This window comes from Miscanthus floridulus, chromosome 18 (assembly GCF_019320115.1).
Source record: "Miscanthus floridulus cultivar M001 chromosome 18, ASM1932011v1, whole genome shotgun sequence".
Classification (NCBI taxonomy): Eukaryota; Viridiplantae; Streptophyta; class Magnoliopsida; order Poales; family Poaceae; genus Miscanthus; species Miscanthus floridulus.
This window is the reverse complement of record NC_089597.1, coordinates 133136531-133197478: the sequence shown is the minus strand read 5'-3', so window position 1 is coordinate 133197478 and position 60948 is coordinate 133136531. Positions and strand designations below refer to the sequence as shown.

Here is a 60948-nt window from a genome sequence, read left to right as displayed (position 1 = left end):
CCACCTCCATAATATTATCAACATGATTTGGTTGATTCAACAGGTTATGACATTCTTTGATTGCATTGTTGTGTGTTGAGCAAGGATCGGATCCTATGTGAACCAAGAATGCACAAATTTTGCCATTATTAACTTTCTTGTAGCTGTCAAAACCTTGTGCTGTGAAGACATCAAAGTCACTTCTTTTCTTTATATTTTTGCTGGACACAAAGCAAAGAAGACAATATGCACAACCATTGCTCTCTGAGTACTCCAGCCAAGATGGAAAATCACTAAACCAATTGTATTGGAAATGATGCTTATGACCCTGCAGTCCAAAACCCTTGTATTTGTTCAGTTTAGTTTGCATTGTGCCCAACTTCAAATATGCCCGTCGTACTTCATCTTGTTGGTTACTTGGATACTCCCAAATTTGTGGGCGTAATGCTGGATCTCGCTGTAGGAATTCAATTCCCCGAAATACAATAGGTTCACCTTCATCTGCTTGGTCTTCATATTGCCTTGGTTCTAATTCAACTAAGTTGGCAGGAATCAGTGGTTCCTCAACAATAGGTTCGTCTCTTTTTCTCTTGAAAAATGAAGAAATGGGTCTCTCTTTACCCATTTATATCTACAGATAAAAAATAACTGACTATTATTTATATATAAAACTGCCAAACGGTATGAACAATGCAATTATGGGATTATGGCAAATAAGCTAGCAAAAAACCTCTTTTTTTCAAACAAATAATGAAAGATCTCAATCGTTACAAATTATCACTCAATTAGCCACTTTTAGACAACATGGTCTACGGATCTAAAGAGTTTAGGAAAAAAAGGAGAAACAAAAGCAAGCGTACCTGACTCTGACTGAGAGACGAGCGTGGCTGCGTGGATGTTGGGGGCACGTCGCCGCGCCAGCCGCCGAGGGTCGGCCGACCGACTGACCGCCGAGGCGCCGACGGGCGAGTCAACCGGGAAGGCCGCCGCCGCCGCTGAGGACTCCAGCTCGAGGCATCGACAGACGACAGCTCCGCTGCGGTGCTGCTCCGAGCTCCGGTCTTCGGCTTTCGGCTTGTCGCCTCCGCCGTCTCGGTCACTCGGTGCCCGTGGATTATTTTGTTCCCTTTGCTTTGCGTGTTGACTGATGTCAGGTCCCAAGTGCGGGTGTGCAGGCTTGCATGTGGCCAGCCTATCACCTGGTTGGCTAAATTAGCTAGCGCCTAGCGGATCAGCGTATATCCTCATTTTTTTTCTTACGGGGCAGGGGGGGGGGGGGGGGGGGGGGGGGGGCGGAGCCCTCTATGGCCAATACGTGGCTCCGCTGTTGCCGGGTGGTTCCATACCTCCATGTGCTGTGCCAGATTTGGCTGGCGGGTCGGGGGGGGGGGGGGGGGGGGGGGGCTCTATGGCCAATACGTGGCTCCGCTGTTGCCGGGTGGTTCCATACTTCCATGTGCTGCGCCAGATTTGGCTGGTCGGAGAGTCTCTCCATCCTCCGCTCCATGAGCGAGCCTGACAGTTGGGGACAATTGATGGTTGAAGTTGCTTTGCATCAATCGCACCTCTTTTATAAATTCAAAAAGGTTACTATATTAAGCTTCTAAAACCGCGTTTATTTTTCTGCTAATGGAATAAATAACAGAGAACCTATTTTACCTGAATTTAACTTAAAACCTCATAAGAATTTTAAATTAATATTCCTCAGAATTGGTTTTTTTGGGTAAATTATTTGAATTTTAGAACGTCGATTTAATTCTCAAATTATCACGAAAAATATATCAATTAATACTAATTTGAGTACCAATAAAATATAGATTAACAGAATATGGAGAGCAGGATTTGGCTAGTCTACCGGAGTATGCTGAATTATGGATAGAGAATCTTATAGAGTTGCTATCAAAATGGATATATGGCGGGTGACATTTTGAGGAGATGCTCTTATTATCCCTTCATGTCATTGACAAACCAACAGCTTGAAAAGTTGCATTAGACACATGCATGTTCATAAAAATCATTATTCACTGACGGAAGCAAATATGCATTACTTTTGATTTTTCCCCTGCTTTCTTTTAACAAACCAAAATGGCACATTTTTACTCCTTTGTTTTTTGGTTTCATACAATCAGACAACATTATAGCGAGCTATGGGGTTGCTTGAAATGGACATCTGTCATGTGTGCCCCTTTGTTAATGCCTACTTTAAAGAATGGGAGGTTTACCATGGGTGGTTCTATCTGTGTATTGTGAAATAATTCTTTTTTGGAATTTAGCACCAGCTTGAAGCTGAATTCATATTATGTACCCTATCAAACACTTACAGAGTGTCTATACATGGATGTTGCAGCTTAAAATGGCTTACATACCTGGGACCGGAATAATAAGGGCGGTCCATAGCACACAAACTGACAAAAGTAAGCGGCATCATACAAAAATACTGGACACAGACGTAAGCACCTCGACCACAAAATGGGTTCCTTGCATAGCACATGACACCTCCAAAGAACTAAAAAAAGAACCCTATCCAAAACAGCCTTCAGATTTGTCCACCTGCCCTGAAAACACAAGCCATTCCTCAGTTTTAGCTGTACATATTATGCATTGGTAATCCATAGAGCAATTTGACCAAATTCTTAAACCACTAGCTTGCTGAAGACTTCAGAGACATCATCTTTACGTCAGTAGTAATAATGCTGTGTGTGTGTGTGTGTGTGTGTGTGGGGGGGGGGGGGGGGGGGGGGGGGGGGGGTTGTTGGAGAGTAACACTCTATGTGCAACTCACTTGGGCCATTCCTCTTATGTAACAAAACGTTCAAATTACTTGGTTGCAACAGAGTTGTACCGATGGTTTGTGCGCGAAAATATTTCCCTAAAAAACAATGACATGGTTTCTTCTCTGTACTAAAAAGGTGAGGATAGGCGGCATTCCTTCTCTTAGCCAGGTTCTCAGATGTTAACAACATATTACTAGATAATAGTAATAACACATTGATTTATGGAGGAACAGATGAATATGAATGGAAAGTACACATCTAAAGGTAATGACAAATATGAAGATGAGAGTATTAATCCCATATCGATCAACATTCCAAATTAAGTTGTCCTGATCCTTTCAACTACAAAGATATGGCAATGCCCACAACTTCCATTCTGGGATAATGTCTACTATGTGCTACGTGGACCCAAAATAGAGCCTCTGTAAAATCGTGTATGGCAAGCTTACTCTTACAGAATAGGCCTTTGATATTGATACTCAACGCTGTAATCAAACATCAGATGCTTAATACTTCCTCCAGCACAGAGTAATTCTTTAGGGTTACCTGAAGTCAACCATTTGAAACCTAGATTTATTTTGTGCGTCGTTGAGTTTGGTTATTAGAAAATGATACAAGTAGATTTGACTTGAAAATTAGTTTCATAATAGTATACTTTAGCAATGTGTTACAAATATACTACAACAGAAGTTATAGGTCAAAGTTGTGTTTTGGAGACCATATTCATACCCAAATTGTTGCTTTTTTGTTTTGTAACTGGAGGGAATACTGTAATAAGCAGCGTTTGAGTGATGTGGAATGGGTACTGGTCAGAATCCATTGTTCAATAGAATTACTTGGAAAGGTTCCTGGCAGCACCTAAGCAACCATAATAAGCCAACACAAGTTAAAAGTTCTTTAAAAAGAAATAGAAAAGCTAAAAAGTGAGACTCTGCTCCCTTCCAATATATATGGGCCATCAGACATAGTAGTTGGATTGTTGGAATACAACAGGCCAATTAAAAATGGCTTAAGCTATCCTGGCCAAGACTGGTGACAACAAAAAAACTGAGACTTGTTTTTGCGCCTCATAACGACTATTTTCTACTGTAGCACGTCAGCAACAGGGAATAAACTATTTTGATATATAGATGCCTCATAAGTCATTTTGGTTTTTCTATGTACATAGGTTTTGCTATGTATATCTATGTGCATTGCAAAAAGCTATGTATCTAGAAAAAGCCAAAATGACTTATAATTTGGAATGAAGTGCCTACAATAAGCATAAAAAACCTAAATAAGATTTCTTAACTATATAACCAAAGCATCTATCAAAAATACAAATATAACTGTTAGAAAAAGGATACACACCTTATAAACATAGGATACTATAAACAAGGATAAATTATGGTTCCAAATAAAGCTAATTTACATAACCAAACTGTACACTGCACATTATGGCCTATCTGTTTTTGCAGAGAAACCACTTAGCACTAGCATCTAAACTGTTAGTTCCTAATTATTCCCATGACCATCAATTCAGCATCACCAGGTACATACCCTCTCCGTCCTAGTTTTACAGGCGCACTAAAATTTTTCGCTAAGACCAAGGAGTATTGATTCTCCTTAACCCATCAACTCTGGCCACATAAAAAACGATACGGTTTCTGCTTGCTACCGTAAATCCTGCACAGCCGCGACGCCTGCATGCATACGCCCGATTGGCCAGACTCCCTCATGCATGCCGGTGCGGCCGCACCCCGGCTCTCGCATGAAGAAACGAAGCGTCACGCTGGACTACCGCTTGCAGAAACCAAGCGTCGCGAGTAACTACGCGCCGGATGACCGGACGCATCCGAGGTATGCAACGCTGGTACGCATGCGAATAAAGGAAACTTTTCCAGAGCTTGGGCACCTGTAAATATAGGACGGAGGGAGTAATTAACAGTAAAGCATGCAGTAGCATAGTCTAACAAACCCAAAGTACACAGATGCACAAGTAGAAGGCCAAAATGCGCATCACATGATTAGGCATCTCATCTGTGGTAACATGGAAGGAAAGAATGGGACATCAGAAAAAAATGGCCATTCCATTGTACAAAGGAAAGTCACCCAACAACTATCACTCATAGATGAAAAAACAGAAGAAATTAAAAGGGTAGCCCATGACATGTATGCGACTTGCATCTAAGAGTGAAACATTCATACCTACCATCTTCACAAAATGAAATACTGATGCCAGTTCTCCCATGAATATGTTCTTTGAGTGAAATTCTCCCTTCAGTATTGCCATTGCCAACTCTTGAGGAACGATAAGCTTCCCAGTGATCCTTAAACCTACACGTTCATGCAGGGAGAAAAAAAATTGCTTATAAGAAACAGAAAAGTCAGAGGAAAGCGAAGAACGGAAAGAAAAACTTACGGCCCATTCATTTTGTGGTGACTCAATAGCTCCCGCACAATATTCGGTAGAGCTTGGGAAAAAGTTCTTGCTGCAAATTGCTCTAACTCGGTGTGGTCCTGGACCTTGATATACTCATGGCCATGCTGCAGTAAATTTCTATTGTATGAAAGCAGCGCCCCAACTGTAGACGCATAAGGATCTAAACCCTCAGTAGGTCGTGCTTGTGATAGAAAACCCCATACAAAACTGTGTCTGGTGTGCCTTCGGTAGTTTCATGTGGAATAAGTTCTTTCCAGCGATTGTGTTTTCGTAAAATTGATCGCACTAGACCATCTTTCGATCTGAAGCTTGTTGCAGCATGGTGTAGTGCACACTCCAGATTGTAGCGTGCAATTGATGATTTCAGTGCCGGGTGTGAGACGATGTATTCTCTATACCATTTCGCTTCCACTTCCACATTACTCGCCTCATGCAAATCTTTTTGCAGTACATCAAAGTATAATGCCATTCCTTCATTGTTAGTGAACATTGACTTGAAAATCTCTGCAATTTTGTGCAGGTCCGCTGCCCTACAGTGAGATTTACCCTGCGTTGATATCTTAGTAATCCTACACTTAAAGCATTTTTCCACCACCATGTCACCTGTACTAAATCCTCCATTCCATGAACGACCTTGTTTGTGGATATTAAGGACATATACCAGAAAGCCATGGGCTAACATCATGCCAATGTCACTTGCAACACATAATTCGAAATTCCCATCAAAGATTGACTTCATGCTGACCAATGACCCCTGTTCCCGTAGGAAATCTTCAAGAGTTTTGGTGCTACGCACATCAGGAAGAACACCAGTAGTTAACAATTTGTTCTCAAACAAATAGTCTGTGCAATTTAAATACAAGAGCACACACCTAGGGGGCATTGTGTAGAAAGTAGCATTCATTCCTCCAACTGCATTGTTCGCGATTCCTTTACTTATTAGGAACTGGGATACAGCCATTCTTCGAATCTGCATGTGAATAACACATTATCACAAAGGAAACATGATTATTGTCATAACAGACCGTACATGCAACACAACACAAGTTCACAGTCAACAGCAAGATTCAAGAAGTCAGTAATCAGTACTCGCTCAGTCACTGGAGCTGGTCGATCGGTCGGAAAGGTCGGTGTTTTGGGTCCGGCGGGTCCTCAACCGACTAGTGAAAATGTACTGTGTGCCCCTAATCCTGGATGGTGATGCAAAGAGACACAAGGTTTATACTGGTTCAGGTGATAGGTGTCCTACGTCCAGTCTGAGAGAGTGATCTTGTATTCCTTGCACCGAGGTGCTTGTAGTAGGGGCTTACAAGCTGAGCGAGGGAGGGAGCTAGTCCTAGGTCTCTACGTAGAGTGACGTGGGTTGCTTGAGATGTTGATCTCTTGCAGTGAGGAAGCGTGTGTGTTACAGAGCGTTGTGCGTTCCTTGCACGTGTGAGTCCCCCTGTCTAGAAGCGGCCCCGGTCACTCCCTTTTATAGCCGAAGGGAGGCACGGGGGCGGTACATGGATTTGCTACGTGGCGTTTTGTGAGCAAAGGCGGCATGTCTGAGCCCTGTAGCTCGTCACTGTAGCGGCATGGTCGATGGAGCGGCCTTGTCCTCGGTGCACTGGAGCGACGCGCCGGTCACGCCTGATCCTGTGCGACGTGGGAGCTCCTGTGATGGCATGCGCGCCTTCTTCTATTGGAGGCGTGCTGGTTGCTGTACGTTTGACCGGCGCGGGGAGCCGAGGCTAGGTAGAGGCGACGACGCGGGTGTGCTGACTCCGAGGATACATGAGCTTGGCCCTGTGCACGACGTGGGAGCTCCTGCGGCTTGACGCAGGGTATGGTGCGTACTGCGGACGACGTGCCGGTCCCAGAGTGCTGACAACGTAGAGAGCCGAGGCCCAGTTGGTGAAGAGGCTGAACCATTGTGGGGGGCTCGGCGGGCGCGAGTCCCGAGGCTATAGGAGCCCGGAAGCGGATAGCCGAGGCTTAGAGGGAGCAGTTGGTCTTGTACGTCGATTCCGAGGCTACAGGGACCCGGACTTGACTCTCCACGCCGCGCTGTCCTTGGAGCAGGGGTTAGGCAGCACAGTACAGCACGGGTGTCAGTCGTGGGCACAGTGCCGAGCACAGCGGCCGGTAACCCCTGCCCCGTACTGTCCCGGATGGCATGGCGTCGATGTGACTCCCATCTCGTCGGACACTCCGCTGTATCGAGCCGTCGTTCGACTGACGTCGCGGGAGTGGTTGGACGCGTTGGTTGGATGTGACGTCCTGTCAGAGAAGTCGGTCAAGGCGGAGGTGACGGGGTTGATGCCGAGCCGGCCTCGAGCGAGTCGGAGAATCGGTACCTCGTCCGAGGCCTCGTGGCGCGGGGCCTCGGGCGAGGCGGAGAATCGGTACCTCGTCTGAGGCCTTACGCGCGAGGCCTCGGGCGAGTCGGTACCTCGTTCGAGGCTTTACGCGCGGGGGCTCGGGCGAGGCGGAGAATCGGTACCTCGTCCGAGGCCTTGTGGTTTCGTTCTGGGCCGAGCCCGCTTTGGGTGAGGCCGGATATTGTTCGAGGTGGGCCGGGCGGTCCAGCCGAGCCTCGGATAAGGTGGGGGTTTGCCGGTGGTTGTCTCTTGGCTTCGATTTTTACAAGGTCTAAGTGATTTTTTCGGTTCTTGCTTAGGGGACCCCTTTTTATGGTACCCGATAGTAGCCCCCGAGCCTCAGGGAGAGTGTGAGCGCTCTCCCTGAGGTTTTGACGAGACTTGGCTCACGGCAGCTCCTGACGGGGTGGTGTTTCGTACTTGAGGCATCGGTGGGTGCGCGCGAGCGCACCCGCCGGGTGTAGCCCCCGAGGCCCTGGAGGAGTGGATTTATTCCTCCAGGGGCTTTTCTCATGTTGAGTAAGGGTTTTATCGCGTTTACCGAGCCCACGAGTGCGAGTTCGGGTCGCTGGGTCTCGGCTTGGTTGCAGGAAGAGCCCCGAGCCTCTGCTCGGAGCAAGAGGGCGATCAGGAGTTTCCCTGTCTTTTTTGTGCGGCCCTCGCGCATCCTTTTCGTTCGGAAGGAGGGGTGTTTATCGCGTTCGCCGAGCCCTCGAGTGCAAGTTCGGGGCGTCGGGTCTCGGCTTGGTTGCAGGAAGAGCCCCCGAGCCTCTGCTCGGAGCAAGAGGGCGATCAGGAGTTTCCCTGTCTTTTTTGTGCGACCCTCGCGCATCCTTTTCGTTCGAAAGGAGGGGTGTTTATCGCGTTCGCTGAGCCCCTGAGTGCGAGTTCGGGTCGCCGGGTCTCGGCTTGGTTGCAGGAAGAGCCCCCGAGCCTCTGCTCGGAGCAAGAGGGCGATCTGGAGTTTCCATGTCTTTTTTGTGCGACCCCCGCGCATCCTTTTCGTTCGGAAGGATTGGTGTTTATCGCGTTTGCTGAGCCCCCGAGTGCGAGTTCAGGTCGCTGGGTCTCGGCTTGGTTGCATGAAGAGCCCCCGAGCCTCTGCTCGGAGCAAGAGGGCGATCAGGAGTTTCCCTGTCTTTTTTGTGTGGCCCTCGCGCATCCTTTTCGTTCGGAATAAGGGATGGAGTATGCCAGGCTACCCTCGGTGGGCGAGCAGTGACACCTCCGGTGAGCTGTTACCGGGTAAGTCCGAGTGGAGGCCCGTGCCCCATTCGATAGGGGTCGGCTAGCGGTCCAGAGACGCACTCCAAGAGTACTAGAGAGCTTCTCTAGTGGGTCCCAGGGCCATTCGATTGGCCCCGGGGGCTCGGTGCCTCCCTACGGTGGGATCCCATTTAGAGACCTCCCTGCTGGTCCCGGACACGACTTAGGACATCCCAAGCAATTGCTTGCTTGGGCCTCGGCCATGTACGGGCTCGCCCATAGTCATCCCTGACTCTGTTTGTCCTAGGGCGGCTGTCGAGACCCTCGGGGGTCCAGCCTTCGAACCCCTGGACCGTAATGGGCTCGGTGCCCAGTTCCTTGGTCTGAAAGGAATCGGGTGGGAGATATTCCCCTCCCATCGGCTGACAACAGCGGGTGCGCCTTTTGAGGTGGTTCCTCGGGGAGACGGAACGGCGCCTGCCGTCGCCGCGGTCGAATGCGACACGACGTCTGCGGATGGGACGTTACTGTGTGCGCGCGGTTAATAAGAAAAAGGTGCACGCATGGGCGGTTTGGTCAGATCCAGATTAACTGCGCTAGATCTGAGGGAAACTTCCCCGGTTTCGTCGTCCATCTGTTTCGCCCCCTTCCCTCCCTCATAAATACGTGACGAGCTACGCCCCGCCCCTCCTTACCTTGCCTGCCTGCGTTCGCCCTTTCTACCCTCGAGCGGTTGCTGAGAACAGAGGAAGAGAGCGCCGGGGAGAAGAAGGGAGAAGGGGGAGGAAAGGAGAGAGAGAGAGAGGGATAGCGAGAGCACGCCTTACCGCCGTAGCCACATTCTCCACCGCACCCATAGCCGGCGACGCTGTTGTCGTCCAGGTGGATCCTTAGGGTCCGTCCGACGTGTCTACGGCGACGCTGCAGTCGTTCGTTGACGACGGTCTCCTCCGCCCGGTTACCGACCCCAACAGACCAGAGTGGATTGCTCCGGGGGGCGAGCCGGAGCCAAGGCCACACGATGGCTACATCGTGAGCTTCGTGGCCTTCCACTAGCGCGGTCTCGGCTTGCCGGCGGACCGGTTCATGCGGGCGCTCCCGCATTACTACGGCGTGGAGCTCCACAACTTCAACCCCAACTCCATCGCGTAGGCGGCCATCTTCGTCGCCGTCTGCGAGGGGTACCTGGGCATCGCCCCCCACTGGGAGCTATGGCTCCACTTCTTTCGGGCGGGGCTCAACACCAAGCCGGCAGGCACGATGGGCACGCGGAAGGCGTTGAGGGCCGGCGGCTGCACTCTCCAAGTGCGCCAAGACAGGCAACCCTTCTATATCCCGGCCCAGCTCGTGTCGTCCAACCGCCGCTGGTACAACAACTGGTTCTACCTCCGCAATGATGACGGCGGGCTTCCCCCCTATACCGGGCGGGTTGTGGAGAGCCAGCCGGAGAGGTGGAGGTACGACGTCCCGTTGGCTGATCAGCCCAAGCTGCAGCCGCTCCTGAAGGCGCTGGAGAGGCTGCGCAACCGCGGCCTTACGGCGGCCGTGGTCATGGCAGCCTTCCACCGCCAGAGGGTGCTGCCGCTGATGGCTTGGCGACAACGCCTGTTCGAGATGACACTGGGTGAGCCGATCGACGGCATCCGGTTGTTCGCCGTCGCCCTTTCCGATGAGGAGGTTCTGCGTCGGGTGAGAGAGATGGTGGAGGGGTGGTAGAGGAGCAGTGATCTGACCCCGTTCCCGATGCACCCATCGCGGGGGTACATCTCTCTGGTGAGTCACGCGTCGCTACGGCCCCCGAGGCCTCCTCGCTCCTTACGTTTTCAATTTGTTCGCTTACTTGCGTTTGCCGTTCGTGCAGGGGATGAGGGATGTGCGAGCCTCCCCGCCGCCTGTTCCTGAGGACGCAGAGCGGTGGGCGGAGAACAGGGCGCACGTCGAGGCATACAAGGAGCGGAAGGACACCGAGGAGGCAAGGCGCAAGAGGAAAAGCCTCGAGCGCGACGAGCTAGAGAAATGTCGCTGGCAACAGAGGCACGACGGTCTCCCAGAGGAGCCATCTCTGTCATCATCGTCGAGGGATTCTTCGAGCGATGATGACGAGAGCGAGGCGGGGTAGGGTCCCCTGGACCATCTCCCTGACGTCAGGGAGACGGCGCCCGGGGCATCGGCGAGCGGCCTGGCGTCTCCAGGAGGAGGAGGAGAGGACGCCTCGGGGCTGGCGATCGCCCGCCCCGGGGCCAAGGCCGACACGCCTGAGACATGGGCGTTGGGGAAGCGCGCTGTCAGCCCGACGGGATCGACAGCGGAGGTGGAGCGGGCGACGGTGGGGGCGACTTAACCGCCTCCGCAGAGGGTCGAGGGGGCGTCAAAGTCCGGCGAGGGCCGGCCGGTACCGGCGGACCCGGGGGCCGTGCCACCATCGCCGCCACTACCGTTGTCGAGGACGAAGGACGCAGTGCGGAAGCTATTGTGTCCCCGTTCGAGGTAAGTGTTTTGTCAGTGGAGTTTGTAGCATCTCCCACTCGTTCTTTGGTCGTATGCTGACCTCGTGAGCGCTTTGCCTTTAGCCGGAAGCGTTAGGCGGAAGCGCCCGCCTTGGCGCCACGTAAGGCACTCAAGGTGAGCACCAGCTCCACCGCCCGATGGGTGGTGGAGGCGCAGGCCGCCATACAGCGTGGCGCGGCGTCGGCCAGGGCCGACCCGAAGGAGCCGGTCGCCCAAGAAGAGGCTACCAAGTCGGCCATGAAGCAAGCGGGGCAGGAGGCGCCTACACCCCGCGAGGCCGGGGTCCTCGAGCTAGGTGAAGCCGAGGCGCCTTCGATCGCTGAGGCCACCGAGGGCGAGGCCGAGGCCCCTATGACCTCCGAGGCCGAGGTGACAGAGGCCGGGGCTTCCAGGGCTTCCAAAGCCGAGGTGGCGGACGCCGAGGCTCCGAGGACCACCGAGGCCGAGGTGACGGAGGTTGGAGTTCCTGGGACCACCGAGGCCGAGGCGGCAGAGGCCGGCTTGGGCGCGGCGAAGCCGGCAGCACAGGATACGGAGACGGAGGCGAGGCAAGCTTCGGTACCGCCCCCGGTCCAAGACCCGCCGCCGTCGCAGGAGAGCGCCCGGGATGTGGAGGTTCATTCAATCTCCTCCGACGATACTTCCTAGGGGAAGGAGGTGGCGGACGCCGAGGCGGCCAGCACCGTGGAGCAGCCAGCTCTGACTTCTGGCGAGGGGAGCTCGGCCCTCGTTCGGGTACAACCCGAGCCCCGCAGGTGGGATAGCCCGCGTGTCTTGTGGCGGAGCCGGGACGACGCTGAGGGGGAACCTCTGTTCACCCTCGAGGACGTGGACGAGGGGAGGCGCTGGGGCTCCTTTGAGCAATTCCGCCGGCTGGCGGAGCGGTCGCTGCGGACAGCGCTGTCCGTCGTGGCTGACGACCTGCCCGGCATTGCCCAGGTGCGCGCTTTCTTTCCTCGTGCTGTGTCGTTTTTTCCCGAGTTTTCTCGCAGTGCTTGACGTTTATTCTGCCTATCTAGGAGCTCGAGGCCCGGTCCCTCGGGAAGTCGATGTTCCTCCGATGGGAGAGGGACGTCTGGGACTAGCTCCAGCAGCAGAAGGACTTGCTCGCCAATGCCAATGAGCTTCTGTCGGCGTGGAGCGCGGAGGTGGAGGACCTCCGCCTTCGCTGTGCTGATATGAAGGTCGAGGCGACCACGGCTCGGGAGTAGGCCGTCCCTTTAGCGGCGCGGATCAAGGAGCTAGAGGAGGAGCTGACCCGGGTGGCCGACGAGCGGGACACCTTCAGGTCCCGGGCCGAACAAGTGGCGGCCTCTGCCAAGGACGTCACCGGGCAGCTGGGGGTGGAGCAGGGCGCGCACCTGCTGACGAAAGGTGCCTTGGCGGAGGCTATCAAGGTGGTCGAGGCCTGCTGGGTCGAGGCCTTAACCTGGAAGGAAAAGGCCAAGGGTGAGTCCTGTTGAGCCGCGCCCCTTGTTTTATTTGTTTTTCTTGCGTTTGACCCCTAACTCCCCGATGCGACGCAGAGCTGGAGAGGGAGGCTTCTAGGGCGGTCGAGGCCTCTTGGGTTGAGGTCCAAAACTGGAGGGAGAAAGCCGAGGGTGAGTCTCATGGGCTTGCGCCCCTGTTCGGCTTGTTTTCTTTTGTGCTTAACCCCATCCCGCCTGTCTTGGCGTGGGGTTGGAGAAGGAGGTCACCCGGGTAGCTGAGGCCTCTGTCGCAGTGCAGGCGATGCTCGAGGTCGAGATCCAGGACCACAACGTTCTGCAGAGCGTCGCCCGTACCGCCTGCGAGGCCCTGAAGGTCGGAGGGGTCGAGTCGGGCAGCTCCCGTGGGAGTCGCTTGATCGCATTGAGCGGCCGAGTCCACGAGCGGCTTCGGGGGGCGTTGCATACGGGCATCAAGCGCGCCCTGGCCGTCGTCTCCTCGCACTACGCCGGCATCGACCTCGAGGCTGTCAGCGACTGTTATGTCGTGGCTGAGGATGACGAGAAGGCCGAGGAGGAGGTCATGAAGCTGGTGGAGGCGGCTGAGGCCCCTGGCACGGCATTGGCCAGGTTGTTCGAAGAGGAGGTGGTTCCTCCCACGTCGACCGCCGACGCTGGCGACCTTGATTTTTGACCTCCGACGCCGGCAGTTCGACTCCTTCATCACTTGATCGACGACGAGCTACGAATCGCCCCATATGTCGAGACGCCGTACTCCAAGTTCGATGGTGATCTGCAAGCCGTTGACGAGGGCTTCGTACTCGGCTGCGTTGTTGGAGGCGGCGAAGTGGAGCTGAATCATGTAGCGCATGTGCACTCTGAGGGGTGAGATGAAGAGCAGACCCGCGCCTGCCCCGATCTTCATCAGGGACCCGTCAAAGTACATGATCCAGCATTCCGCCTGGACTTGAGCAGGTGGCAGTTGGGTGTCGGTCCACTCAGCCACAAAATCGACCAAGACCTGGGATTTAATTGCTTTCTGAGGCGCAAAAGACAAGGCTTCCCCCATGAGTTTGACGGCCCACTTGGCTATCCTACCCGAGGCCTCCTAGTTCTGGATTATCTCTCCCAGAGGGAAAGACGACACCACGGTCACCGGGTGGGACTCGAAGTAGTGACGTAGCTTGCGTCGAGCCAAGACTACGGCGTAGATCAGTTTCTGGATGTGGGGGTAGCGTGTCTTAGTCTCGGAGAGCACCTCGCTGACGAAGTAAACAGGTCGTTGGACGGGTAGAGCATGACCTTCTTCCTGCCTCTCGGCCACTACGGCCGCGCCTACCACTTGGGTCGTTGCGGCGACGTAGAGTAAGAGGGCCTCACCCTTGGTCGGCGGCACCAGGACGGGAGGATTGGTGAGCAGTGCCTTGAGCTTGGCGAGGGCTTCTTCGGCCTCGGGGGTCCAAGAAAAGCGTTTAGATTTTCTCAAGAGGCGGTACAGAGGCAAGCCTTTTTCGCCAAGGCGCGAGATGAAATGGCTCAGGGCCGCAAGGCATCCCATAACCCTCTAGACTCCCTTGAGGTCTCGGATTGGTCCCGTGTTGGTCATGGCTGAGACCTTCTCTGGGTTGGCCTCGATGCCGCGCTCCGAGACTATGAATCCCAATAGCATGCCTCAGGGGACCCTGAAGACACACTTCTCGGGGTTGAGCTTGATGCCCTTCTCTCTGAGGCATTTGAAGGCTACCTCCAAGTCATCGACGAGATCACTGGCCTTCCTGGACTTGACCACGATGTCATCCACATAGGCCTCGACGGTTCACCCAATATGCTCGCCGAAGACCTAGGTCATGCACCGCTGGTACGTGGCCCCTGCATTTCTGAGGCCGAACGGCATAGTCACATAGCAGTACATGCCGAATGGGGTGATGAAAGAAGTCGCGAGCTGGTCGGATTCTTTTATCTTGATTTGATGGTAAACGGAATATGCATCAAGGAAAGATAGGGTTTCACATCCCGCAGTGGAGTCGATGATTTGGTCAATTCGAGGTAATGGGAATGGAACTTTTGGACATGCTTTATTCAAACCGGTGTAGTCTACACACATCCTCCACTTCCTATTTTTCTTCTTAACTAATACGGGATTAGCTAACCACTTTGGGTGGAACACTTCCTTGATGAATCCGGCTGTCAAAAGCTTCTGCACCTCCTCGCCGATGGCCCTGCGCTTTTCCTCGTCGAATCGGCGCAGGCGCTGCTTCACCGGTCTGGAGCCAGCCCAGATGTCCAAGGCGTGCTCGGCAACCTCCCTCGGTATGCCCGGCATGTCTGAGGGACTCCACGCGAATACATCAGCATCGTGCGGAGAAAGTCGATGAGCACGACTTCCTATTTGCTGTCGAGGGTGGCGCTGATCCTCAGCGCCCGGTCGTTGGAGCAGGTGGGGTCGACCGAGACGAGTTTGACGGCCTCTGTGGGCTCGAAAGTCCCAGCACGACGCTTGGAGTCAGGCGCCTCGCTACCAAGTCGGTCGAGGTTGATGATGAGGGTCTCGGCCTCCACAAGAGCCTCGGCGTACTCGATGCATTCGACATCGCAGTCGTATGCATGCTCGTACGTGGACTCGACAATGATGACGCCATTAGGGCCCGACATCTTGAGCTTGAGGTAGGTGTAGTTGGGGATCGCCATGAACTTGGCGTAGCACGGGCGCCCCAGGATGGCGTGATAGGTCCCCTTGAACCCAATCACCTCGAAGGTGAGGACCTCCTTGCGGTAGTTGGGGGGAGTGCCGAAGCAGACGGGCAAGTCGATGTGCCCGAGGGGTCGCGTGCGTTTCCCTGGCACGATGCCGTGGAAGGGCGCGGCATTGCCTCGGAGCCATGACTGGTTGAGCTCTAGGAGCTCTAGGGTGTTGGTGTAGAGGATGTTGAGGCCGCTGCCTCCGTCCATCAACACCTTGGTGAGCCGGGTGTTGCCGATGATCGGGTCGATGACGAGTGGGTACTGCCCGGGGTTTGGGACATCATCGGGGTGGTCATCCCGATCAAAGGTGACCGCCTCCCAAGAACAGTCGAGGTACCGGGGAGTGGCCACCTTAACCAAGAAGACCTCCCAGCGCTCCTTTCGCTGACGCGCCGTGAGGCACGCTGAAGGCCCGCCAAAGATCATGAAGGCGTTGTGCACCACGGGGAACCCGTCGTCCTTGTCGTTGTCCCTATCACCGGCGTCCTTTTTTTTGCATCGTCATTGGGGAGCCCAAGCTTGGCGTAGTAACGCCAGAGCATGGTGCACTCTTCGAGGGTGTGCTTCACCGGGCCCTAGTGGTAAGGGCAGGGCTTCTTAAGCATGTCGTCGAAGAGCCCGGGGCCTTTGGCGGGGCCTCGGGGATTCTTGCGATCTGCGGCCGCGACTAGATCGGCCTCGAGGACCACGTGCTTCCCCTGGCGACCCTTTTTCTTTTTCTTGGGGAGGTGGGGGGACGAGGCCCCGGGGGCCTCGTCCCTCCGCTTCCCCTTGGCGTCGTTGTCGAGGAAGATGGCCCCGACAGCCTCTTCGCCCGAGGCGAAGTTGGTGGCGATGTCGAGGAGCGCGGCCGCCGTGGTCGGTACGTTCCGGCCTAACTCTCGGACCAGGTCTCGGCAGGAGGTGCCGGAGAGGAACGTCTGGACAATTTCTAAATCGCCGACGTGGGGCAACTCGGTGCATTGCTTGGAGAAGCATCGGATGAAGTCTCAGAGAGACTCGTCCGGCTTCTGGCGACAACTCTTGAGGTCCCAGGAGTTCCCGGGGAGCACGTATGTGCCCTAGAAATTCCCAGCGAAGACCTTTACCAAGTCACACCAGTTGTTGATCTGTGAGGGAGGGAGGTGTTCGAGCCAGGCTCGTGCCGAGTCTGACAGGAACAAGGGGAGGTTGCGGATGATGAGCAGGTCATCGTCCACGCCGCCTAGCTGACAAGCCAGGCGGTAATCGGCCAGCCATAGCTCGGGGTTGGTCTCACCGCTGTACTTTGAGAGGTTGGCCGGTTGCCGAAACCGGGCCGGGAAGTGGGCACCACGGATGGCCTTGCTGAAGACTCGAGGGCCAGGTGGCCCAGGAGAAGGACTACGGTCCTCCCCACTGTTGTAGCGACCGCCTCGGTGTGGGTGGTAGCCTCGGGTGGGCCCATCGTTGTCGTGGCACCGTCGCCTGCTGACCACATCGTGGTCGCCTTGCGCCTCGTGTCGGTCGCTGAGGCGATCGTGCACCGAGGGGGCCTTGTTGGCTGTCGGTGCCCGAGCAGGCTTGTGACGAACCGAGGCCTCTCTATCCTGCCGAGGCAGTGCCGTGGGTAGTTCTGAGGCGCCTCCGCACCGTCGAAAGGCGGAGCTTTCGGCCTGCTGTACCGCGGCGGTCTCGAGGAGGTCTTGGAGCTCGCCGTGGACCCGTCGCCCATCTGAGGTAGAGGGCTCGGGCATCGTTCGGAGTAGCATCGCCGCTTCCGCGATGTTCTAGCTAGCGCGATTGAAGATAGGGGTTTGCTCGCCCCCTTCGTCGTTGTTGATGCGGTGGTTGACGTCGCGAGCCCTCCGCCGGGCTGCTCCGCCATCACCATGACCCCGCTGCTCTTGCTCGAGAGTATCTCAGAGCTGCTGCAGAAGGAGTCGGTCTTGTTTGACCTTGGCCTAAAGCTCACGGAGCTGCTCCAGGTCTAGGCGTCGAAGTTCCTCGGGGGCACAGTTCTCGTTCCACGCTACCCGGGGCTCGACGCGTGGAGGTGCGGCGTCGCCTGCCCCCTCGTGGGGCGGGGAGCGATTGCCTGCCCCTTCATCCTCATCGCTCGCGCTTGGCATCCCGAGCTCGACGTTGAAGCACTCACGAGTGGGATCGTAAGTGCCTCCATCATCAAAGTCGGAGTAGCCGAAGCACGCTCGCGGCCATGAAGCGGCGTATGGCTTCAGGGTCGCGAAGCCCGGAGAAGTCCGCTCCGGCCCATGCCTCGTCCTCCTCCGAGGAGTCAACGTGGGTGTGGGTCGGGGTTGTGGCGATGAGGTCGAGGGCAAAACATTGGTAGGCGGCGACGGCATTGCCCAACCCGAAGGGGTACGGGGATGATGTTGTCGCCGGGCTCCGCTCCGCCGAAGTCGACTCCTCAGGAGGTGGCGGGGCAGAGCTTGATGGTGAGGCGTTGCTGCGCGCCACCGACGCCTTTCCCTTGCCCAGGCTTAAGCTAGACAGGTCCCCAGCCAGGGACTCTGTACCAACAGCCGGGTATGGGATACTGGCGGAGCGCGGTGCGTCGCCCTGAACTCCCGCGATGTCGGGGTGGTCCCGCCCGCGTCGTGCCTGGCGAGCGCGACGAGAGCGGCGGCCTGGGTGCCGCCTGCGCCTAGGCTGCTGGTGCGTGATGTCGTCGTCGATCGATGGGGCTCTAGGTGGGAGGAGTACCATATCGTACTCATATTCTAGAGACATGAACTCTAGGCTCCCGAACCAGATCACCGTGCCGTGACGCAGTGGTCGCATGGGGTCTACCATCCGGAACTTGTTGGGATGACTAAGCTGACACGCAGTAGCTCCCCTACCTGGCGCGCCAACTGTCGGTGTTTTGGGTCCGGTGGGTCCTCAACCGACTAGTGAAAATGTACTGCGTGCCTCTAATCCCGGATGGTGATGCAAAGAGACACAAGGTTTATACTGGTTCAGGCGATAGGTGCCCTACGTCCAGTCTCAGAGAGCGATCTTGTATTCCTTGCACCGAGATGCTTGTAGTAGGGGCTTACAAGCTGAGCGAGAGAGGGAGCTAGTCCCAGGTCTCTGCGTAGAGTGGCGTGGGTTGCTTGAGATGTCGATCTCTTGCAGTGAGGAAGCGTGTGTGTTACAGAGCGTTGTGCGTTGCTTGTACGTGTGAGTCCCCCTGCCTAGAAGCGGCCCCGGCCACTCCCTTTTATAGCCGAAGGGAGGCACGGGGGCGGTACATGGATTTGCTACGTAGCGTTTTGTGAGCAGAGGCGGCATGTCTGAGCCCTGTAGCTCATCACTGTGGCGGCATGGTCGGTGGAGCGGCCTTGTCCTCGGTGCACTGGAGCGACGCGCCGGTCACGCCTGATCCTGTGCGACGTGAGAGCTCCTGTGATGGCATGCGCGCCTTCTTCTATTGGAGGCGTGTTGGTTGCTGTACGTTTGACCAGCGCGGGGAGCCGAAGCTGGGTAGAGGCGACGACGCGGGTGTGCTGACTCCGAGGATACAGGAGCTTGGCCCTATGCACGACGTGGGAGCTCCTGCGGCTTGACGCAGGGTATGGTGCGTACTGCGGACGACGTGCCGGTCCCAGAGTGCTGACAACGTAGAGAGCCGAGGCCCAGTCGGTGAAGAGGTTGAACCATTGTGGGAGGCTCGGCGGGCGCGAGTCCCGAGGCTACAGGAGCCCGGAAGCGGATAGCCGAGGCTTAGAGGGAGCAGTTGGTCTTGTACGTCGATTCCGAGGCTACAGGGACCCGGACTTGACTCTCCATGCCGCGCTGTCCTTGGAGCAGGGGTTAGGCAGCACAGTGTAGCACGGGTGTAGAAAGTAGCATTCATTCCTCCAACTGCATTGTTCGCGATTCCTTTACTTATTAGGAACTGGGATACAGTTGGGTACAGCCATTCTTTGAATCTGTATCATGTGAATAACACACTATCACAAAGGAAACATGATTATTGTCATAACAAACTGTACAGGCAACACAGCATAAGTTCACAGTCAACAGCAAGATTCAAGAAGTCAGTAATCAGTACTCGCTCAGTCACTGGAGCTGGTCGATCGGTCGGAAAGGTTCACATTTGAGTAGTTTGCTAACAGTCGGTGTAAATTACATGGTATTGGAGTTGAATCAACAACAAAGCTTTTATCCCTAGCGAAAAGGGACTTGAAAAAGGTGGGAATATAACCAAGAACTGTCCTTGGATTGAGTGTGCAAAGCTAAATGAGCAATGGTTGAGTTGATCAAGAAGTAGATTTTGCTATGTCAAATTTGAATGTCATGGAAAGCCATTGGATTTGAAAATCAACTTCATAGTAGAGCTTCACGGTATCAACAACAACTCAGCAACTGGATGACAAATTAAAGGAGATACTGAACAGGAGGAATGCATACCCTTAAATACTAAAAACAGTAGACAAAAAGAAAAGAAAAACATATGCAAACCTGTCCTGAGAAATAAAGAGGTGATAAGCCAGTTCCGGATCGTGTTCGTCAAGGTGTTCTTCAACAATCTTAAGGTCGGAACTTTCTGTCTTCCTCATTGTGATGATTGGTTCCTTGTGAATGTGAGTGACAGTCGTTTCTGAGTTGATGGTGCATCTGAAATACTGACCGCGGGTCAGGATATTGCCTTGGATTAAAAAAAAGCAATTATATACACAAGGAAAAAAATACTTACTTTAGAAGATAATTGAAAAGTCGCCCCGAAAGAATAATGTCATGGTTTTGGCATTTGTTTGGTTTGGCTGGACATTTCACGACAGCTGCATAGCTTCTTTTGGATCTGTCGCTTGAGTCCCCTGACATTTGAGATTGCCCCGCCAACGAGGAAGCAGACGAGGAACGGCTGCCGCGCGAGGGAGATGGGGTGCGCACGCAGGCAGGAGATGGCGTGGAGATGGACAAGGGGCCAGCCTGTGGGGATGGCGGCGTGCACCAGTCAGCCGTTGCAGACACGGTGGTGATGCCGGACGTAGGAGGCGGAGGGCGCGACGTAGCCCGGACCGCGCGGCGGTGAGGACCGGAGGGGGTGGGCGCAGGGTCTGGACCTGGGACCGCCGATTGGGGCGGGACACGCGGGCTACTCGGGGACGGCGAGGCGCGCCGAGGAGCAGCCGCCACAGCCAAACGGATAGATCCGACTGTAGCTGCGGTGTGCGCGGGTAGGTGAAACTCGGGGACTGCGGTGGATGCTGCGCCTGAGTCGAAGCCGCGCGGTTGAGGTCCGTACGTGGGTGGAGAACCGCGATCTGCCGCCGTGGAGTCGCTCTTCGGATCCTGAAGCATACGCGAGCCGGAGTTGAAGGCTAAGCTGCGCTTTTTACTTGTCTGCATTATGCGCCTCGCGATCGCAGATTGCGACGACGCCGGAGGTGGTGCGGGAGCGGGAGGACGGAGGTGGAGGCAGTGGCGGAGGCAGGATTTATATTCAGGGGCTGGCCGTTAGGAATTATACTTAGGGGGTGGTTTGGTTTTTTTTATTGTGATAATTTTATTATCTAGTTGTGTTTTATATGATTATGTTATTTAGAAGATATTAATAGGTATATATAACAAGAATTTTATATAATCTTCCTCTTAATATAAATAAAAATATTAAATCATACTACTAATTTTTTTTTTGTGAAACATTGGGGGGGCCATGGCCCCTGCCAGCCCCCCCTTGGCTCCGCCAGTGGGTGGAGGAGGGGGCAGAGAAACGAAGGCGGCTTTGGTTGCGCGTGGGGGACAAGAGGACGAGAAGGGTTTTTTTTCTATCTGTGTTCGTTTATGCTTGCTGCGGCTGCTGCTGCTGCGGCCAGCTCTCTCTCGTTGAAGAATAGCGGCCGCATCCGCTGCAAATAAGCAGCCACATCCGCTGCAAATATTATACTGCATCACGTCACGGTTATTAAGGGCTCCTTCGGCAGGGCTTCACCGGCTCCGGCTCTGGTACTGTAGCAGTACTGTAGCACGGAGCCGGAGGAGCTCCAAATCGTGGCTTCGCCGGCTTCGGCTCTCTCCAGTTCATTTTCTGCCTCGGTTTCTGAAACGGCTCCTGCTACAGTGCTGCTGCAGTGTCACGGGACGAGGAGCCGGAGCCGGCCGGAGCCGCGCCAAAGAGGGCCTAAAACTACCTCGACTTTGCTCGCACGTGAGCGTTCGGGCATCCGTGGCTTCATCCTGTGCACGTGTGGCCTTAGCTGTTTTGCAAAAAAAAGCCCTTTACGTCCACGGAAATCAACCCGCGATCCAGTTTAGTTGCGGTGTACTGTATTTACATTAGGTTATTTCTTATCTAATCCCCTGTTGTATAATATATTTCAACATGAAGAAGACAAAATTGAGATTCTCGTCATCATTTTCACGAAAAACGCCCGCCGACAATTTTGCAAAGGACACCCCTGCCCATCCCAAACCCAAGCCCCCAACCCTAGTTTCCAGTTCATTCTCCTTTCCACGCCGCCGCGCCTCGCTGCTCGCCTCGCGTCTCCCGACGCCGCTGTCGCTCGACCATAGGGGGCTGAGCGAGTTCAGCGTGCGCAGATCGGGAAGAGCTCGCCTGCCTTCGCGGCGTCCCCGCTCGCCACCCATGACACCGGCCTCCGACGATGGAGGCCTCGAGGGGATCTCGTGCGACAAGGACGACGGCGACGACGACCTCCGACGGTGGAGGGGGTCTTTGTACGAGGTGGGCAACTTCCTCCAGGCATGTCGGATCGGATCTACTAGGGTGAGCAGCTTCATTCTCCGGCGTCCGGGCTCCGGATCCCCTTCCCGTCGCCCTTACCCACCCCAGCCGGTGCTTCTACAGTTGTACTCGTGGTGCAAGGGGGTGCTCCCACGCTGGCCTGTATATGCGATGCCGGTCCTTAATAGGCCCCTGGGGCTAGAAAACATCCGCCAAAGGAGGCATGTGGAGGCTGGGGTCAGCACAGTGCTATGGAAATCCACTACGATGGTTGATTACGGTATGGGTATTTTGATTGTTTTTCTGTTTACTGGTGGTGGCAGCATTAACTGGTTGCATACTTGCATCTCACCTTCAGTACCAAGCTGAAAAAGTGAAAAACGAATACACTCGACCATTGTCATATAAATCAGTTTTGAATATTTATTTTCTGTATTATGCTGATATGTCTAATAATGAGTTAGTGGCAGGCTGGAAACACAGGAGGCGACCATGGGACTGTGAGCCATGGTTCTGTGAGCCGGTCGGAGAAACACTAGGTGCAGTGCGGCTGACGGCACCGCCACATCCAAGAGGTACAGAGGCCACGTCTGTATTTTTTTGTTAACACGGTATACGGAGTATAGATCTACAACCTGACACTGATTTTCCTATAGCTTTATATCGGTTTTATGGATTTCTATATTTACCTTTCAGCTCACATAGACTCGAAGCTCACCTAATCAACAAAGGAGATTAATTATCTACTGGTCTTAATCTACTATAACTAAATCGGAGATCTCTATTAGCTTATTTTTCTGGCTTCTCCTTAAGCCACGTCATCCATCAGGGGGTCCCACGTTCACAGGTCATTACGCATCTGTAGCCAAAGCGTCCCTCCCGTTAGTGCTGATTGGTCTCTGGAAGGTCAAGAGACTGGCCAACGTCGACCATGATTCTTTTCGTGATCAAATGGACGAGCCACTCAGAACATACAACGACGTTTTCATTAATCAAGTCTTCCGTTTCTTCCCAGTGAATACCTCGGCAATTTTAGGCCACCTGCACAATCCGCAGGGGCGCACCGCACAGTGTAACACCTCTGGTGTTTTTGACCTAGCATTAAAAATTGACATGTCATCATATGCATTGCAAATCATTCACAAAGTAGGAAATTTTGAATGTATTCACTAAATAAGCTTTATTTCAAAGTTGTTATTGTATGTGATGTGATTCAAAACTCTAAATAAAGATCATGACCACAAGGGTCAAATTTCATGTGATCATGTGAGACCATGTGTCAATTGACTCAAATAACCCTAATGGGCCATGTTACTGGTCAAAAATCAAAGTGAAGTAAAAAGGTATACAAATCAAATTTGAATTCAAATTCAAACCATAAAAGTCCTTTTTGCCCCTTTTATCTATTTCAAAATCCATTTGGAATTTGGGGCTGTGACAAAAAGCAAAGTTGAAGCTTATTTTATAAGGATCAACTTTGGTATTCAAAGTTTTTAAAGTTTACATATAAAATTTGGAGTAATTTTGAAATGATTCAAATGCTCAAATGCACCCCAAATTCAAATTTCAAAATGGAGGCAGAATTTGAAAATGTTCATTTAAACAAAGTTGTAGAACTTTGAAAATTGAGCAACTTTCATTTTTTGGAGATTTTCAACTTCTTTAGAAAAATTGTGAGTAATTTACAAAATAAACGCAGTGGCAATTCTGTAAATAATTCAAAAATCAAGACAAAGCCGAGCGCCACCTCTCTGCTTGCCGCCGGCGCCACGCAGCTGCCGCCGCCAATCGTTTTTCGCCGCTTTCTCGCGCGGTGACACGCCGTTGTCTCCGTGGCGAGCTAGTTCGTGAGCTGTCGACCCCGGACGCATCCTTCTCTGCTATAAATAGGAGCACCGCCATCGTCGTCCTCCTTTTTCCTCTCTGCTCTGCTCCGCCACCGATCAGCTCCGCCACTCGCCGTAGCCGCCGTTGACCCCTTCCCGTCGGGCCTAGCTAAGCCAGCATGATCGCCTTGACCTAGCGCTCCTCTTAGGCTTGCTCGCGTCGCTTGGGTTGGCCGGAATCGCCCGGCGCAACGCGTTCTTTCCCGTGACCGGCCGGAGCTCCGCCACGATTGACCTCACCGTGGCCAAGCTGCTCTAGACCGTCTCCGCCTTCACCGAGTCCACCGTCGTGTTCGCGGTGAGCTCCTGAGCGTGATGCTCTCTCCGTTTTACTCTCTACCGTGCTGTAGCCGACGTTGTACTGTGCGCCATCGCGCCCGCGCCGCCATGGCCAGCGTAGAGCTCACTCTGATGCGCCTGCTGCTATTTTGAGGGCTGGGGCAGATTCGCGGGGTAGAGTAGGTCATGCAGGTGCGGTCTGCCTCGCCGGAGCATCACCGCCGGCGCGTTTTGGCCGACCGGTGATGGCAGCGCCGCCGTGTTCTGTGTTTATGTCGCTGACATGCGGGGGCCGACTGTCAGTGAGAGAAAGAGAGAGAATAGTAAGATTTTGTTATTTCTGAATTTTGAATAGTGCAGTAACTTTGGAAATTTATAAGAAAATAATTATAACTCCAAAAATTCTGAAAATTTGTGTGTAGCTTCTGTACATGTTCTAGTATGGTTTAAAAATATGAAACTTGAAATTTGAATAAGTTTTTAATGTTCAAAAATTCAGTTAATTAATTGATAAATGTGATTTCCATGATTTTTGTAGGCCACTGTATAATTCCAAAAATTATGAAATTTGTTTTGGTACACTAATTTGTCATGAGGAAGCTTACATAAAATTTTGAGGTTATTTGGAATAAGTTCATATTTGGGCTTATTTCCAAATTAATTCAAAAATGAATAAAAGTAAACCCTAAGTGTTAGATTAGTATTTGATCTTGTTTTGGTCATGTTTTGTGACCAGTAGGGTTTCAAGATCAGTTTGATCAAGTCACTTGTGTGGTCCTTGATGGTAGAATTGCAAGTCGGTTTTGTTGGCTTACAACTATACCGTGAAGGAAAGTTGTATTCAAGGTGTTATTACATTTCATGCACCATAAAAGCATCATGTTTACATTATCATTATGTTGAAGCATGTGTTATTATTTCGTGTAGAATCCGAGAGTGAAACGATTCTAGTTGAGCAAGTTGTTGAAGAATCCCCGGTTGCCTCGGGATTTGATATTTGTGGTATTGATCCGGAACCTGAGATCATCAACGAAGGCAAGCCCCGGTTTATGCATTAAATCATTACCTTGTTTACTTTGAAAAGTTTATCACCTATGTTACTTATTGCATTAAGTTGATTTATTCAAATGTTACCTACTTGATGCATTGTCTACCTTGTTAATTGTTTACCATCTTTGAAGATGATTTCATTTACAAAGGCGTAGAATGCTTAGTATGCTTTATGATAGGCTTTCAAAGCAAAAGTTTCGATACAATCAAAGATGGCATACTGCCAAAGAAAGAAAGAAGGTAGAATGAACTAGAGACTAGTCGGGTAACTTATCTTGAATGTTGGGTAATGTTGCCGACTATGTCGCTTAAAGGTCACTCATTGTGGATCTTCTGAACGAGACACTTTGTAGTACTGATCACATACTCCGGTAAGCCTACTTCGGCTAATCCGATACTAAGACAAATGCCCACGCACTGGGAGTGGAGAGATGGCGGGAGTAGCGTGTACTCTCGTGGCTGGAATGTGGCCGGATTTGAGGTGTGCTGTGCTCTCGGGTGGCGTGGAGACGGCTTAGTATGGGAGTATCTGGTAGCAAGGTTGATATATGCAAGATTAAGTTCTACATATGTCGTGTGATAAGGAATCCCCAGCTGGGACTTGAATCAATTCGAATTGCCGGTGTTCCGCGGATATGGAGACTCGTTTCATTACAGAAGCAATGCAGGACTAGTGAATTACTAAAACATGAGAAAAAGGAATGGAATGAGAAGGATTGGAATATGGGATATGAACACTTAGTTTGAGATAATGAACTAAAGTACTTAGGGGTAAAACTCGAAATTAGGATCAAGAATAGTAAGCTTTTGGCAAAGAACTTTTGAATCTTGCTACATCCTTACCTTAACCCAACACCTGCATCTCTAAAGTCCTTCACCCCTTTTTCGTCGGGTCAGTCTTGTTGAGTACTTTTGTACTCAGGGTTTGTTAACCCTTGTTGCAGGTGAGTCGCATGCGCAGGCTTGTTTCGGTCCCTGCTGCATGTCTGTGTTTGAAGTCGATGACGATGAGGAATGATGAATGGCCTTTGGACAAGGCACTAGTTTGTGTGAAATAAATAATGTTAATGTAATATTATCCTGCTACTATGGTTGTATGATACTTATGGTTTTATAAGTTTGAAACAACAGGTTTGTAAACTATGTTATGACTTCCGCTATATTTTACTCTGATGTATATATTTGAATAAATTGTCGTAATCTGTAATGACTGTAATTGGGATCCTGTTCGGAAAAGATTCGTGGATGATTCGGGTTTCCCAACGACACCCGATAGACCTGTTAAGTTGTTGGAAACTTGTGTACGTTATCAAAGGTCTGTTGAGACAACGATAGATGCATGTGGGCCCGATTTTCTGCCACACACAGGAGGGGCGCGGCAGTGTCTCCTCGTGGCTGAGCCTGCCTCCACCGGAGCCAAAGCAGACCAGCCGAAAAAATTGCAGGGAAAAGAAGAGCCGCATCGGGCGTCGGCATGACGGAAGCCCACCGCGCTCGACTTCCTTGCCGGGAGGCGGGAGCTGCTGCAACTGCAATCCGTATGTCCCTCTCATAATTCTCTTTTTTCGTTTTCATTTTTTCTATCTTCTCAGATCTTGAAGGTTTCCTTCTCAGATGCGTTCAAAAAAAAAAGTTCCCTTCTCCGATGAACCTCTGGTCTTTCTCGATTTCTTGCTTTCTAATTAAAATTTGATTGTTTCATTCTTCGATTGAAGATGCGACGGGACATTGGATGATGCTTTCACCGGGGCCACTCCGTCTCGCCCTCTTCCAGACTCCCACGCGCGCCGATGTTGTTTCACCGGAGCCGCTCCGCCTCGGCCTCTTCCATGCGTCGCCATGCCGTTCATGTTCTGCGCGTGCCTGGCAGTGGTCCTCGCCTTTGCGAGGTGCCACGACGCGAAGGAGCTCCTCCCTGCGCGGCCCCACGGCAGGCGCCGAGAGGCTCCTCCCGCATCGTGTCTTCGCCGGCCATGTGAAGTGTCCATGTCGTATGGTTAATTGGTAACCATCGTGTCGTTTATGGTTTGTTCGGAACTTGTTCGGCTTTTTTTTAACCGGAATAATGTTTTTCTCTCACAACAATTCAGCTGGAACAGTGTTTTCAGTCAGTTTCAGCTAAGTTTCAGACCAGCGAACAGGGCCATGCTGCTTTCTTCTGCTTTTTAATTAATTATTATGCTGTTTTTTTTGCCACCACATGCATGATATGGTCAACAATGCGTGCAACCTTCCCACTGCACTGTACTACCTAAAATTAGAAATATAGTTTGTAATTACAATAAGAAATCTCATTAGTACTCCTATCAGGTTGACACAACGATGTATTTTCATGAATATGACTTATTCCCTTTGGATTCCATTTAATTTATTTCCATACCTCACACAAGCTGTTGGTGTTTAGAAACCGCCGACTAGTAGATTTAGTGGATTGCGTGTTTGGGCTCGGATGGTTGTGCAAAGAGGACACGAGGATGTATACTGATTCGGACAAAATGTTCCTACGTCCAGTTGCGAGCTGCTGCTCGTGTTACTTGCACTGAGTTCGTAGTAGGGGTTATAAATGGGCGAGAGAGATGGGATCCCAAGTCTCTTGTGTGTGCGAATGCGTATGAGCATGGAGGTGCGTGGGTGTGTGAGAGCCCCCTTCTAAGTGGCCCCGTCTCCTCCTTTTATAGCTCAAGGAGGAGGCGGGTTACATTCTAGATAAGCCCTCAAGCTTGCATGGAGGACCAGGTGGAAAGGAAAAGATCTGAATCTGTTCTCCTCCTTCCTTCTTGCCCGGGCCCCCTTTGATGTTGCCTACGTGCCGGCAACGGTGGCCATCCGTCCCGTCAGTAGCCGCGCGGCGCACAGGCCTAAGGCACAGAGGTGCACCGCTCCGTCAGGCCCCTAGCCATGCGGCGCACGGACCTAGTCGCCCCAACATGCACCGCGCTGCACGCAGGTACGCGGTGCACGTGTCTGGTCGTGGTGGGACCTGCCATGCCGTCCCGCCGTAGGAACGATCACATCCTACGGTCGATCCCGTCTAGGGCCGTACTGTAGTCGACAGTGTCACGCCCCCTCCGCCTTAGGTTGGGCATCGCAGGCCGCCAGACACGGCCCATCATCACCGCCTGTCACATCCGGGCGCGGCGCATGTTTCCCCTGGAAGGGGGCCCACCTCACCCGAGGGTCTATATGCATATTCCCCCCGGGCAAGGTGGGGCACCCTCGGACGGGATCGAAAGGCGCGGGACTCGTCTGCTTAGGGTCGGGCGAGGCAGAATCCCTTTCAAGGGGTTGGGCGAGACAGAGCCCGCGTCCCAGGGGTCGGGCGAGGCAGAGCCCGTGCCCCTGAGGCCGGGCGAGACGGAGCCCACGTCTCAAGGGTCAAGCGAGGCAGAGCCCGTGCCCTTGAGGCCGGGCGAGGCGAGACCCACGCCCTAGGGGTCGGGCGAGGCAGAGCCCATGCCCCTGAGGTTGAGCGAGATGGAGCTCGTGTCCCAGGGGTCGGCCGAGGCAGAGCCCGTGCCCTTGAGGCCGAGCGAGGCGAGACCCGCGCCCCAGGGGTTGGGCGAGGCGAGACCCGCGCCCCTAGGGTTGGCTGAGGAGAGACTCGTGCTTTAGCCATCAGACGAGATGGGGCCCGCGCCCCTTGGGGCCGGTTGAAGCCGTAGTTGTGCACCTGATCGCTCGGGCGAACCATTGTTGATGGCCATTAGCTCTTCCTCTTCGGGTACCGTAATATTGGTAACCGACAGTAGCCCCCGAGCCTGTGGGGGAGTTGGACATTCCTCCACAGGCTTCACTGTAAGATGGCAGGGTCCTTGTTCCCCTGGGGGTGCGCGCGAGCACACCCACCGGGTGTAGCCCCTGAGCCTTGGGGGAAGTTAGCTACTTCGCCAAAGGCTTTCTCGTGCGGGGAGACCTCAGGGTCTCGGTTTGGTTAGGCGGTCATTGACGGTTTTGTCATTCATACGCAACCATGTCTTGGGCCTTCTCCTATGAGCCCGAGCCCCCGAGCTCCTGCGTGCGGTAGGAGTTCGGTCGTGGTGTTGGCCGACCCTAGGCCCCTAATGGCTAGTGCAGGTAGTTCCCGGGTCTGTCTGGTCGGTTCTAGGGGCTTCTTGCCTTTCCTCGAGGAAAGCCCACGGACTGGCAGTGGTCAGGACTTGGTTACGGGCTAGGGTGCTCGTGGCACCCGGATGCTTGGGCATCAGCCGTTAGCGGGCCCCTACACGTTGTGAGGGTCGGATCATGGGTCGGGATGCGCGCGGTGCTTCTCGCACCCAGGTGTCCACCTCTTAGTTCATCTGCGACCTCGCATAGGGTCTCTTTGCGATTCCGAGTCCCCGCACGTAGCGGGGGGTCCGACAGGGGGTCGGTTCATCTTTTGTTCGTTCCTCCTCACACGTTTTTTTGATAAAACAGAGGGGTTGAGCCGTGCTACGATTTTCCTCGATGGACGAACCATGGTGCTCGATGAGCTATTAACGGGTTAGTCCAAGTGGGGCCTCGGTTCCCATTCATAGGGATCCGGTTTGGGTCGGCTAGCGACCGACTCTAGGTTCCCGACGGCCGGTCCATATAGTTCCTGGGCCCATTCGATCGGTCCCGAGGGTTCGTTGCCTTTCCTCAGGGAAAAACCATGGTCCGACTGCAGTCAGGACTCGAACGCGGGTCAGGATAAGGGTGGGCGTTCGATTCTCGATTCGGTTTCGGTTTGGTTCCCTCGGTTATTGATGAAATTTGGTTCCTAGAAAATGGGAACCGATCGGTTCCAAAAAATTTTAGGAACCGAGCATTTCGGTTCTCGGTTATTTCGGTTCGGTTCTGGTTCTAACCAAACTAATAGGATTTTTTCAGCAAAGGTTAATACAAAAAAACTATAAAGGTTTTAAAGCAAATTTAGGCAACATTGCCTCTAATTTAGATAGTAATAATTGATAAGGGAACAACAGCAATATAGTAACACAAATACATAGCGATTCAATATGAGACATCACACAAAAATCAAACATAGTCTTACAAAATACAAGTAAGTGTTGTAAAATTCATGAATTTTGGTTCTTTCGGTTAATTCGGTTATCCAAGAGTAGGAACCAAAATTTTCTCGGTTATTTCGGTTTCCCAAAATTTGGAACCGAATAAGGAACCAATTTTTTTGGTTCTGGTTCTTTTGGTTTCGATTCTGGTTCTTTCGGTTCGGTTTTTTGGTTTCGGTTAATTGTGCCCACCCTGAGGTCAGGATGCCCATGGCGCATGTGCGTCCGGGTACTAGCCGCTAATGGGCCCATCCCTTTCCACCCCTCACTCTGTGGGTGCCCAGAGCGGCTGTCGAACCCTCCGATGGGCCAGCCTCGAACTCTTGGGCCTTATTGGGCCGTAAGAGCGTTTTTAGCTCTGTATCCCTTCCTTACCTGCGGCGGTTCCTGGCCCGGTGGCGCGTCTTTTGAGGGAGCGGCCGGTCGGTGGTACGTGTGTGGCTGGTCGAAACGGCACGACAGTTTTGATAGGATGGGGCGACACGTGAATCTAGGCGGGCGGTTCGCCTTCCGTTTCCCCTTCTTAAATACAGGGGTTTCCCCTGTTTTCTCACCACACACGAACCATCATCCTGCCCCCCACCTTCGCTTCCAAGCCACCGTCCGGGCCCCTATTTCTCACCGCCCCGCTGCCACAGCGCAGTTAGGGTTAGGGTTCATGCCGCCGTCGAAGCTTTCGCCTCCCGGCTCCCATTGTTCTAGCGATGGACGCGTGGCCTCATTCCAACGTCACCCATTCATGGATGGAGGGCCTCGTTAAGAAGGGCCTCCTTCGTGCGAGGACTGCTGTGAACGAGTGGATCATACCTGGTAACAAGGACGAGCCGATGCGTCGGATGGGTACATCGTCTCCTTCGTCCCCTTCCATGAGCGTGGCCTGGCAACGCCCCCGCACCGGTTCCTTCGGGGGTTGCTGGACTACTACGACATCGAGCTACAGCACTTGAGCCCCAATGGGATCCAGCACATTGCGGCCTTCGTCGCATTATGCGAGGGGTTCCTGGGGGTCGAGCCGCACTTTGAGTTGTGGAGGTACTTCTTCGCCGTCTCCCTGCACAAGAGGGTGGAGAGAGAAGGGGAAGAAGAGAGAGTTCAAGGTACCGGTGGGAAGCGTGGGCATCTATCTCTGGGGGAATCGGGCGGCGCAGTACATGTCCCTCTCGTTGACGACGTCCAACAAAGGGTGGCACAAACAGTGGTTCTACTTGAGGGACGACCCCACCGCCCCTTCCCGATCTTCTCCAGCAGCTTCGTCGAGTTGGCGCCAAAGACGTGGGTGTGGGGCCCCCCGCCAAGGAGCAAGATAGGCTCAAGGACCATTTGAAGGCCCTCGCCATCTTGAAGGAGCATGACCTCCACAGAGTCAGTGTTATTGGGGCGTACCATGTGAGGAGGCTTGCGCCATTGATGGCGCGTGCCCTCTCAATGTACCAGATGACTCCCCAATCGCTGCCCGACAGGACGGTGATGCTTGCTGGGGACGCACTCAACGTTGGTGAGGTGGAGTAGTGCCTCAAGGAGGCGACGGAGGTACCAGTGTCACTATCAGGGGAGATCGTCCCTATATACCCGGTTCCAGGGCACCCGCCGATGCGATCAGACACGGGCTTTGTCGAATTCGTAAGTCCTCCCTCCTTCTCCGGATGCTGTTTGGACTTCGTTCTTTGCCAATCTTTCTAATCGTGCCATCTGACCCTGAGAGTCAGATTCTTGCAGATAGGACTTGTTTTCCAAAATTCCATAGTGCTGTTGGCGGAGGATGCAGGACGGAGAACGGCGAACCGCCTCATGGCCGAGCGGGGAAAGCAGAAGAAGGACGCCGAGAGGCAGCAGAAGCGGGATCGGGGAGAGGACACCAATGATGATGACGACGATGATGATGAAGATGACGACGAGGAGGAAGAGGGGGTCAGCGGCGTCACGTCCGCCGACTAGGATGAGATGGCACACGATGACAGGGACGAGGCTGTGGGCGACGGTCCGTCTCCGCAACTGATGGAGGCGGGCTGCCCTTCCGACGCGTCGCAGGGGCCATCGGATGCGAGCCACCCAACATCGTTCGGTCCCTCAGAGCAACTGGCTGGTCAAAAGTAGCCTCGCTCTGCTGAGGTGCAACTGGGGTCGGGCAGGCCAACCACAAAGCTTCATCGCCCAGTGGCATCGAGGTATCCTGTGAATCCCCTCACCCTTATCGCTTTTGGTGGGTCTCATCATAGTTTTAATGTTTTGTTGATGTCGCTGTGCCGGCCGATACATTACTCCTCTAGCATTGGCATCGACGAAGAGCACCGCTCTCTGGGCAGCACGGCAGCCACCGATAGGTTTCGCCACGCCCGGGTTAGGCTAGGGTACTGCCGGGACATCCGTGGGGCTGCCCGTTAAGACACCGCCGGAGGCGACGACCCCATCCATGGGGGACAGCCGGCGGCGGGCACAGGAGAGGTGTCCTCTGTTGCCCCAAAGTGGTTGGCCGTAGTCGTGATGTCAATGTTGATGGCGGCGTGGGGGGAGCCACTGGCCACGCAGGTGGCAGCGTCCGCGGTGGAGCGAATGGAGGAGAGGCGGTCGACGAAAGACGACGCGTGCGGCGGGTGTGGCACAGCTGGATGTGACCCAGCCTTCGCGGTCAGAGATGGGGGTACCTGAGGTAGGGTGGACTGAAGGGGACGTGTCTGCTATGACCCCAACAGTCGTGACGATGGTGCCCACGTCACGTCCGTGCCATCGTCGTCCGCCATCGGTAGAGAGGTCATCCCTACGGAGAGGCCACGGCATGTGGGGTCATTGATGCATGGCGCTGGCATGGAGCCATCCCAGACCCTGGTCCGGATGGGGACCAATAGGCCACGGCTCGAGTTGGTAGACTTGCAGAACCTGGGATCCCCACCGTTCATCCTCGATGATCTTGTGAAGGAGAAGGAATGGCGCCGCTACCACGGGATCATGGGAGGCGTGGCGCACCTCTTAAACACCGTGCTGGTCACGGCTAATGACAGGCTAAAGTAGTTGAACAGTGCCACCGACCCCTGCATGGTACGGCACGCCTGTGCTCCAACTGCCTCTTTTTGTTTTGTTGCTTCTAACTCATGTTCCTTATGTAGTTGCTGATGGCGTGTACCCAGGAGAAGTCCTTGTTCCTTCATCGGTAGAAGGAGGCCTGGGACTGCCTTGTCGCGGAGGCGGCCGACCTTCGGACCCAGGAGGTGGAGGTCCATCATCGTGCTGAGGAGGCGGAGAAGATGGTCTTGGATTTGTTTGAGAGGGCGCACAGGGATGGCGAGGACGCCACGTAGGCCGCGATGGAGTGCGATGAGCTGCGTCGGTGGGATGTCGAGTCCCGCCAATAGGTCCTCGACCTTCGAGGCAAGCTCGAGAAGGAGAAGGGGCTGAAGCTGGTGGCCCAGGAGAAGGTCACGGCGCTGGAGGCGAAAGCCTATCAGGACACCACGATGGCCGAGCGGCTTCGCAAGGAGCGAGACAACTCACACCAGACCGAGTCAAGGCTTCGCATAGAGTGCAACGGGGTGTGGCGAGAGTGCGACAGCGCGCAGCAGCGGGTCAACTCCCTCCAGAGCGATCTCAAGAGGGAAAAGGTCCAAAAGCGGGAGGCCGAGGGTGTCTCTACCGGGCTCGCCCTGGACCTAGGCTAGAGTCAGAAGGAGCTGGCCGAGGCTAAGGAAGCCCTACAGAGGGAGGTCATGGCGTATGACAATGAGCATCTCGTCGCCCACTTAGTCTGCCATGACCTTGGGGTGCCCCAGCCGCCGGAGATGAGCTCACTTGTGGCCCGCATCACTCTCATCTCGGACCGCATGTGGGAGCTTGAAAGGGATGCCTTCTAGGCTGGTATTCACCGTACCTTCACTATCGCTCGCTCCCACTATGCGGAGACCATCAACTTGGAAGCGATGAGCCAAGGTTTTGCGCCTGGCTATGAGGCCGAGGAGCTAGAGGAGATAGAAGATGACGTGGCCTCCCTCTCGCAAGACCTGGCGAATAGAATAGCGGACACAGTCCACCCCTGGAGGGGTAACTGATTAGATAAATTCGGGCCAAAGTGCCAAAAGATGAGTAATGAGTTTGAACAAGCATTTTGTTTTTAGGGTCAGTCGTGTGAACAATTATATGTTCTTTTCTTTTTAATGCATGAAAAGTCGTTGCGGTCCGTTCCTTTTTGGTCATGAAGATCCTAAAGTCTGAAGCACGGATGAAAGATCCTAATTATGCTGGTGAGCGAGGGTGCCGTAGCCGCCGGAGCATAGGTTTCTCGTAGTCCGACCAGTTTTACTCAGTGTGTCTCCCTACGACTCAATCTTCAAAAACTTTGACATAAAAGGGGTCAGACGTGGGGTGCTTTTGCATGTATACACTCCTTATCAGCCCCTGAGTAAGGGCCGACCCCAAGGCGCGGCTGAGGTCGGGCGTTACTTGGCAGCCAAGAGGGAGAAAAGCAAAAACGAGCAAGAGACGGTGTTTTTTTTTTCAAAAAAAAACATCATTCTTTATTTCTCGCATGTACATACATGCATTAGAAGACGATCTAAGGGTAAAAGCGACGTAGTTGTTCGATGTTCCAAGTGTTGGTGAAGACTTTGCTGTCGGCGGTCGCAAGCTTGAATGTTCCCGGTCTGAGCACCTCAACGACGACGTACGGCCCCTCCCATGGCGGAGAGAGCTTGTGGCGGTCCTTGGTGGTCTGGACGTGTCGGAGCACTAAGTCGCCGATGCTGAAGGCTCGACCCTTGACCCATCGGCCATGGTACCGGTGTAGCGCCTGCTGGTACTTGGCAGAGCGGGCGAGGGCGATATCGTGGGCCTCGTCGAGCTGGTCCACAGCGTCCTCAAGGTATTCGTTGGCCTCTAGCTCTTTGTATGCGATTACTCTAGGTGCCCCGTAGTCGAGGTCGATCGGTAGGACTGCCTCGGCGCCGTAAACAATAAAGAAGGGCGTGTAGCCGGTGGCCCTACTGGGGGTCATCCTTAGGCTCCAAAGAACTGCGGGAAGCTCTGCGACCCACCGCCCGCCAAACTTATTGAGCCTATTAAAGATCCTAGGCTTGAGGCCCTGGAGCACCATGCCGTTGGCGCGCTTAACTTGTCTGTTCGTATAGGGGTGTGCCACGGCGGCCTAGTCGACCCTGATATGGTTGTCATTGCAGAATCTAAGGAATTTCTCCCCTATGAATTGCGTGTCATTGTCTGTGATTATAGAGTTCGAGACCCCAAAGCGGTGGATGATGTCCGTGTAGAATTTGACGGTCTCTTCAGACCTAATCTTTGCGATCGGCCATGCCTCTATCCATTTGGTGAACTTGTCTATGGCGACAAGCAAGTGTGTATAACCCTCGGGCGCCTTCTTGAGGGGCTCGACCAGGTCAAGCCCCCAGACCGCAAACGGCCATGTGATGGGGATCGTTTGGAGCGCTTGAGCTGGCAGGTGGGTCTGTCGGGCGTAGAATTGACACCCTTCGTAGGTGTGAACGATCTGCTTAGCGTCGGCTGCTGCGGTGGGCCAGTAGAAGCCTTATTGGAAAGCCTTACCGACTAGGGTTCTTGGCCCCGCGTGATGTCCGTAGGAGCCATGGTGGATGTTGTCCAGTAGCTTCTTTCCCTGCTTGGCAGGGATGCACCGTTGCAGGACTCCTATGCAGCTCTTTTTGTAGAGCTCTTCCTCGATGACAACGAATGACTTGGCATGGTGTGCGAGATGTCATGCCTCTGTCTTGTCGACCGAGAGCGTCTCTCAGACAAGGCAGTCGAGATACGGGACCCTCTAGTCTGGTAAGGGGTCGAGCCTCGTAGATGGATCCTCGTCGATTTCCATGACCTCAGGGTCGGGCAGGTCTGCCGGAGGGTTAGCCCCCGAGCCCGAGGTGAGGGCCGATTGTCGGCCCCAGCCCCTGAGCCTGAGACAGGTGAATCATTGTTGACCTACTCTGGCTCTTCATAACGGATTGAGGGATGGTGCTGATCGTTGGTAAAGACACCGGTCGGGACCGGCTCTCGGCTGGACGTCATCTTTGCTAGTTTGTCGGCTGCTTCATTAAGCCACCGGGGATGTGATTGAGTTTGAGGCCATCAAACTTGTCCTCCAACTTACGCACTTCTTGGCAGTATGCAGCCATCTTGGGGTTGTGGCAGCTCGACCCCTTCATGACCTAGTCGATGATGAGCTGCGAGTCGCCCCGGATGTCCAGCCATTGGATCCCCAGTTCAATGGCGATGCGCAGGTCATTGATGAGTGCCTCATACTTGGCCACATTGTTGGAGGCGGGGAACTAGAGGCAGACCATGTACCTCATGCGTACCCCGAGGAGGGAAACAAAGATGAGCCCCGCGCCGACGCCCTTCTTCATCAATGAGCCATTGAAGTGCATCGCCCAGTATTCCTGATCGACGGCCGCTGATGGCATCTGGATCTTAGTCCATTCCGCAACGAAGTCAGCTAGTGCCTAGGACTTGATGGCTATCCTTCACCCATCAGCTTGAGCGCCCATTTGGCAATCCTCCCCGTGGCATCGCGGTTTTGGATGACCTCTCCAAGAGGAAAGGACAAAACTACCGTCACTGGGTGTGACTCAAAGTAGTGCCACAATTTTCTCCTGGTGGTCAGGACGGCGTACAGGAGCTTTTGGATTTGAGGATAACGGGTCTTGGAGTCGGCCAAGACCTCGCTGATAAAATAAACAAGGCGTTGCACCTTGAGAGCGTGCCCTGCCTCCTCTCGCTCTACCACTAGTGCAGCGCTGACCACTTGCGTGGTGGCCGTGATATACAGCAGGAGCGATTCCCCTTCGATCGGTGAGACTAGAATCAGGGCCTTCGTCAAGACCTGCTTGAGCTTGTCAAGCGCCTCCTGAGCCTCGGCTGTCCACACGAACCGGTCGGTTTTCTTCAGGAGCCGGTAAAGGGAGAGACCTCGTTCGCCGAGGCATGATATGAAATGGCTGAGAGCCGCGAGGCATCCCATGATCCGTTGTACCCCCTTTACATTCTGAATTGGACCCATCCAAGTGATGGCCATACTCTTTTCTAGGTTGGCTTTGATGCCACGCTCAGAGACGATGAACCCGAGCAGCATACACTTGGGACCCTGAAAACACATTTTTGGGGTTGAGTTTTATGCTGTTTTCTCGGAGTTTTTTGAATGTTTTTTTTGAGGTCGGCCATGAGCTGGTCAGCCCTTTTGGACTTGACTACGATATCGTCCATGTATGCTTTGGCGGTCTCTCCGATGAGTTTGCCGAAACATTTGAGCATACATCGCTGGTATGTTGCTCCTGTGTTCTTCAGACCAAACAGCATGCTAATGTAACAGTATGATTCAAACAGGGTGATGAAAGAAGTTACGAGCTAGTCGAATTCTTTCATCGTGATTTGATGGTAGCTAGAGTACGCATCAAGGAAGCAGATGGTTTTGCACCCCGAGGTTGAGTCGACTACTTGATCTATGCGTGGCAAAGGAAACGGATCCTTTGGGCACACCTTGTTGAGACTGGTATAGTCAACATACATTCTCCATTTCCCACTCTTCTTTTTTACAAGAATGGGATTGGCTAACCACTCGGGATGATACACCTCCTTGATGAATCCAGCCACCAAAAGCTTCGTAATCTCTTTGTCGATGGCCCTGCACTTCTCCTCGTTGAAGCGACGCAGGCGCTGCTGCACCGGCTTGGAGCCTGACTTGATCCTTAAGGCATGCTCGGTGACTTCCCTCAGAATGCCTAGCATATCTAAGGGTTTCCATGTGAAAACATCATTGTTCGTGCGGAGGAAGTCGACGAGCATGTCTTCCTATTTGGGGGAGAGGTCGGCACCGATGCGCAGCACCTTTCCGTTGGGGTCGTTGGAGTCGATGGGGACCTCCTTAGTGCCCTCCATGGGCTCAAAGACCTCGGCCTGTCGCTTGGAGTCAGGTGCGTCCATGACCACTGCCTCCTTGATGACCATGAGCTCCTCCGAGGCGATAGTCGCAGCGGCAAGCTTGCAGCACTCTAGGTCTCACTCATAACCGTGTTGGAAGGAAGTGCCGACGGTGATGACCCCATGCGGGCCTGGCATCTTTAGCTTAAGGTACGTGTAGTTGGGGACGGCCATGAACTTCACGTAGCATGGACATCCCAGGATGGCATGGTAGGTTCGGTGGAAATCAACCACCTCAAAGGTGAGGGTTTCAGTCCTTAAGTTGGACTTATCCCCAAAGGTGATAGGCAGGTCAATCTTCCCAAGTGGTCCGGCCTGTTTCCCCGGCACGATGTCATGGAAAGGCGCTCCGGTTGGTCGGACGCATGACCGGTCGATGCCCAAGGCATCAAGTGCCTCGACATACATGATATTGAGGCCACTTCTCCCATCCTTCAGCACCTTGCTGAGACGCTTTTTGTCGACGATCGGGTCGACGACGAGTGGATATCGACCCAGATACGGAACACTGTCCGGGTGGTCGAAGCGGTCGAGGGTGATGGGGGATGTTGACCACCGGAGGAAGGCAGGAGTGGCCGGCTCAGCCGCATACACCTCACGGCGCGCGAGCTTCTGCCGACGCTTGGAGTCATACGCCGTTGGCCCACCGAAGATCATGGGGCAGCCGGTTTCCTCTGGGAAGGCGTCCTCCTTCTCCTTGGCGTCATCCTCTAGGGGGTCGGGCTTCTTCTTCCCATCCCCTTTCTTGGAGCACCCGAATAGGAACTTCTTTATGAGCCCGTAGTCCTTGTAGGTGTGCTTGATGGGGTAGGCATGGTTCGGGCAAGGTCCTTCGAGCATCTTCTCGAAGTGATCTGGGACGCTATCAGCGGGCGCCTTTTTGCCCTTGCGCTCAGCGGCGGCCACGAGTGAGTCACCGGACCGTGGCTTATTCTTCCTCTTCTTCTTCGAGCGGTTGGAGGTGCCTTCACCGGTGTCCTCGTCTCGCTTGGCCTTGCCGTAGGCGCGGTAAAAAATCACCTTGACCGCCTCCTCGCCCGAGGCATAGCTGGTGGTGATATCAAGGAGCTCCTTGGTGGTCCGTGGACTTTTCCGCCCAGCTTGTGAACCAGGGTCTCATTGGTAGTCCGGACAAGATTGCGCTGATGACGTTGGTATCGGTGATGTTGGGCAACTCGTTACACTGCCTGGAGAAGCATCGGATGTAGTCACAGAGGGACTCATCTGGCTTTTGCCAACAGTTCTTGAGGTCCTAGGGGTTCCTAGGGCACGTGTAGGTGCCCTAAAAGTTCCCCACAAAGACCCCCTTCAGGTCTGCCTAGCTTTTGATGAAGTTGGGCGGGAGGTGGTCCAGCCATGTCCGGGCCAAGTCGGCCAGGAACAATAGGAGGTTGCGGATGATGAAGTAGACATCATCCGCACTACCGGCCTGACAGGCAAGCCGGTAGTCCTCAAGCCATAGGCCGGGGTTCGATTCCCCAGTGCGTGGTACCGCTGCAGGAACTGTGCGAGGATGATACGCCGAACGAAAGCCTAAGGCCCCGGTGGCGGGGGGCTCGGGCTCCGATCCTCGTTGGCGTCGTAGCACCCTCCACGGCGAGGGTGGTACTCGTGGTCGGCCTCCTGCCTCCCATCGTCCCTTCTGCGCCTACGGGCGTCCAGGATGACACGAGCATCCCGGATGGGGCCGACATGCTCCCGTATCGAGGGTAGGTTGGTAGCCCCCACGCCATGTGGCACTTGGTGGACGGACGCATCCCTGGCATCCCACTCGACGGATGCATGCTGGATGGCGTTGGGCCCATGCCGTCGTGATAGCGAGCTCTCCGCCTGCTGCTCCGCGCGCGGTCAAGTAACTCGCGGATCTCCCGCTGGGTCTTGCGCTCCTTAGGGGTCATTGGCTCGGGGAGCCTTCAGAGTAGGGCCACCGTGGTGGCGATGTTCTGGCTGGCCCAGGCGAACTATAGGAGACCGCCGTCATCTTCCACGATCCGCCGGTGAACGTCACGGGCCATGGCTCGTGCGTGCCCGCCCTCAGCGCAGTGTCACGTGATCTCGCGCCCGAGCTGAGCATGTTCTTCCTCCTACCCACGGCGTGCTTCCTCGAGCTCATGCTACCGTGCCTACAGGTGCTCCATCAGCGGTCGTCCTAGCTGTGGTGGTGCTGAGGCCGCAGCCGCTAGAGGCGAGATCCTCGCCCCTCCTGCAACCACACGCACGGGGACTTCTCGGGGGGTCTCGCCAGAGTCGCTGGCGCTTGAGACGTGACCGTCGAAAGTCTTTGCCATAAAGCATTCTCGTGAAGGGTGATGGCTCCCCTTGCTGGAAACGGAGTCAGAGACCAACTCTGAATCACTCACGAGGAGATCGCGGATCGACTCCTCGAAGTAGTCGACCATGCCCATGAACTCGTCGTTCGTGGGCAGCGAGCTAAAAAGCTGCTCCACATGGCGCTCGACGATCTGTGCGGCGTTGCGCAAATCGTTAGGGAACACCATCGAGGCGCCCTGGGTAAAGACGTCTGGGGAGAGAGGTTCTCCATCGGCGAGCTGCGTTATGATGTTGACGAAGGAGAAGGTGAGGGCACGCAGGTCCTCCTAGGACGGGTGTGGTCCTAGGTAGACAGCGAGCAGGTGCTCCAACCTTCCGAAGTCGAGGAGCTGGTCGCGCTCCGAGGCGTGAGCCTCCGGAGCTCTCAACCGCAACTCCTCGAGGGCCCCGGCGATCGCGTCGAGGCCAGTGGTGGGAGGAGTTTGGGGGGCGGGAGCCCTCACCAGTTCCCCCTCGGTGGTGACGATGAAGTACAGACTCCCGAAGCGCACGTGCATGCCCGGGGTCCAGTTGATGTCGTGGCTGGCCATCCGAAGCCTGATGAAAGTGATGAAACACGCAAAGGCCCCTACCTAGCGCGCCAACTGTCGGTGTTTAGAAACCGCCGACTAGTAGATTTAGTGGACTGCGCGTTTGGGCTCGGATGGTTCTGCAAAGAGGACACGAGGATGTATACTGGTTCGGACAGAATGTCCCTACGTCCAGGTGCGAGCTGCTGCTCGTGTTACTTGCACTGAATTCGTAGTAGGGGTTACAAACAGGCGAGAGAGGGACGGGATCCTAAGTCTCTGGTGTGTGCAAATGCGTATGAGCGTGGAGGTGTGTGGGTGTGTGAGAGCCCCCTTCTAAGTGGCCCCGTCTCTTCCTTTTATAGCTCAAGGAGGAGGCGGGTTATATTCTAGATAAGCCCTCAAGCTTGCATGGAGGACCAGGTGCAATGGAAAAGATCTGAATCCGTTCTCCTCCTTCCTACTTGCCCGGGGCCCCCTTTGATATTGACTACGTGCTGGCAACGGCGGCCATCCATCCTGTCAGTAGCCGCGCGGCGCCTAGGCCTAAGGCATAGAGGCACAACGCTCCGTCAGGCCCCTAGCCATGCGGCGCACGGACCTAGTCACCCTGACATGCACCGCGCCACACGCAGGTACGTGGTGCACGTGTCTGGTCACGGTGGGACGTGCCATGCCGTCCCGCCGTAGGAACGATCACATCCTACGGTCGATCCCATCTAGGGCCGTACTATAGTCGACAGTGTCACGCCCCCTCCACCTTGGGTTGGGCGTCGCAGGCCGCCAGACACGACCCATCATCACCGCCTGTCACATCCGGGCGCGCGTGTCTTACTCGGGGCGGCGAGGCGCGACGCATGTTTCCCCTGGAAGGGGGCCCGCCTCACCCGAGGGTCTATCTGCATATTCCCCCCGGGCAAGGTGGGGGACCCTCGGATGGGATCGGAAGGCGCGAGACTCGTCTGCTTAGGGTCGGGCGAGGCAGAATCCCTTTCAAGGGGTCGGGCGAGACGGAGCCCGCGTCCCAGGGGTCGGGCGAGGCAGAGCCCGTGCCCCTGAGGCCGGGCGAGGCGAGACCCACGCCCCAGGGGTCGGGCGAGGCAGAGCCCGTGCCCCTGAGGCCGAGCGAGACGGAGCCCGCGTCCCAGGGGTCGGGCGAGACAGAGCCCGTGCCCCTGAGGTCGGGCGAGGCGAGACCCGCGCCCCAGGGGTCGGGCGAGGCAGAGCCCGTAGGCCAGGCGAGACGAGACCCGCGCCCCTGGGGTCGGCTGAGGAGAGACCCGTGCTTTAGCCGTCGGACGAGGCAGGGCCCGCGCCCCTAGGGACCGGTTGAAGCCGTAGTCGTGCACCTGATCGGTCGGGCGATCCAGTGTTGATGACCATTAGCTCTTCCTCTTCGGGTGCCGTAATATTGGTAACCGACACAAGCATTATTATATTTTTATACATACTCACTTAAACTATAGTTAACGACACTTCTACATAAATCCAAAAGAACTATCTATAAATCCCTCTACAAAATTCCCGCAGCAACGCGGGGTATCATCTGTTTCTTCAAAATGGATGGGTTCACATGTTTCATGGTCTTTGCATGGGGTGAAAAAAAAGTAAATAAATAATAATGATGGTTCAATTCAATGCTTTACTGAAAAACGAATTTATATTTTTTTAGAGGGGGACAGGCTCATCAGCACAAAACAGGTTGATCACAGAGTGGTCCTATCTAACCATTTTCACGGGAGACCGTTGAAACCCCTAGCTCGGTCTTACACATGAAAAATAGTATAATTGATTTCGGAGAAAATTGCACCGTGCGTCCTTTAAACTTTGGTGGATTCCTGTCTCGGTTCTCAAACTAAAAATGTTACGAGTCCTGGATCTATATGTCCCGTGCGCCCATGGTCTAAAACCAGCCACGCGTGCGCTAGAAACCGACGTGGACATGCCACCGTCGAGATGGGACGCGGGCCCGTTGCCCACTTTGCAAAAAAATCCCCGCTCCATTTCTCTCTCTCACAGGGGACTCCGGCAGTCCGGCGCCGGCAAGTTCGGCGTCAAACCTGTCGTCCTCGTCAGAGGGGGCGTTCGCCCGCGTGCTCGCGTGCCTCGGGCGCCGAGGCGGCCGACGCGAGCACCTCGACGACGTCTGTTTTCCCACTCTCTGCTCAACAATCGAGCCGCCGCCCGCCTCCCCCAACGTCGTCGTGAAGCTCCGCGCAGGCCAGGACGTGCTCGTATGTCCGCCCCGACGGCAGCATGCCAGGTCTGCCATCGGAGTACGGAGGGTGGGGCAGCACAGGTGAAGAAGCGGAGGCCGGTGATGGAGAGGCCGTAGATGTGGTTGTACGTGTGCGTGAGCGTGATCTCCTCTCCGGCCTTCTTGGTGGCCGCGTAGAGCGAGGCCGGCTGGTCGGTGCGGTCGCGCTCCGAGAAGGGGACCTTGTCGTTGAGGCTGTAGACGGAGGAGGAGGCCCAGACGACGGCCGACTGTGGGTCGGCGTCCTTGCAGGCCTCGAGGAGCGTGACGAGGCCGGCGATGTTGGAGTGCACGTACGACGGCGGGTTCTCCATGGCGTAGCGCACGCCGGCGTGCGCGGCGAGGTGGAGCACGTGGATGAAGGGCACCGTGCCAGGTCTGCCAATCTGCATGTGTGCCTTCACAGAGGCGTGGATTAATAAACTTGATCAAAGGTTGTCAGTTATGTACATTTCACATTGCTCAGAACTGGTTGGCTGGACACAATTTATCTGTATTTAGACAATTATTCCCACCTCTGCTAAATAAAACCTTGGTTGTGCTCTTTTCATAGAGGTCTTAATGTATTATTCTAATGGTTGCAGCCAGAAGACTGGGATGGTAAGAAATGCATTTCCTGATCCTCAGAACAAGGAGCTAGAGGATTGTTTTTCATTACTGGCAGGTAAGGCTGGATAACAAGCTGGCTCGACTCGTTTGGGCTCGGCTCGTTCTGGCTCGTTAAGATAACGAGCTAGCTCGGCTCGGCTCGTTATCCTAATGAGCCAGAAAGCTAGCTCGGCTCAATAATAATAATACAAAAGAAATGCATCTAGACCAGTTATCAGTCAATTTATAGGGTCTAGACCAGTTACCAGTCAATTATAAAGTGCAAGACATGAAGTAATACAAAAACTAATATAAGTTTTGATACTTTTTTTCCTGAAAGCTTGGCTCGTTTAGCTCGCGAGCGGCTCGCGAGCTGGCTCGAGTTGGCTCGTTATAGCTAACGAGCTAAAATCTTGGCTCAGCTCGGCTCGTTATCATAACGAGCCGAGTCGAGCCAGCCACGAGCCGAGCGAGCTAACGAACTTCGAGTTTTTCGTCCAGCCTTACTGGCAGGACATTAGATCTTGGGTTCTGATGATATGGTGACGGTGGCAATAACCATGTATGAAACGTGCTACCTCGGTCCCAAAAAAGAAACAATTGTAGGTTTAGGCTGGGTCAAACTTCTTATGTTTGACCAAGTTTACAAAAAAAATATTATACATATTTATGCCTGCAAATATGTATGCTATGAAAATATATTTCACGATGAATGTAACAGTATTTATTTGGTTAGACTTTGAGACGTATGACCCATCGAAAAACAAGAATTGCATCTTTTTTTTTAAGACGCAGATAGGATGTGCTTAATATCTTAGCATTACCGCATCTAATTATAAACCTATGTTAGTAAAGTATAGATTAGCTTTTGTTCTTAAATCAGTGCAGGGCGCCCAAAGGGCGCCAGATGTTTAGTATACTTAACTAGTGCTCCCGATACTGCAGTGTTGGGTTACCCCTTGAGTTCTGCTTAATAATTAATATACCTTAAACAATAACACAAGGTAGTGAACAGCTTGCAGTAGAATCTCCTGCAAAATGCCCTGTGCCGTGGAAAAGCTATTTAGGACGTGAGTCGTAAGAAAAGCCAAAAACCGTTTGGTTGAGAACTGCTGTCAGACTCACTTACGAGCAGACCCTGCTCGTCAGGCTCAAGCACAGCTGTTTCTTCCTCTCATAGGCCAACAGTAGGCCCGCGGCAGAGCCCACGCGCGACGAAGCTCTCGCCCGCGGCAAATCCCACCCGCGACACAGGTCGTGCCTGCGTTTGCCACCGGGGCCGTGTCTGTAGCGAGCAGAAGCGCTTGTCAGTCAGAGGTCGTGTCGACGGGGCCACCGGAGCCGGGGAAAAAGGCCGCGGGTTTTTTTTTTTATTTTAACCCTTTTTTTAAATAATTTTTAAAATTAATACCGCCTTTTTATTTTCAAATCTAACCCGTTTGGCTCCGCCTAAGTCTCTGACGCGGCCAAAACCTGCTGCCGCGCCATATGCAACGGCACTGCACGATCTGCCACGGTGGATAACGATTTTCAGCTAAAACGCTTGCCGCGCCACTCCTGTTGGCGTGGCAACCAGACTAGCGCAACAAGCACAACCTTAAAAAAATTATATCTTTTTCATACGATCTCAGATGACGATGATAATTATATGAAAATTGTAGGTATCGACTAGGTCTACAACTTGCTAGTTTTGAGTTTAATTTGAGGTCATTAAGATGCTGAACAAAATTAAACAAAGTTTTAGCAGTATATTAATCACGTACATGTACTTGTCACCTTAGAAAAATCATACATTTTTTATATGATGTCAAATAGAGATACTTTCTATATGAAAGCTGTAGCTATAGATGGGAGCTACAACTTTACAGTTTCAAGTTTTTTCATTTGAGGTCATTAAGATGCTAAAAAATAATATAAAATTTTAGCAGCATATTAATTGTGTACGAGCTCCTATCACCTTAGAAAAATCATATCTTTTTTGTATGGTGACAAATAAAGATATTTTTTATATAAAAGTTGTAGTTTTTGATGAGATCTATAACTTTATAGCCTTAAGTTTTTTTATTTGAGGCCATTAAGAAGCTAAAGAATAATATAAAGTTTCAATAGTATACTAATTATGTACTAGAGCTTATCGCCTCCAAAAAAATCATATATGGTGCGTGCCGCACTTGCTTGTCCATTATTTAAAAACAAAAACACCGTTTCTGAGATACAAGAAAATATGACGAGTGAACACGGTTACAGTAAGCGGTAAAAGGAATATCTTAAGACCACAAGATTCATTCAAATGTCAAAAGTGTCTAAAGGCAGCTATGATGTGAACCCGTAGGGTTGAATGTTGATCTTTCGATGAGAGAGCGGAGATAACTCGATTGGTGGATGGAGACGACGTTTACGGTCCGACTATAGCCTTCCAAGACGCTGCGCCTTAGCAACCGATACACCACCTCCAATGACTGCCGCGATCTTGTGGAGCGCGACGCCCGGCCACTAGGGCACTCGTCCTGCAAGAATCAAAGAACTAGCAAGAACAAGTAGAACAAGTATTGAAGTACTAGATGTGAATGAAAGGTTTCAAACTCAATCTCAATTATGGTGGGGTTCCGAAGACAAGAAGACGGGCGGCTGATCCAGCACGTGCGCTTATAAGGAAGTAGCGAATGCTAACTTGCAACTAAACAAAATCCGATCTGTTTGTGGCGGCTATGGAGGTATATAAGAGGGTAGAGGATGACCTGGACATGGTGGGGGTCGTCCCCTAACCCTAGGACGCGACCCTATTGGGCCCCACTTGATACATGGCCCATTGGACCAAAATCAGGTGACGCAGCACCGTGGACAGAAAATGTCTCTGTAGTAAATCGATGATAGCGGCCGACTTCGAATAGATATGGACATGAGTCCATATCCATATGAAACTAGACTTGATAAGGTTTCCATCAAGTGCTTGAACGCCCAAAACGGAATCTGGATGAAGTCGTGGTGGCTGTCAGAAGTTGGCGCTGTCCTGCAGTCCGAATCCAGTCCGCGCGATTCCCCTTTCCCTTTGTTCCACTCCATCATTCCTAAACAAAACAAGAGTGCACGCGTCTCCGTGGTCTAAATATGATGGACAAGAGTTCAGTAATGTACTCACTTGATGGTTGAGTTGACGAGCACGAGCGCGAGTAATCGGACCAGCATATGGTACTTGTATAGGCGTGGATGTATCGTTGGCATTAATGTCCTCATCATCCTGCCCTTCTTGCATTTGAGTCGTCCTCAACTCAAGCTCATCTTCTTCTTTCAAATATGGCTTCAAATCTGTAATGTTAAATGTGGGACTAACCCCAAAATCCGTAGGCAGATCAAGTTTATATGCGTTATCATTAATTCTCTCTAGCACTTTAAACGGTCCATCAGCCCTTGGCATCAATTTAGATTTTCTCAATTCAGGAAACCTATCATTTCTCAAATGCAACCAAACCAAATCTCCCGGTTCAAAAATTAGTTCCCTTCTACCTTTGTCACCAGCAAACTTATACTTAGCATTCATGCGCTCTATGTTTTCTTTAGTTGTTTCATACAGCTTTAACATCAATTCAGCACGTTTAGTAGCATCAAAATTTAGTTTTTCAGAAGATGGCAACGACATTAAATCAATAGGAGCACGGGGTAGCAAACCATAAACAATCTGAAACGGACACATCTTTGTAGTAGAATGAAGCGAGCGATTATAAGCAAATTCAATATCAGGCAAATATTCTTCCCACATCTTAATGTTTTTCTTTAAAATAGCCCTCAACATAGTAGACAAAGTTCTATTCACAACTTCAGTTTGACCATCAGTTTGGGGATGGCATGTAGTAGAAAACAAAAGCTTAGTCCCCAATTTTACCTATAAAGTTCTCCAAAAATGACTAAGGAATTTAGCATCACGATAAAAAACAATTGTATTTGGCACACCATGCAAGCGAACAATCTCTCGAAAGAATAAATCAGCAATATGTGTAGCATCATCAGTTTTATGACATGGTATGAAATGTGCCATTTTAGAGAATCTATTCACAACCACAAAAACACTATCTCACCCTCTCCTAGTCCGTGGCAATCCCAACACAAAATCCATAGAAATATCTTCCCAAGGAGCACTAGGAACCGGTAGAGGCATATACAAACCGTATGGATTTAACCGTGACTTAGCCTTTTGACATGTCGTGCAGCGAGCAACAAATCTCTCCATGTCTCTTCTTATCTTTGGCTAAAAGAAATGATCAGCAAGAATGTCCTCCACCTTCTTTGCTCCAAAATCTCCCATCAAGCCACCTCTATGAGCTTCCTGCAACAACAACAAACGAATTGAGCTAGCTGGAATACATAGCTTGTTAGCTCTAAACACAAACCCATCATAAACGATGAATTTGTTCCATGATTTTCCATCTTTACAATGCAGCAACACATCTTTAAAATCAGCATCATGAACATATTGGTCTTTAATTGTTTCTAATCCAAAGATCTTGTAATCAAGTTGATTTAGCAAAGTGTATCTCCTAGACAAAGCATCCGCAATAATATTATCTTTTCCTTTCTTGTGTTTAATAACATAAGAAAAAGATTCAATAAATTCAACCCATTTTGCATGTCTACGGTTCAATTTTCGCTGACTACGAATATGCTTCAAAGATTCATGATCAGAATGTATAACAAACTCTTTAGGCCACAAATAATGCTACCATGTTTCTAACGTCCGAACAAGAGCATATAATTCCTTATCATATGTAGAATAATTCAGAACAGGTTCGCTCAATTTCTCACTAAAATATGCAACGGGTTTGCCTTCTTGTAACAAAACACCACCCAATCCGATTCCACTAGCATCACATTCAAGCTCAAAAGTCTTATTAAAATCAGAGAGTTGGAGGAGAGGTGCATGTGTCAACTTATCATTTAGCATGTTGAAGGAGTGCTCTTGTGCTGTGCCCCAAGAAAAAGCCACTCCCTTCTTCGTAAGCTCATTCAATGGTGCAGCAATGGTGCTAAAATCCTTCACAAAACGGCGATAGAAACCAGCAAGTCCTAGGAAACTCCACACTTGTGTGATCGTCGTTGGTATAGGCCATCCCTATATAGCTTCCACCTTGGATTTATCAACCTCAATTTCCTGTGGAGTAACAACATAGCCAAGAAACGATACTCGATCGGTGCAAAAAGTGCACTTCTCAAGGTTACCAAACAAACGTGCATCGCGTAAAGCATTAAAAACAGCATGTAAGTGAACAAGGTGTTCATCAATGGATTTGCTGTAAATCAGCATATCATCAAAGTAGACAACAACAAATTTTCCAATGAAAAAACGTAAAACCTCGTTCATTAATCTCATGAAAGTACTAGGTGCATTAGTTAACCCAAAAGGCATGACTAACCACTCATATAAACCGAACTTAGTTTTGAAAGCAGTTTTCCATTCATCTCCCAATTTCATATGAATCTGGTGGTACCCACTACGCAAATCAACTTTAGAAAACACAACAGCACCACTCAATTCATCAAGCATATCATCTAATCGTGGAATAGGGTGTCGATATCGAATGATGATATTATTAATAGCTCTACAATCAACACACATACGCCATGTTCCATCTTTCTTAGGCACTAAAATTATCGAAATAGCACAAGGACTAAGAGACTCACGCACATAGCCTTTGTCGAGTAGTTCTTGTACTTGTCGCTGAATTTCTTTTGTTTCTTCCAGATTTGTCCTGTATGGCGCATGATTTGGCAAAGATGCACCAGGAATAAGATCAATTTGGTGCTCAATCTCTCGTATTGGTGGCAGCCCCACTGGTATCTCACTTGGAAAAACATCAGAATACTCCTACAAAATGTCAGCAACAGCAGGGGGCAAAGATTGCTGCATATCTTGAATTGAAATCAAAGCATCCTTGCATGCCAAAGCATAGGCCATAGAAGTGGAAGCAATCAATTCATTAATATCAGATTTAGTAGCAAGCAAGCAATGTCCATTCAATCTTATTTCATCTTTCTTAGCAACAACAGGTTTAGTAGTTTTATTGTTCTCACTTCTAGCCTTTTCAGATTTAGCAATTTCATCACGCACAATAGCTTCAGGAGACATAGGAAGCAACACAATTTTCTTATCATGGTGCAAGAGAGAATACTGATTTGATCTACCATGATACATAGAATCTGTATCATATTGCCATGGTCTACCTAGCAGAATATTACAAGCTTGCATAGGCACAACATCACATTCAACAACATCATGATATGATCCAATAGCAAAATTAATTCGCACCAATCTGGTTACCTTCACCTTACCACTGTTATTTAACCATCGGATGTGATATGGATGTGGATGTGGTTTGGTAGTAAGTGCAAGCTTCTCTACCATATCGCTGCTAGCCAAGTTGTTGCAGCTGCCTCCATCAATGATCAAGCGGCAAGAACGCTCTTTAACAACACACTTTGTTTGAAACAATGTATGCCGCTGATTTTGCTCCGCCTTCTCCATTTGTGCACTAAGTACACGCTGCACAATGAGTCTCTCATAATTCTCTACATCCTCTGCACCAATCTGCTCTTCTGGGTGATCCTCACTACCTGCATGGTTAGCAGCAAGCAAAGCAAGTGTATCTTCATCAAAATCACTAGCAGAGAAATACCCACCATCTTCTTTGACCACCATAACGCGCTTGCTAGGGTAGTCACACATCACATGCCCAAAGCCATTGCAGTGATGACATTGGACGTCTCTTGTTCTCCCTATGGATGCAACTGAAGAAGCACTAGCGGCTGGCTTTTGGACAAATTTGCTTGCTGAGATTGTGGGGACACCACGTGTCTTGTCGCTAGATGGAGTTGGTGGCATTGGTCAGCTCGATGTTGGAGTAGGTGGAGGTGCACATCCCGTTAAAGAAGTAGTCACGCGTGGCTGCCATGATGTAGCTTTCCCTACAGAAATATTAGACTTGGCGCTAGCATGTCGTTCCTACACTTCCCTTTCAGCTTTACAAGCAAGATGAAACAAACGGGTTATGTTAGTGTACTCTTTATAAGCAAGGATATCCTTAATTTCTCGATTTAATCCACCCAAAAATCTAGACATAGCAAGCTCCTCATCCTCCTCTAAATTATAACGTAACATACCCATTTGCAATTCCTGATAATATTCCTCTATACTTTTAGTACCCTGTCTCAATTGTTGTAACTTATGTAACAGATCACGTGCATAGTAAGAAGAAACAAATCTAGCCCGCATGACCTGTTTCAAAGCATCCCAAGTTCGCGGTATGTTATTAGGATTTTTCTTACCATGTTCTATCCACCAAACAGAAGCAAAATCAGTGAATTCACTAGTAGCAGCTCTAACACATGTATTTTCAGGGAATTCATGACATGTAAACTTTTGATCAACAGCAATCTCCCAAGTAATGTATGCATCAGGATCATATTTACCATCAAAAGGAGGTATCTTAAATTTAATCTTACTGAAAGCATCATCATTACTATTATGTGCCTCACGATGGCGACCACCACCCATACCTCTACGGTTAGTACGTAGCTGTCGGCAATCACGAGTGTCTTGGTCATCTTGTTCAGTATCAGCAACATAATCATCCCAATTATCCTCAACTTGTTCATCCTGCTTGCTATCTCCACCACGACCTTCAGTGGTTTTAGCATGCAGCTCATCAAAACACCTCAAAAGAGCAGCAAGACTCTTGTTGATATGAGCAACCGATGTCTCCAACCCTGTAAGCTTGGTGTTGGTGGAAATCTATGTGGCCTCCAATTGCTCAATCTTGTTTTTCGTCACCTGCAAGTCATTGTCAAGTCCTTCTGTGTGCTGCTTCATCCTTCTGTCGAAATCATGTATGATACCCTTAGTGCGAGGCGAATGCTGCATATCACGACCATCATCATCCTCTATTCCTACCATGGTCAAAAGAACAGTGGAAACAAGAAAACAGAAACAGGTGAAGAAATAAAAGCCCTACAACTAATAGGATGTAGTTAATGCAAGGCGCTCACTCTCAACCTGTTTCACAAGTTCTTACCAATTCTTACCTTACTCCATAGGAGGGGACGACAACCAACAAGTCTACAGCCATGGAATGAAGTGTATCGGTGCCGCCACAAGAGCTGTCAAGCTATAGTCGAATTTGTGGAGCTGTAGGAGGGCTGAAGTAAGGAGAGTACTAGCACCACGTTAGTCACAAAAGTAAGGTGAATAATCATTCAATGATGGTACTATGCTAGTCCTAGCCTAGACCGTGCTAGAGGCACGAGCCTAGACACAAATGAAGTCACAACACACCACCTGAAACGAACGATAAGCACAAAGAATAGCCCCTTTTCTCTTTTTTTCTTTTTTTCTTTTTTTTTCAAGGGACCCTCAAAACTGATTATGTGAACAAAGAGACTCCCAAAGAGCAATTCACCACACACACTTTTTCAGAAGGCACAGGGGTATTCTGGTAAAAAAAGATGTTAACCAAATTCTACTCGGATTACACACAAAGTAGGACTCGGCCTCGGCCAACCCTAGCGAAAAGGAAGCGCGGGGTTAACCGGTTCCACGTCAGATTGGAACTCTAAGCTACACTCAGATTCGACCATAGAGAGACAATATGGTAGCGCGTGTTGTGATAAGAACGTGACAAGAACTCGAAACTCTAAGGGACTAAAACTAAGACCAGCAACTCGACACAACCGATGCAACCGAAACTCAACAAACCCTAACCAACTAGTACTAGTAAAGGCTCAAAGGGTTTATAGGATTACGGGGAAACTAATCTACTAAATTTTTTTTGGCTTTTTCTGGACTATAGGAAATTAAAAACAACAACGGACTAGAAGTCTCTCACCGATAAACCTTGCTCTGATTACCAATTGATGTGAACCCATAGGGTTGAATGTTGATCTTTCGATGAGAGAGCGGGGATAACTCGATTGGTGGATGGAGACGATGTTCATGGCACGACTACAGCCTTCCAAGGCGCTTCTCTTTAGCAACCGATACACCACCTCCAATGGCTGCCGCAATCTTGTGGAGCACGACGCCCGGCCACTAGGGCCACGATCTTGAGTTTTTTGAGCATCTTAATGACCTCAAATGAAAAACTCGAAACCATAAAGTTGTAGATCTCATCGAGAGCTATAACTTTCATATAGAAAGTATCTCCATTTGACACCATATAATAAAGATATGTTTTTCCAAGGCGACAAGGGCTGGTACACGATTAATATATTGCTGAAAATTTGATTAATTTTTTTGAGCATCTTAATGACCTTAAATTAAAAAACTCAAAACTAGAAAATTGTAGATCTCGTCGAGAGCTATAATTTTCATATCAACATCATCTTCATCCGAGATAGTAAGAAAAGATACATTTTTTTAAGGTTGCGCTTGCCGCGCCAGTTTGGTTGGCGTGGCAAGCTTTTTCTAGCTGGAATCGTTGTCCACTGTGGTAGATTGTGCCGCGCCGATGCATGTGGCGCGGCAACATGTTTTGATGGTTAGATTCAGAAATAAAAAAGGGACAGTGTTAATTTTAAAAATAGTTTTAAAAAAGGTTTAAAATAAAAAAATCACCGCGGGCGAGGCCATGCTCACCATTGAGCCGAGCCACATCGAAGCTAGAGTCGAGGAAGAAGGGGTCGTGGCGGGGGCCATGCCCACAGCCGGAGAGGCGCGGATGAAAGCCCTAATTTGTTTTTAGATAATTGATGAAACCTAAAGTACTAACCTATTGCTCTAAGTGTAATTATGAGATACAAGGCACTCATCGTAATGAAGGTGGCCAAAAGATGGATCAATTGCTCCAACTTAGGAAAAGAAGAAAGAGAAAAACAAAATTGATCAAGGCATAGGTATAAGACCTAAGGATCATTTTGTTTTGGTGATCAAGACACTATAGAGATTGTGACCACGTTCAGAATAGATAGCCGTATTATAAAGAGGGAAAAATCTTGGTAATTGCGGTTATCAAGTGCCACTAGGTGAAGTGATTCATGCATATGCATTAGGACCTAGTGTGCTAACTCTTAACCCTTGAAAAAATGCTTTGGTAAAGGCTAACACACGTGCACAAGTGGTGGAACACTTTGGTGTTGGCACATGGAAGCAAGGGTGAATGTTTGGAGTTGTTTGGAGGCGAAAAAGAGCTATGGACCCTAGGGTCTTGGGTGGTCCGGACCATCAGCGATGGATCCAGAACCAAACCCTAGGGATACTGTGCTGTGGTACAGCTCTAAACTCTGGTGGTGCAGGGTGTCCGGACCAATGGCCCTTGGTCCAATTGAGTGACCCTGGCCACGTGGCGAGCAACGAAGAGATGAGGGTGGCCCGGACCATGGATGTTAGTCTAGACGACCATGGCGAACTAGTTCCACAGCACTTCGGTGCTCTCTAGACCTCTCTGGAGTGCTCCGAACTCTAGGGGAGTTTGGTTCGGTCCTTGGATTCGGCTGCTCAGTCCGGTTATGGGGGAAGAGCTGGCTGAGCGCGTGCAATGGCTAGTTTTGAATGTGGGATGCGTGGCATGCTATGGTTGGTCGCTGTGAGGAATCGGATCAGGGCTTCTTGGTTCAGAGCAGGCACTGCCCTTAGTCCAGAGCTCGGCCGAACGATATTCCAACAGCTAGTGAACACATGTTGTCGCGAGATTGAAAGCTGTGCTGATCCGTACTGATGGGTGATGGTTCGGAGCAAGGTCCAAACCTCGGTCTGGAGGCCCTTCGTAGTGGCAACGGCTAGTGGAGTCCTTGGGGCTCTATAAATAGATGTTGGCCGACGCTAGCTCTCTCTCTTGCACATTTTCATCAATGATACATCCTTGTGAGCTAAGCCAAACCCCTCCCACTCAATCTCTTACTTGATTGTGCATCCAAGTGAGTTAGGAGTGATCCAAAGTGCATTTGTTTGAGTGATTTGCATCTAGTGGCACTTGGGGATCGTTCTTCGCTGTGGTTTTCTTGTTACTCTTGGTGGTTGCCGCCACCTAGATGGCTTGGAGCAGCGGAGGAGTGTTGGCATGAGGTGGAGATTGTTCGTGGTCACACCGGTGATCTTGTGAGGGGTTCTTGACCTTAGCCCCCGTGGAAGTTCATGAAAAGGTACTATAGTAAATTGCTCGTGTCATTGAGTACCCTCATTTGTGTAGGTTCTTGCGGCGGCCTTGTGTAGGGCTAGGCTTGTGTACGCCTATTAGCTCGCAAACCACCAAGTGAACGGTCGACACAACGGGGACTAGCGTGCCGGCAAGCATGTGAACCTCAGGAGAAAATTTGTGTGTCAATTGGCTCTTTGGTTATCACTTGGTATTCATATATTGTCTCTTGCCACGTTTGGTATTCCTCTCTATCTCTTGTATTTACTTTCTTAGACATATCTTGTGTAGAGGTAGCTTGAGTAGCTAGTGTAGCTTAGTTGTAATTAGTTAACTAGTTGTTTAGCTAGCTCACTAGCTTAGGCAAGTAAAGACATAGCCTTTGTATGCCTAGAGATCATAACTAACTAGAATTGTGGATAGGTGGCTTTGCTTTTTTCGTAGAGCTAGAGCAAAACACATTTACGCCATTTGTTGGACTAACACTTTGCTCTAGTGTTTTGTAAAATTTTTATAGGCTATTCACCCCCCTCTAGATATTTAGGACCTTTCAAGTGGTATCGGAGCCATGATCACCGTTGATTAAGGCTTAACAACCTACAGTGTCAAGATGGCTCAAATCAACCATGTGGGGAAGCCACCACACTTTGATGGCACATGTTATGATTATTGAAAGAGGAAGATGTGTGCACACTTGAAATCAATGAACCAGAAGATATGGGATATAGTGGAGCATGACTTTGCAGTGATCAATCCAAATAATCCTACCGCAAATGAAGAAGAGAAGCTCCAATACAATGACATTGCCATCAGCATGGAACATCTCTTGTATGAAGCATTTGATATGAAAGTGTTTGAGCAAATCAAGTATATTGAGAGAGCTCATGAGGTGTGGACAAGATTGGAATAATCATATGAAGGCACCAAGGTGGTCAAGAGTGCCAAGCTTTATATCCTCAAAGAGAAGCTAGCAAGTTTCAAGATGCAAGACAATGAAAGCATACAAGAGATGTTCCACCGGTTACAAGTGATTGTCAATGACTTGAAGAGCTTGGGTGAGAAAGTAGAGGACAAGGATTTTTCTCATAAATTCTTGAGATGCTTACCATCGAGGTTTGATACTTTGGTCACTATTCTTGTGAAAGATGGCTTGGAGAATATGACCCCAAACCAAGTACTAGGTGATGTGGTCACTCAAGACACATACCGTGTAGAAAGGGATGGGGGCGTACAAGAGGATGAGAAGAAGAAGAGTATTGCATTCAAGGCCGGCTCATCATCCAAGAGCAAGGGCAAAGCTAAGAAGGAAGAATCAAGTGAAGATGAAAAAGAAAGCTCAATGGATGAAGATGAAAAATGGCACTATTTGTGCGCCGGTTTGGCAAGTTCATGAAAAAGAAAGGCTATGGTGCAAGAAAGAGAAGGGACAAGTCCAAGGGTAAGGAAGATCCAAGGAGGTGCTACAAGTGTAAGAGCAAGGATCATCTCATTGCGGATTGCCCATATAATAGTGACAATGATGATGACAACAAGAAAGACAAGAAGAAAGAGAAGAAGATGACCTTCAAAAAGAAGAAGAAGGGTCAATCATATTGTGTCACATGGGATAGTGATGCCTCATCAAGTGATGATGATAGGAAGACCAACAAGAAGGCATTTTCAAGCATTGCTTTCAACAACAAGCCTTCTCTCTTTGATGCTCCATGGACATGCTTCATGGCTAAGGCCACTAAGGTACAATCCGATGATGAGAGCAATAGTGAGAGTGAGGATGAGGAGGAGCCCTCCAAGGAGGAACTCTTTGCCATGTTAGAAGATGCTCCTTCTTATATGGAGAAGAAGGGAAAGGAGTACAAAGAATTGCGCAAGAAGCATCAAGCTCTTGAGCAATCCTTTGGGAAGCTAAAAGCAACTCATGAGAGGCTAGTGGAAGCCCATGAGGAGCTTGGAAATGCTCACACTAAGCTTAATGAAGCTTACTCCACTCTTGTTAGCCAAGATAAGAAGGAACATGTTCAAACATGCAATGTAGGCATAACTTGTGATATTCTTGATGAATCTTTCTACAAGCCTATTGTTGTTGCTCCCACTAACCCCTCATGTAGCTCATCCACTACTACTTCACCTATGAGTGATGGTTTCACTTGTGATGCCTCACTAATGGTGGAAAATGGGACCCTGAAGAAAGAGGTCAATGAGCTCACTCACGCCTTAGGCAAAGTGTTGGTACAGAAAGTGACCAACTAGTGAATATTTGTAGTTTTGCTGTATGTTGTGATCGGAGGTGGCCCAACACTCAATGGCATAGGATTTATACTAGTTCAGGCAACGTGCCCTATGTCCAGTTTGGGTCGGTCGATGACTTTATTCTTGAGCCTAGGTGCTCGAAGTTTGTTGTGGGGTTACAAACGAGAAGGAGAAAGATGGGGTGTACAAGAGGCCCGGTTGGCTCCGGTCAGAAGGGCTAAGAGCGACGGGGACTCCGCTATGAGCTAAGTGTTTAAGTGGGTTCTTGAGGTCCGAACCTAGCGGTTCCGTGGTTGTGAGCTATTGGACTAATGAATCTAAAGGAACTGAGCTTGAATGAATCGGTGTTTTCTGTTGGAGGGAGTGCATCCCCTTTTATAGATGAAGGGGATGGCTTTACAGGTGAGAGGGAGAGGGTACGAATGTGTTTAAGCCTTGTTGCCCACATCGATGAGGATTGGATAATGGTAGGCACCCACAACACTATTGATGTCACTGTAGAATGTCAGGTGCATGTGGGAGGTTGCGTTGTCTTCTTCAGGAAGGGTTGACATCGGTACCTGCAAAATACTGCTGAGGAGTCTCACCATGTTTACCGGGTATGGTGAATCCCGGCGCCTACAACACTATTGATGCCCAGAGGCATGTGAGGGGCTTTTTGCCATACGGGAGTCCAGTGGCGCCTACAATACTATAGGGATAAATGTCGGCGCCTACAATACTGTTGAAAGCTCTAGTTTAGTTTTGGTGAATTGATGAAATCCTAAGTGCTAACCTAGTTTATCAAGTGATCATGAGATAGGTAGCACATTCCAAGTGGTGAAGCAAATGAAGATCATAACATGATGATGATGCCATGATGATGATCAAGTGCTTGGACTTGGAAAGAAGAAAGAGAAAAACAAAAAGCTCAAGGCAAAGGTATAAACCATAGGAGCTATTTTGTTTTGGTGATCAAGACACTTAGAGAGTGTGATCACATTTAGGTTTGATAGATGTACTATTAAGAGGGGTGAAACTCGTATCTGAATGCGGTTATCAAAGTGCCACTAGATGCTCTAACTCATTGCATATGCATTTAGGATCTAGTGGAGTGCTAACACCCTTGAAAATGTTTGTGAAAATATGCTAACACATGTGCACAAGGAGATACACTTGGTGGTTAGCATATTTGAGCAAGGGTGAAGAAGTTAGAAGTGAAATGGAGTTGGTCGCAATGATGCTGGCGTTGGTCAACTGATTGGATGCTGGGTCACTCTACGACCGGACGCTGAAGGGCTACATCCGGTCGTGTTGTCGGTCGGCATAGTGATTAGGGTTAAGCACCGAACGCTGGGCTGTGTCCGGTCAAGCATGACCGGATGCGTCTGGTCGACAAAAAACATGTTTTGGACCCCTACTGTAAACAACCGGACGCTAAGGGTTTAGCGTCTGGTCAACTCTGTCGGAGCGTCCGGTCAACATGTCGACCGTTGAGATCAAACATTCACAGTTGAACGCAGAAGACACGTAGCCGCCATCGGGCGACCGGATGCTAAGGAGCAGCGTCCGGTCAGTTGGACTGGAGCGTCCGGTCAGCCCATGTTATGCCCAGTGAAGGGGTATAATGGCTCTATTTCGTGGGGGATTCTATTTAAGCCCCATGGCCGGCTGTAGCTCACAACCTTTGGCCATTTCATTGACATAGCAACCTTGTGAGCTAAGCCAAAGTCCTCCCACTCATCTTCATCATTGATTCATCATCATAGTGAGATTGGGAGTGAATCCAAGTGCATTGCTTGAGTGATTGCATCTAGAGGCACTTGGTGTTCGTGTTTCGCTGTGGATTTCGCTTGTTACTCTTGGTGGTTGCCGCCACCTAGACGGCTTGGAGCAGCGAGGATCGTTGAGCGGAGGGTGGTGATTGTCTCTGGCTCCGATCATGGTGATTGTGAGGGGTTCTTGACCTTTCCCCGGTGGAGCGCCAAAAGGTACTCTAGTAAATTGCTCGTGGCTTGTGTGATCCTCATCTTGTGTTGGTTGTGTGGCACCCTATTGAGGGTTTGGCGTGTGAAGCCAATATACGCGTGAACCTCCAAGTGAGTGAATTGCCACAACGAGGACTAGCTTGCCGGCAAGCAAGTGAACCTTGGTAAAAAATCATTGTGTTCATCATTGATTCTAAGGTGATTGGTCTTCATTGTTATTTATCCTTGTGATTGATTGGTTCCTTCATCTACATGGCGGTATAATCTTCTTGATCACTCTCTTTACTTTACCGCAAACTAGTTGTCAAGCTCTTTAGTGTAGCTAGTTGTGAGAACTTGCTTGCTTGGTTAGTGCGGCTCTTTAGTTAGCTTTTGAGAGCACACTAACATAGGGAAGTGTCATAGCTATTGTGTGAATAGACACTACCTAAACTAGAATTGTGGTAGGTGGCTTGCATTTTGAGTAGGCTAGCGTAACACTTGCTTCGCTTCATAATTGTCTAACCATATTGTTAAGTGTTGTTGTAGAAATTTTTATTAGGCTATTCACCCCCCCTCTAGCCATTAGGACCTTTCAAGTGGTATCAGAGCCGAGGCCACCGTTATTTGAGGCTTAACAACCTTCGGTGTTAAAATGGCTCAAATCAACAACACCAAGAAGCCACCCCAATTTGATGGCACAAATTATCCTTATTGGAATTCAAAGATGACCACACACATCAAGTCAATCAATAGAAAGGTGTGGAAGGTGGTAGAAACCAAAATTGAGATTGGTGATCCAAAGAATCCCACCGCGGCTGAAGAAGTACTTCTTCAAAACAATGACATTGCTCTAAGTGCTATTCATGATGCAATTGATGTGAGAACATTTGAGCAAATCAAGAATATTGAGATGGCTCATAAAGCTTGGAAGAAATTGGAAGAATCATTTGAGGGCACTCAAGCCGTGAAGGGTGCAAAGGCATATATTCTCAAAGAGAAGTTTGCAAGCTTCAAGATGAAGGAAGATGAGAGTGTGCCGGACATGTTCCATCGGATGGAAGTGATTGTCAATGATCTCAAAGCACTTGGTGAGAAGATAGAGGACAAGGACTTCTCCAATAAGTTCTTGAGATGTTTGCCCACAAGATTTGGCATGTTGATCACCTTACTAGTGAGGACCGGTTTGAACACAATGACACCAAACCAAATCTTGGGAGATATCATGACCGATGATGCTTATAGAGATGATGATGAGAAGGAAGAAAAGAGGGAGAAGAAAGATGAGAAGAAGGATGACAAGAAGAAGAGCGTGGCCCGGTTGCTAGGTTGGAAGCAATAAGAATCTTGCTAGCCTATGCTTGTGCCCACAACATCAAGCTCTATCAAATGGATGTTAAGAGTGCATTTCTCAATGGCTACATCAATGAAGAAGTATATGTTGAGCAACCTCCCGGTTTTGAAGATGACAAGAAGCCCAACCATGTGTACAAGTTAAAGAAAGCATTATATGGTTTGAAGCAAGCACCTAGAGCATGGTATGAGAGATTGAGGGATTTCCTCCTCTCTAAAGGGTTCACAATGGGTAAGGTTAATACCACTCTTTTCATCAAGAAGATTGGAAAAGATCTATTTGTATTGCAAATATATGTTGATGACATCATATTTGGATCAACCAATCAAGACTTTTGTGATGAATTTGGAAAGAT

The 60948-nt window shown here is 51.0% G+C and overlaps 2 protein-coding genes across 2 annotated transcripts; one reads left to right on the top strand and one right to left on the bottom strand.

Annotated features, from left to right (window-relative positions):
• Positions 1-11006: 11006 nt before the first annotated feature.
• Positions 11007-11900, top strand: LOC136524720 (uncharacterized). The gene is made up of 2 exons (XM_066517983.1): positions 11007-11231; positions 11328-11900. Exons 1-2 carry the CDS (start codon positions 11007-11009, stop codon positions 11898-11900), a joined length of 798 nt encoding a protein of 265 aa, XP_066374080.1.
• A 6912-nt stretch (positions 11901-18812) lies between these two features.
• Positions 18813-20740, bottom strand: LOC136524719 (uncharacterized). Its single transcript, XM_066517982.1, has 3 exons — positions 20085-20740; positions 19850-20005; positions 18813-19317 (listed from the first exon to the last, which is right to left on the bottom strand). Exons 1-3 carry the CDS (start codon positions 20738-20740, stop codon positions 18813-18815), a joined length of 1317 nt encoding a protein of 438 aa, XP_066374079.1.
• Between the last annotated feature and the right edge of the window lie 40208 nt (positions 20741-60948).

Excerpts from the sequence above, each read along its gene's own strand:
- LOC136524720 (XM_066517983.1), top strand. The coding sequence starts at position 11,007 with ATGGGCGTTGGGGAAGCGCGCTGTCAGCCCGACGGGATCGACAGCGGA. Across the intron at positions 11,232-11,327 it reads CTATTGTGTCCCCGTTCGAG|GCGGAAGCGCCCGCCTTGGC; the intron begins GTAAGTGTTTTG and ends CGGAAGCGTTAG.
- LOC136524719 (XM_066517982.1), bottom strand. The coding sequence starts at position 20,740 with ATGCAGACAAGTAAAAAGCGCAGCTTAGCCTTCAACTCCGGCTCGCGT. Across the intron at positions 20,006-20,084 it reads CTTTTCAATTATCTTCTAAA|ATGCACCATCAACTCAGAAA; the intron begins GTAAGTATTTTT and ends TCAGTATTTCAG. Across the intron at positions 19,318-19,849 it reads CTCTTTATTTCTCAGGACAG|ATTCAAAGAATGGCTGTACC; the intron begins GTTTGCATATGT and ends CACATGATACAG.